This window comes from Caretta caretta, chromosome 11 (genome assembly GCF_965140235.1).
Source record: "Caretta caretta isolate rCarCar2 chromosome 11, rCarCar1.hap1, whole genome shotgun sequence".
Lineage (NCBI taxonomy): Eukaryota > Metazoa > Chordata > Testudines > Cheloniidae > Caretta > Caretta caretta.
In genome coordinates this window covers 70,765,251-70,826,198 of record NC_134216.1, presented here as the reverse complement: position 1 = coordinate 70,826,198, position 60,948 = coordinate 70,765,251, and the positions used below count along the sequence as shown (strand labels likewise).

General features: G+C 43.0%; 1 long non-coding RNA gene across 1 annotated transcript; it reads left to right on the top strand.

Annotated features, from left to right (window-relative positions):
- The first annotated feature begins 3,187 nt into the window (after positions 1-3,187).
- Positions 3,188-27,177, top strand: LOC125644838 (uncharacterized). The gene is made up of 3 exons (XR_007359134.2): positions 3,188-3,306; positions 19,295-19,375; positions 26,968-27,177. It is a non-coding gene; the product is annotated as an uncharacterized LOC125644838 (long non-coding RNA).
- The last annotated feature ends 33,771 nt before the right edge of the window (positions 27,178-60,948 follow it).

Genomic DNA, 60,948 nt, shown 5'->3' with positions numbered 1-60,948 from the left:
TTCCAGAGCTTGGTTTATGTGCCTTCAGTCTAAGCATCAAAATGATCTCACAGATCATCGCAAGACGCTTTCTAGCATAAGGTCCCAGGGCTCTTGTGGCAGGTGACATGAGCTGCTTGACTGATCACTTTTAAATGGGAATCTGGGATTAATCTTTGTAAGAAAGAATCTAACTCATAAACTCAAAGTGAGCCCTGTCTAGTGCTCTTTATTAATTAGCATAGTGACAGTGCATCCTTTCTTACTCAGAAGTATAAGACTCAGATTTGGGGGGTAAAAATGGAGAATTAGCTCCTTTTATTAAATTATCAATATTAATAACCCCAAGTATTCAAAATCATGATTCTGGCTAAAAGGCTTGAGGTTTTATTTATTTTATTTTCCGTCTTCTAGTTTTTTGAACCTTTAGGTGTCATGCCATCTTCAAGCACCGCTTTTCTGAAAACTTGAGGGCTAGGGACTCGAAAGCTGAGGTTCTCATGTTCCCATATATGCTGGGGCTTTACGTAAAACACCAAGTATTGCAAGAATAGGTAAAGTTGAATTTTTTGCTTACCTTAATATTTTTGCAACTTAGAATCAGTTCAAACTCCTGCAGCAAATGCCTCTATTAAACAATGGATTTTCTTTTGTGGACCTTATTGCAGAATTGATGATACACATTTGTGAATTGGAATCTTTTGTGTGTGTGTGTGTCAGGAGGAGGGGGAAAGAACTTGATGTATTTCCATATAAATCTGTGTGCAGTAGGACTTGTTTTGGCAGATTTGCAGGAAATAAAGGAGTCCCTGAGGGATGAGATGAATGTCTGACAAAAGCAGATAATGTCTGACAGCTCCTATCAATGCTGAGAGGTCAGACTGCGGAGCTGGAGGGCACGGTGATCTGGTCTTACTGTATTTGGGGAAGAGTCATTCTTAAGAATAGTGCAATATTCTTTTGTGCTATTCAAGGCATTCACTTTCACTTCCAGTGATTGAGTCCCTTGTTGCTACATCATTGCTTATTATTAGTGTTCATTCCAGGGGATATAGCTGGTGAAAATACAACCAAAGAGAATAGAGCGAAGATGTCTGGACAAGTTGTCTCTCGTTAAATTGCCCTTTTTTTCTCTGTTAAAGGACTGATCCTTCAAACCCTGACTTGTTAGACTTCTAAGATTCAGAGGTTTCAATAGACCCAACACCTGTGAACTACGGTTGCAGCTTTGTGCCCCAATCCAGAGCCAGATTGTATCCCCCAAATCCATATGTCAAAGGGGCCCTTGACACACAGATCTTCCCCTTTGGCAGGGAGGAGGAAAGAGACAGCTCCCTCCCTTGAACTGTCCCCTGCTGCTACGACCATGTGTAGGGCTCTTTGGGGACTTCAGTGGGAACAGACTTGTCCCTTGATTTGTTTGTAATGCGTTGTGGCTAAATGCAGAATGAGCTGAAAAATATCTATAACTTGGGGTCCTTGTTTATAGAGGGGAAAGGTCTCCACTTTCCATATGACTTAAAGGCTAAATCCAGCTCTCCTTACTCCAGTGAGAAGTCCCATATAAATCCATTCCCCTGCTGTAGCTTGCCCAGAAGAGTGAGGCATGTTGGCAGGGACGTACAGGGAAGATGGTGTTGCTGCCCCTGTGCTGCATGCTTTTTGTGGATAAATAAATAACTCAATTTTCCAGCTCTCTCCATGCAGCTGCCAGTACTGGTTTTGATGTAGGGCTGTGCTGGCCTGCTTTGGAACACTACTCTGAGTGAGTTAAGTACTTCTGAAAGTGAAGGTCTGATTGCAATTCCTTAAAGCCAGGCACGGTCCGAGCTTCCCTAATATGCCATCCCTCACTCTATGTTTCAGCATCTCTGCTATGCTCTTTTGTTCAGCAGAGACTGTTAGGTTGAGTTATAGGTTGGCTTTGTGAGGTGGATGAAAATCCACAAGCAATCCCCAAAAGCTTGTGACCTGAAGCAGAATTTGAACCCAGGTTTCCAGAAATGAAAGGCCAAGCCACATACGAATACAGTAAGAACTGGTTTCCGAAGAACTCAAGGGTTACATTTTGATTACAATGCAAAGCACTGTTCGAGTTCTGTGCCTCTCTACAGAAAGTTCATGAGAGAGAGAGAGTATGGCTCCGCTCCCGTGAACTGCTCTGGAAACATTAGTATATAGGATAAGTGTATTAAGACATGATTCATTTCTGCCATTGAGTCTTGAAATTTCTTCCATGAGATCCCAGCATATTCATATGATTTGGCTTTGCAGGTTGTAAGGGAGTTGAGAGAGAACTCAGCACAGCATGGGCAGTTCTGATTTGTGGTGCTGTATAATTCCTCATGGCAGGCAGCTTCCCAGTGGGTATGAATTTTGTGGTGCTGGTTGCATTTTCCTGTAAAATACTTATGCCTAAGTCCTTTTACCATATATACAAATTACTGTGTTCCTCTGGGTCTTATTCCAGGATTCAGGTCTAAGGCATCTTTTTATTCAGTAGCACATCTGTTTTGCTCTTGCCAGATGTGCATTACTTTAAGAGGCATAGGCCTACATTTTTAAAAAATGACTAGTGGTTTTGGATGCCTCAGTGTCTGGATGCTCAACGTAATTCCCCTAAAAGGGGAATTTTCAGACAATAGGGAGTACATGCACTCTGTGAATGAGGCTTCTTCAAGGTGTCAGGCTGGGTACTTAAAATCACTAGTCACTCTTGCAGATGTAGGCGGTCACATCTGGGTTCCTTTCTTCGCTGGGATGGAGGGGTGTTACGTGTTAGGTCACCTGCTCGGCTATTTACTACCTTGCCGTGCCAAGTGGTCACTTCAAAGAGGTCCTTTCTCCTTGTGCTGCATTTACTATTGGCTCTGGAATGTGGCACCTGCAAAAGACAATAAAGCACCAACCTGGCCACTTCTAGAAAGAGATACATGTTGCACCACTTTGCCAAGGCCTTCCCATATGACTACATCCTGATTTCTAGATGGTTTATAACCAGGCAGCAAGGGAACATGGGGTTTAGTCTCCTCTCAAGATCGTGAAGACCAGGCTTGATAGAGGAACCCAGGACGGGACTTTTACAAAGGCCAATGGCAATTGAATGACCCTTAGGCCCTTCTGAAAAGTTCTGACCCAGGCATCATGATGATGGTCACCAAATAACTGCTTGGAATTATATGTCAATTTCTCATCACCACTCAGGTCACTTCCTGAGGATACTGGCTTCTCTGTTATTCACTGCTGCTCAGGTTATCACTGAAATGTGCATACAAGGACAACTCTGGGTCATCGATTCATCACCTGAACTTCAACTGATTTCTCCTGGTAAGGAATCTTGGTTGAGATTTTAAACCCTTATGTTTAGCAGGATAAATCAGCATTCTAGTCTCCCTACATGACAGTGTTCCAGTTCCAGGAAGGAATGCTTCTACCGGTTTGCTGAGAAAGCTAAAGATACTATTTTCAGATTGTATCTTGGTAAAATGAGTTTGACTATGGCTTTGGCTTCTTGGGTCAGAGGATGCCTGATTTACTTAATGACTGAGAACTTGCACTGAAAAATATGTGAGGGAAGATTGAAGCTGGTGCATTCTATTTTCATATTGCTAGGCCATATGCTTCTCTTTCTGCAGATTTTTCCCATGCTGGGGCTTTCAGATGAGCTTGTACTTGTAGAATTTCCTTCCCTTTATCCTGTGGGAGAAGGCAGTGGGGTCAGGACTCAAAATCTGCAGATGGCCAGCGGTGCTCAGATCCAAAGCTTTTTGAAGTCAATGGAAAAAACTCTTGTTGACTTCAGTGGGAACTGGATCAGGCCCTAAAAGAATATTTATCTTACAGCCTATGTGCATGGGCTAAATTGAAGTAAATAGGAATCTTTCCAATGGCTTTAATAAAGTTTGGATTGGACCCTTAGTTACTGGACTAAAAACAACGTGAGCTGGTCAGGAATTTTCTGTTAATGCTTTTGACAGAAAGTGTGGCTTCCACAAAATCAAACTTTTCCACAGAAAAGATTTTTTTCATCCCAAACTTTTCAGTTTTTCCATCATGAAAATCAAACCAAAATTGATTTTTGGTTTGGGTCATCCCAAAATTGAAACATCTGGGTTTGTTGAACTGAATCACGATGTTTTCTTTTGGCTCAGGTTTCCATTCATTTGTATCTATCTGAGCGGTCACATTGCCTCACGGGAGTTGTAATTGGGCAACTCATGCCCCCAGTCTCTTCAATATGCTGTGCTGCCTGCCTGGGCTACATCTCCCAGGATGCACTGCAGCTTCCCCTCTGGCTGAACTGGTGCATTGCAACATGGAAGTCTCAATTGAAGACAAAAACAGTAGTTGAAATATAGAAATTTTCAGCAGAATGGAAACTCTAATTTTCAATCAGGTTTTAAAATTACACACTGTGTTCCAGAGCTCTGTATCTTGGAAAATAGCTGATATTTCCCTTTTCTTTTCTTTTCTTTTCTTTTCTTTTCTTTTCTTTTCTTTTCTTTTCACCATAGGGACAAAATAATTCACTGTCCTTGCTGGAGTTAGACCTGGGAATAACACCATAGATGAACTTACCTTTAAGCTTGACTGCCTTCGAATAGCTCATAAATAATACATACAAATAATCAACTTATTCAGTGTAATTGATGATGGGACTACTGCCAAGGCATAGTATTTCCAATCACATCTTCATCTAATTTGTAAAGAGACACTATATTCCACCTTGACATGTTTATTATTTGACTCCGGAGCCAGTTATCTATATGGGCTCCCTCTATATCTCCTGCCACTGACATAACAATCTCACATTCTGACTCTCCTACATGGCTTGATATTGCAGCTGTATAACAAAAGGAAAGTAACTACAGAGAGTGTTCCCTTTGGACCAGCTTCTCTAAGCTGATGACACATTCAATTAGCCTGTTGCTAGAAAGGTTAGGGATGTTATTTTTTGCCAACACTATTAAAGCATTTCTCCTCTGAGTTGAATATATCAAATAGACTGGCAGATTCAGACACAAAAATATCCCTTTCTTATGTTCATCCAAAGCGTGTTCCTTGTCAGGTTCCACAATGGGCTAGTTCCTGCATTCCTATGAGTCAGTTTGACCTTCTGTAATCCTGTCCTTAAGTCCTGGCAGGGGTGATTCTTCTAACCTATCCATCCACTGGCATCACAGCAGCTAATATGGGGTGTTAGTAAAGGTCACCGCTGGATATTTGCCGGGAATGATCTCTGAATCTGTTGAAAAATTGAGAATGAGACTTTTAAAGACAAATATAAAACCCCCAGTGCATTGGTCAGTGCAGTGAAGCAAGGAAAGTAACCTGCTGTTATTTTGTACTATTATCTTCCTTTGAGATGTTGGGTCTGATTCTCCACATCTCTGAACTAGTATAAATATACACAGTAAAATGTGCCATATCTATATGTATCTCAGATCCTTATATGGCACCCATTGGCACCTTACAATCTTGTAATATAGTTAGTCTGACAACAGCCCTGTGAAGTAGAGAAGTACTATAATCTTCAGCTTTTAGATGGTGAAATGAGGCACAAAGACTAAGTGACTTGCCCAAGGTCATACAGGTAGTCTGTGGCAGAGCAGACAATTGGAACCCTGGTCTTCCAAGAGCCAGGCTAAGCCCTTGCTGCTGTACCAGATAACTCTGCAGTCTGTAAACAAATTGAGAACTGAGTCTTCTACCAGTGTTACTAGAACATTTGTTCAAGATGGGTGTGGTTTCAATAAGATCTATAGACCCCTAATGCCAAGCAATAGCTAACCTAAGCATCCTCTGTATTTTGATCAAAAATTGAGGATGAAAGCAAAATTGAGCTGACTATCTCATTCCAGTGCACCGGGATCAAAACAGCATCATTTTGCATCTCCTGTCCTCACCTCTAGAGTTAATTATAAATTGCTATTCTGGTAACTACTGGTGTGCATAACAAATTGACAGTCATCTGAGGCAGGTTTTTAATGTTCTGAAATGCCTTTGCGAAGAAGGGTTGCATAGAACTTTCTTTGAAACCTATTAGTCAGTGAGGTTGTGACACTGTGTGACACCATTAGCCCAGAGTGAGAGCCTTGGTTGGGGAACTGAACGGGGGTGTTTGAAAGAAGTGTGGTGAACTAACCTGCTTAAGCCGGGATGAAAGGTGTGATGCTAATGTGTTCACTAACATAGTCTCCCAACACAGCTTTAAATCCTGGGCTAGATGAGGCTTGGAGGGCCAGCCTAGTGAAGAGCGCTTCTACTCCACTGCAGGATATGCCTGTAGCACCGTGCTCTGACTCATGCACTGTGCTGACATAATTATGTGCTACAAATCACGTACTAAATTGTTGCTGGAAGTTCTTTTTATCAAGGTCCAGCCACAAGCAGGGCTTAGATAGCTGTGTGTTTATTTATAGTCCATGTGCGTTTTGATTACCATGGTCATGGTCGATTATACCACGACGTTACTGAACTCTGTAGAATTCTTTGACCTCTAATACACACGAACCATGATGCAATCTTGACATCCCCTTGCTTTTCTAGGGGAGGACAGGCGGAGGGGTGGTGTCTGTGTCACAAAATACCATAGCCCATTAAGGGTCAAAGCCAGGGGTGGAAGTGAGCCGGTAAGAGCCCGCATCGGCCCATACCCAACCCACGTTAAAGCACTCCCTGCCCCTTTTGCCTCCCCTGTTGGCGGCCCTGCGGTATGGACCCTACCAGCAGGGCTGCTGATGGGGTGGGGCTGGGGGGGGCCCAGCAACATGAGAGCGCTGCCGCGGCAATGGACAGTCCTTAAAGGGCTGCCGCGGCAGGGCTTTAACGTCGCTGCCCCTTCCCCCGTCGGGGAGGCAAAAGGGGCAGGGAAATTAAAGAGCTGCCGCTGAAAAGGACCCTGTAGCGCTTTAACGTCCCTGCCCCTTTTGCCCCCCCCGGCCGCCGACGGGCCGGGGGGGTGGGGCGGGGGCAAAGGGAGCAGCTGTCCTGGGGCTGGCGATTTAAAAGGGCCCGGGGCTCTGGATGCCACTGCCACTACGGCAGCAGCGGTATCCGGGGCCCCGGGCCCTTTAAATCAAAGGGAGCCCTGGGCGGCAAGGGCCACACAGTATGGAAGGGCTGGCTGGAGGATGCTGACCCCCGCAACCCTGCCCCTTCCGCTGGAGGCCCCGCCCCTTCTGGGGGCCAGAGGCCCCCCCCACCCCGTACCATAAGTGGCCTCAGTTACTTTCATCCCTGGTCAAAACTGTGGAAAATCTTGGATAGTCTCAAGAAAATAAATATCCTTAATTTCTTCCAGCCGATGAGGTTGTTTTTGGGCAGCTTTGCCAACCAGAGAGAAACAAGGAGCCCTGAGAGAGATCTCCTTCTCTCTCTTTTAAATCCTAAAACTGGGATTGGGTAAATCATTTTAAAGTGTATCCATCTTTTCTGAGCCTTGAGTTGAATGAGCGTTCTGTCTTTCCTTGGACACTGATAATGGTTCAATAGACTCTTTGTAAATTACAAGTGTTTCCAATCTGAAAGCAAGGGAGTCAAGAGATTGTGCACTAATTCCACCCCCTTCCACACACACATTTTATTTGCATTAGGAAACTTGATACAATGTGTTGAAGTAATTACCTCCAATTGCTTCTCCTCAACCTGCTGGATATTCATCACCTTCTCTCTTGGGTCTGCTTCCTCCTTTTCTACAGCAGCTGTCATGTCACTCTCAATATCATCATTTAAAGGTTGCAGTTCTTAGGTGTCCTGTCCTGGCCTGTTCCCCACCTGGCAGCATAGGCATTACAAACAGCTCTGCAAGCTATGTCAGATACAATTGAAACAAAAAACCTCGTGGCCACACACTGCTGATTTCTCAGCTGTTCCAAAATCAGGAGCTAGACTGGGGTTGGCTAGTCATTAATGCCACCAATACAAAACTATTCTAGTTTGTCTCCATCCCAGAGATGGCGATTAGGAGTTTTCCTCTAACACTGACTTTAGCCTGGATAAAACTGGGGATGTGGAGCTAGATGTTATCCCCTGCTGCTGAAAACCTTCCAAAAGATGCCAGAACTATTCAGCGTGAAGGGGTTTCCCTGTGCCAAACACACACAGAGGGTCAAACTCCTGCTGTTACAAATTGTACTCAGCTAAGAGATGTATCAAGTGACATGTAACCTGTCTGGATACCAGTGTGGGCCTTTTGTCACCCTGTGGTGGATGGACCACAGAAAGAGTTCAAATTTTGTTACTACAGAACCTCCAAAGGCAGTGGTCGGCTCCTCCAATGCTTTTGGATTTTGAGGTCCAAGTTCAGTCCCCGCAGGAGACTGAATGAGGCCTTCTTTCTGTTCTTGTTGACATGGTTCTGGCAGTTCCTCACTTTGGGTCATATCTTGGGCGCTTCCTAACTCTTCCTCCACATCTGAGCCTGACTCATCATCATATAGTGCTTAATCCAAACTCCGTTAAAGTCAGTGAGTTTCTCCATTGACTTCAATGGGCTTTGGATACGTTCCATAATCAAGAGAATGCTGAGCAGAAGGTGTCAATGTGGCACCTATCTATATGGAGCATGGAGACCGCCTGAGTCCAGGAAGGCATGGTGAGCATGAGTGGATCTATTTAGCTGTTTGCTGAAAGTTTCAAAGACTCAGTAGCTCCACTTCTTCCCAGGAGAAACAGCAGCAGGAGGAGGAGAGGGCTGATATGCTGACACCTGATGCCTACCAGTGGAGAAGGCGCTGAGAAGGCCAAGCCAGGAAGGAGTGAAAACTTTTCCATTTTAGTGATGGTCGGCATTGCTGCTGCGGGCCTCATTGCCCATCTGCTCAGACAGGCACTTCACTTGCTTGTCTAGGTCAGTTGTCTGATAAAGTGGTGGACAGAACTTCAGAGGTAGGCAAGGAGACTGGAAGGAGTAGCAAAGGGTGGAAATATAGATGTGAGAGCCACGCTTCCAGAGCCAGAGTAGGAGAACTCCATGTAAATAGGCCCTATTTAGCCCTGTCCCATACCATGGCCATACCTCCAAATTGTGGCCATCCATGGGCTGGTGGAGTCCCACTAGCTCTCTTTTGGGCAGGCTGGGCCTCTCCTCTGCCCCAGATCACTGGCCTCTTCAGGCAAGCTGGGGTCCCTCCCAGAGGAGGGAGGACACGGTGCGCACTGACTGAGCTCTGTATTGCAGGGGCTTCTGCCAACACCACCCAAGCAGAGCCATGACTGCAGATCAGCAGTGAGGGCCCTGCCCCACAATCCCCTGCTGCAGGAGTGTTGGGCAGGGATGCTCAGAGCAGTGGTGGCTACAGAGTTCTCACTCCATTGAGATGAATGGAGCAGTTAACATCTCTTAGCTATAGTTTCAGGCTTTCTGCAAATTCAGATACATATTACTTTTCTTTGCAACTATGCAGGCTAGCAACAACAGCTCATCTTTTAATGAAAGCAGGAATCATGTCATCACATGACTCCAAGAGCCAAAGCTTAAGCTTAAGTCTATCCCTTAATCTACTGTGGCCCTGTACATGAATGGCCCCCATTTTTCTATAATACATCTTATTTATTAGAACTGGTTGAAATGTCTAACTCTTTCCACAAACTTTGAAAAGTCATGAAAACCATTTTACTGCTTTTTTTTTACTAGCTCAGTTACTTATTCTGTTTGACTATTTAATTTACATTATTTGTTTTTTCTTAAAAAATAAACTAAACATGGATATGCATTTGGTTATTTACATATGTGCATGGCTACATCCGTGTGGCTCTGAGTCTGATTGGCTGCAGGTGTGTTTACAATAGCCCTTGTCTTATCCCAGACAGCAGCATAAAAAGGTCTTCCAAATTATTCCACATCAGAAGCGAGAAGGATTTGGATAGACTCCTATGGGAAGCTCTTGAAGTGTTGCCCAAACCTCAAACCCAGTGCTGTAAGTCAGACACGTGGCTGAGATTTTAGCTGCCCAGCTTGGACTTAAAGACTTTTTACTCATTGAGGAAATGGATACTTTGGAGCAATTTTAGTCAATGATTTCTGGGAACTGGACTATCCTCTTTTTCTCCATCCCCTGCTGAAGGTTTTGCTGCACCACTCCCCAAGAGACAGTTCTCTGTGAGAAAAAGGGCAGCCATTTTGGCAACCAGTGAGATTTGGTCAGCCAGCATCCAGAAGGTCAGGGACCAGCACCAGCCTGTCAAGGCCCAGCAGGCTGAAATGAAAGGAGGTGCCTGCTGTCAGCAAGGCAGTTCTTGGCTGGACCCAGATGAGTGAGGAAGGATGCTCCCTAGGCTACAGCCAAAGGAACCAGGCTGGGCCCACTGCTGGGCACAATCAGTGGCAGGAGTTCCGGGGGAAACCTGGTGACCCAAACCTGGAGAGGGAATTTAGTCTAATAAGGCAAAAAACTGTTTTGTTAACTGGCCCCAAAGGGCAAGGAACTCCTTCCATTTTGAGTTTGTTGTCCCTGAGAAGGGGTTTTGGTCCGTGTGACCGAGCCAGGGGCCACACAATAGCTGCAGAGGCAAGCTGAAAGCCTGCGGGGGGAGCTGAGAGCGGAAGAGGGTGATAGTTTTAGCATGCCTCTAGCTTCAAAGTTATAATGACCTTTCATTTATGTTTCACCATTCATGAAAATACCCCACTAGCTTTACTGTGTAAAAATGACCCTGGTCAGGTGGCTGTGAGGATCCAACCCAGGACATGTGGATCTAAAAAGCGTGAGCATCTAGTGTTTAAGCTAAAGGACTACCCCTCTGAGCTGGGCGACAATAGAAGACTGTATACCTAAGAGAGCCAATAGATGGCGACAAAGTGCCACTTTGGGTTTAGCATGAGTTGCACTTGCACAAACTACTGCATGGGCAAAATTGTGCCCTTCCCTTTCAGAGATGCATTGCTGGGGGGATGGAAGCCATGCCACCTATGGGGTGAGAGTCATCTTCCTATATAGGGCAGGGTGTAAGATCAGGCAGGCACCAGGGAAGTGAACATAACTTGAAAAGTAGCTATCATTTTCCTATCCACCCTAACTAAATAGGTTAGGACAGGAAGAAAAATGTCACTGGGTACTAATGTTCTCTAGTGCTCACAGTATCTTGATTAGATAGGATTAGTTTGGTTTTAATCTTCTACTCCTACCTCATGAATGGGCTCTGGCTCAAGAGCTTTTAGTATCCCCAGCCCCAAGTGGTCAAAAATCCTGAATCAGCTCCCCCTCCCCAGATCATCATATTGGTTTAAAATGTATGTGGTTAAAAATGGGGGGGGGGAAAGCTTTTTATTTGCCTTCTACTTTTATTCTCATGACTCCAAGAGCTGGAGCTTTAAGAAAAACACAAGATTAATGAAAAACAGAAGAGTTGGCTCCCAGTATAGACGTGTTCTACATCTGTGTGAAGCAGGGTCTCCATGGGGTGACTTACATGATCTGGAAGTGGGGTGACTTACATGATCTGGAAGTGAAAATGCAGTCATGCCAGCCCCAGACTTTCAAACATTATCAGTCAGGCCCCACAGACCAGGAGAATTTTTATAAAAATGGCCCTGTATTTGCCTGCTGGTCTTGGAGCCTTGAGGGCTAATAACTTTAAGTTGCAAAGAAAAGCTGGTAACCCCTTCTCCTTTTAAAAAAAACCAGAAGACTTTATCCTATGAACCCATGACTCCATGAACAGGGGTTTTAAGAAAAGGCCCACATATCTCTAGATAAAATCGAGAGTTGACAATCTGAAGTCAAGTGATATTGACTTCAGAGCTCAGGCTCACCTTGTCTCTCAATCATTACCAGGTAACATCTGTATTAAGAGACTGGAGTTTAATATTTAATCCCTATTAAAACCTGGCTAAAGGCCATGAAACCTCTTGGTCTTTGTTACACAGTATCCCCGTTCAGAAGAATATTTAAAATGAAGAATATATGATAACTCTATCCAGATGAAACAGCTGAAATTACCACTTGCTATCATTTGTCTAAATCTGTTCCCAGGGAGCCATCCCAGTAAAAAGGCTGTCCTGATTAAATGCTTTGCCATTAAGTGGAGCAGACTGTGCAAATAACTCTGGAAATTATCGTATGTGGAAATCATGGAAAAAAACATGAAAGATAAATGGATTTATGTGCCAGTCTGATTAATTGAATCCAAGGGTTTTCCACTGGGAAAATCCCTTTTTAACTACATTGTTATCTGGCTGGCGACAGCTTCTGTATTCAGGTAGCTATTGCACTGTGCTTCCTTGCTTTCGCCCCAGAGACATCATCTCATAGGGTGTTCAGTTCACTATTGTTACTGGCTGTAATTCACATGCCAATACCCAGCAGTATTAAGAGGAAAAACAACTCTTCAGTCTACATCCTTGATTTTCCTTGATGGTTAAGATGCAGGTTTAAGATTAGTATGTAAACTTAGCCATGGGACTAACCATGGGCAGCAATTTAGAAAGGCCGCTAAGCTTGTGTGTGTCCTTAAACTATTCCTGCCAACCCAGAGCATTAGAATAAGGAACAGAAGTCTCTGTCATCTGGCTAAACAGCAGCTTCTGGTCTCTTTTCAAATGTCCATTAGACTTATTGATGGGGGTGGGGGGATAGGGGTCAAATCCTCATGAGGAAGCTGTTCTGACTTACACCAGCTGAGGATCTGGCCCCACATGTTCAAAACGAAGCTAACAACTTGTGCAAGGCAGCATGGAGGCGATCCACAGTTCCCACTGCAGTGCGTGGCTTTAATTTCAGTCTCAGCCATGAGGCTGTATTGGCAGGCAGTGGTTTTTTTTATCCAAGGGATATACGGAAGAATTTAGACAATCTTCTATATTGCTCAAAGCAGATTCCGAAGAGACAACCAATGCTTTGTTTCAGTATTCCTTTTTCCCTCTACTTTTCCTCTCCTCCAAAAAATACACTGGTCAACCTGAGCAGAGATTCCAAAGGAGCATCTACTATAGCTCCTAATGAAGAAATTTAATCCCTTAGTAATTGGAGATGGAAACTCACATCTTACATACCTGACGAGGTGCAAGCCTCCTTGCCAAGATTCCAATTGTTTTAGGGGAACTAGAGCACTGACAAAGATACACAACCCTGCAGTGTAAACACTGAGGCCTGGTTCCTCAGCTGGCATACCTGGATGCAGCTCTGACTTCAACAGAGCTATGCTGATGTGACATCAGCTGGGAAGCAGGCCCCCTAATAGCAACTTTTCCTTATGCTGTCCACCAGTGTGGACCATTCATCCAGTGAAGTTGCTCAAGTCTGAGGCCTGTGTTTTAACAAGCATCAGCTGATATTGAAAACCTGGATATCTGTTTCACTATCTTATACCCTTTCCCCCACCAGCTCCGTTTAGGCTAGGCCTTCAGTCTCAATCACATCTGGAGAGTTGCTTGGTTTTTAAAATATAAATAACTCCCCCTGTGCTGCACTAATTGTAAAGTTCACCACCCCGACCACAGGACTCATGCCACACAGCCAAAAGCTGAAGAAATACTATGAATTGGGGAACTGACACTGGATTGTAGGTCTGCTCTTTCTTAGAACTGTGATTTCCATCTTCACATTTCTTGAGGAAGCCGTGACCTCTCAGTGAGCTGTGACCACTTAATGATCTTTCAATATAAGCACAATCAGAGGTGCCTCATCTGAAGCAATGGTAAAACAATCTACCTGTGATATGAGATAAAAATATTAACTTCTCTAGCATTGGAATCTTGTAGCAGTTTTGTCTAAGACTTAGTCTAAATACAGAAGTTGCACCTAGTTAAAAATCAACTTAACCAACTGGTGCAAAACCCAGTGATATTTTAAATCAGTTTAAATTGTGATCAGACAAGACTTCATCTTACTAGCACAAATTAACCAACGTTACCCAGTTTAGCTTTTATATTGATTTATTTAAAGCAGGCCAACAGCATGTGGACGCTCCGTTTAGTTATATCTGTTTAGCTGGTGCCTGTAAACTTACCCATGCAAGCTAAGCTACTATAAGTCAGTTTGTAACCAATATGAGTTTGAGTTTGCCACAGTTTAAATGGTGTAATGTCTGCATGTAGATGAGGCCTAAGGAAGTGTAGAGAGGGGAAAACTGGGAGAAGGATTACAGGAAAACACTCTGGACTAGATCAGTGGTTCTCAACCTATATTGTTAAGGCTACGATTTAGTCACAGGTATTTTTAGTAAAAGTCATGGACAGGTCACAGGCAATAAACAAAAATTCATGGCCTGGGACTGTGGCTGCTCCAGCCAACACCCATGGATCGCTGCCCAGGGTTGCAGACCGCAGATGCTCTGGCAAGCCACCCAGGGGCTGCTGCCAGAGCCGCCAGAGCAGTGGCTGGTGTGGCTGGCCCTGGGGCTGCTCCAATAGCAGCTGGCGTGGTGGCCACCAGAGCAGCTAGCCCCAGAGCCAGCTGCTTGGGTGGCCCTGGGGTCAGCCACACTGGCTGCCACAGAAGTCATGGAGGTCGCCGAGAATCATGGAATCCATGACTTCGATGATCTCCATAACAGACATGGAGCCCAAGCCATTGTGGGCTGCAGATGCAGCTCTCTGTTATGTGGGCCACGCCCACACACAATATATATATACTACCTGTATGGCCCTGAGAATGGCTTTGTGCTGACTGGGCCACAAGCAGCCCATGGGCAGCAGGTTGAGAACAACTGGGCTAGACTGTGGCAGCAGTAGGTACTGCTGCCCTGGCAGCTAGGGCAGAAGGGCACCTCACCAGTAGCACTGGCTGTGGGTATACAGAGCCAGATCCTACACTGACTTGTACTCTGTGCAACTGCACACAAGTCAATACGGTATAAGTAGAGCAGGACTTTTGCCCTCTGTCTACAGAAGAGACATGCCAGCAGAGTGCTGCTGGGACCAAGCGCACACAGGAGTAGCAACTGTGAAGTCCTGTAATAGGCTGCAGCGTGCACTTCCGCGTCCCAGGCTTCACGCAGTGCAGAATGCAGGTGAGACCACGAGGTCCTTCGTCCTGCTAGTGTGGAATCACAGCTCCCCTGCTTTTGCTCAGAGTGAGCACTGAGAGTCTGAGCTCCCTTGTAGATGGAGGCGGGAGAAGGGTTCTCTACACCGACACTTTGCTTCCCCCTGTCCAGCTGCACTGAAGCAGCTGGACAGAATCTGGCTGTAAAGGCAGTGAGACTGGAGAGAACTCTCATGCGCTGGTTAATTTACTTTGTAAGTTGTCAACTTCTATTAGTTTTTCCTAATATGATGTTGAGCCATTTACTTCCCCTGCAACCTTCCTTGGTGGGGAGGAGTCACGCCCTTGGCCCCAGGACACAGTATGGTAGCTGTGTAATGTCACTGCGTGTGGGGTACTTCCTCCCAAAACCCAGAGGCCTGTGCAGCTGTAGATGGCTCCACCTACCAGCGGGGTTCTACAGATGTAACTAAGGGCCGAATTTGGCCCGACACATGTTCTGCATTAGTGATGTGCCATATGTTTCCTTTTCTGAATTAATGCAGGGAACTTGGATGGTTTCTGCTATGTGCATTGAAACCAGGGGTTAGCTGCACTCCACTCTGGTAGATGCTATAGCCCATTTGCATTCAGTTGGTCACACCAGCCCCCTCTAATGCACAGGTCTGCCCTTAATTTTACTTTTTCCATGCTATCAGCAGTTGGAGACACTTGAGCGAGAGGCTTGGCTAAACCCTAGAATATCTTCTGCAGTGCTCTTTACACATACATGCTTCCATGATGGCAGCTTCTGGTGACTCTTGTTCTACGCTTGCTGTCCAAGTGAGAATGAAACTGCACACAACTCCAGAGTCTTTCTCTCACCCTTTGTTAACTCCAGAGCCTTGTGATAATACAACCCCATTCCAAACCTCCTATACTTGGTGAATATTCCATGGCGGCTGTTACCATATAACTACTAATATAGGGAGATACTTATTTTACTCTGGAGGCCTGTAGTTCATCAAATAGTATCAACCAGTTGTGGATTTAGTCTAGTATCCAGTAACTGAGAATGGCTGGTATTGAGTGTTTTCAGAAGAACGTGTAAGGAGAACCCTGCGGTAGGCATTTGTGGGATAATTTTTTTCACTAAGGAAAAAGTCCTCCTAATTTCCAGTAAGTAGAGAGATTGACTTAAGCCTTGAAGTTTGAGGGTTTATATCCCTGAAAAACATGTATCTTTGAAAAGATATTTACTGTTATAAATATATTTATATTTTTGGATATTCTTGTTCTCCATATAATCCTTTTTTGAATCCTACTAAGCTCTTGGTTTCAATATCTTGCAGCAATGAGTTCCTCAAGCTAATTATACACTGTGTGTTTAAAAATATTTTTGAGTCTTGAATTTGTCATCTATTCCTTCCTACTCTTTGTCTCTTAGCCAGTTTGTGACTGATAGGGCTCTGCCTCTCAAAATAGAACTACTTTCTCTAGTGAAAGTTTTGGAAAGCCTAACTGGATTGTCAACCGGTTGTCCAGTGTATTCAGTTAGATGGAAATATATGGTCTAACACTGTTAACATAACCCAGTCACTGTCCAACATTAAACACTGTTAAACAAAGTCCAGGGTTTTGTATACAGAGACCCCCGTCTGCTTAGTACCATGACAAACAAACCATTAAAAATCTTTGTTGCTTTTCTTTAAAGATAAAGCATTTGAAATGCAAAGTATCAATAAGGTTTGAATTTTAATGTCCCCTGTTCCCTTTCCCTTTAGTTGGGGAGCATTTTTAGAAGGAAAAAAGCCCTTGATTGACAGTCTCTGAGACGGTATTAAAGATGACAATAACTGTTCTTTTAAGGGAAAGAGAAGAAGTCCGTAGCAATGGGTGGGAGCTGTTGTTGTTAAACCCAGATCCAGTTTCATCCCAGGATTCAGCTAGAGCTAGTAGAGGTGGTGATGTCATCTGGTGCCCTCTTTCTGGGCTGATCTGGCCAGGACATCTCTCAGGATCAGGATGAAGAAGGCCCAGAATCCCAGGAGATGGTGGGGGGTGGCAGCCATGATGGTGAAGCTCATTTCAGTAGCCAATTTTTCTTCCAAAAGCCTGTCTTTAAGGACTCACAAAAGGAATGCTGGGCAGAATTGCCCATCCCCTTCACTGTTTTGTCCACCAATATGACCTTGTTTCCAGCACCACTTTTAGTACATTGATTTCTGAACAGTCATATTTACCAAGCATGATCTTAACAGAGTCCTTGAGTTATAGCAGAAAGACCGAATGAGACCAAACAAAGGCCTTCTGTCTCCCTTTGTACCTTTTCCCTTCAACAGTTGTTGTTATAGTTTATTGTAACATTTTATGAACTTTCACATACTTGTTACAGCTGAGCCCACAACTAGGGTAAATTTGTAGGCCCAATTATTACAACAGTCCTATATCCACTATTATAGAGCTGTTCGAAAAAATGGGAAAACAGCTTTTTGAAGAAGAAAATTGGAAATTTTTGAAGTTATTTCCATTTTGCAGGGTCTAAAATGCACGCAGTTTTTATACTTTTTTTAAAGAATATTTTTATCAATATCTCAATCATGTAACCCTTCTGCCAGGCCAAGTTGATAGCAGCAAGGGCCGGGTTCAGTACACAGGGGTTCCCTCTCATCAAGGCAAATGCAAAACTGGCTCGAGCCCCCACCCAGTGACCTGGGAAAATCTTACACACCCCCTGGGTGCCTCAAAGAGGCAATACTTCCCCTCTCGCAAGCACAGAGTCTTGGTGTAGTAGAGAATCTTTAATAACATGAGGTAAACAACATCAGCATTAAATTGGGGAAACACCACAACTAGTGTTCATTAACCAAACCAGGAGCAACGACCCACCCCAGAAAAATTGGGCCACATCCTTTCCCTCAGGTTCTTGAGTCCCAGAACCCAAACGTCTCTTGAGTCCAGCAATCCACAAATCACCCAAAGTCCAAAAAGTCCAGCCCCAGAGTTCAAAAGTTCATCTGCAGAGTGTTACTCCCCAGTCTGGCTAAAATGTGCCTGGGTGTGGGGGAAAGAGGTAAGGGGCACCTTACGTGTCCTGAAGCTGACTGCCCCACAGGGCTCTGCTCCACCATGACCGACTCCGCTCTGCACAGCTCGCCGTCTCACGAACAGCTCTGCTCAGCTCGCCGTCTCATGAACAAACCGCCGTCTCACAAATAGCACCGCTGCACACTAGATCTTCCGGCTCCCCACTATTTGACACAGTGCTCAGTGATTTCAGCTCATAGTAGTGGGAGCCTTAATGCTGGTGCACCATAAGGCTAAAGTGAATTCAGCACAGTACCTGTAACAAGACTCTTAATAAACCCAAAATTAGCTCTGACATTCCACAGTGGAGAGAGACAGAGGTGCAATTAGTGCTTCAGGCCCTCACAAAGGGGCCTACACCACCAGACACTAATACCTGTCTCAAGTCTCTCTCAATTCACAGAGTTTTGGAACCCATGTCCCTTGCCTAGCGAGTGCTACTCAGTTGATGGTGAGTCCCTCCATCATAACAAAAGGCCAAGGACAGTTCCAAGCACAGTTCCCATAATCAGGGTAATAACAATTTATTCTTCCCGCCCCAATAACAGAGACACTGGGGATCCCACAACAGCCAAAGTGACCATTTGGGCAGTTATGGCTTCATTCTAGGCGGGGTGGGTGTGCCTATGCAAATGAGATCAGCCCCTGAAGTTCTTTTCCACAACTTGCCACACCTCACCACCAGATGTCAGGGTGGAGCCCACCCTGACTCTGCTTACAATCAAACTTATTTGAAATCATTATCTCCACTTTTGTTTAGCAAAAAATTTGGTTTGAGTTTTGGTAAATGAAAGAACTAGATAACTTTAATTAAACATTTTGATTAAAATATCTAACACTTATGGAAATTTGCTTCTTTCTCCCCCTGTCCCCTAATTGACAATGTTGATGATACTGACAATTTTTGGAAAAATTGTTTCAGGCCATTTTTTTACAAAAGGAGAATTTTTGAGTAGCTGTTCTAGTCTCTTGACATGGTCAAATAATTAATAGGTTTGTACAGCACCTTGCAGAGGTAAAAGAGAATGTGGGTAGGACACTAAGATGTGTCTGTTAGAGTTTTTCCAGCGGACACTCAGGGTGTCCAATCGAGATTTCTGTGACACTGTTCTTACCACCCAAGTGATGCAAATGAACTGGCAGAGAATCTGCCCCAAACTATTGCTCTGGCACAGTGTCAGGCCTTTATATCTTTGCATAAGATTGTATCAGAAGAAAACAAACTTAAACTCTGAAAGAATGACCAATGTATGCTTTTAACACTACCAACAAGTGACACTCTCACTGTTGTGTATCCTGAACTTATTTCTCCTCCTCTGCAGCACTGATGGTCTATCATCGCCTCTCAGTGAAAACATGAACTTCTCTCAGTGTGTCCCACTTTCAGTGATGCAGCTCAGAAGGTAATGAATTTAGAGAGCTCAGTTCTACTTAGAACCCTCTGCACTCAGCTCTAGACCATAGTCTCAAAATCTTTATGTGTGAGGGGTTAGTCATGCAGCTGTCATTAACACTAGTGCCAGGAGAGTGACTAACCCCATAGACACTGCTTTGAAATGTTTACTATTAATGTAATCCTTCTCCTTCCTGCCGATCTGTCAGAAGCTCTTTATGCTCTTGTGAACAGCTGTGGGTGGGAGCCGATGAGGCTTAGGGAAGAAAAAATGATTTGGTCATTTATTATGTATGTTATTTAAGTGCCTCCGGTACTGCTGGAAACACCCCAGAAGGCAAGTCCCTAACTGAAGGAGCTTACAGTTTAAGGGTCAAATCCTTCAAATTCTCTGTTTGTGGAACTCATTCCTTTAAAAATCTCATTGCTACTCATATAGTTATATTGAGCCCTGGAGCTCAATTGAGAGCCCTGAACTGAAATCAGAGCCAGGGTGCTCTGTACTGTACAAACACACTAAGACAGTCCCTGCCCCCAATGCATCCCATGAAGTGGGCTGTAGCCCACGAAAGCTCATGCTCAAATAAATTGGTCAGTCTCGAAGGTGCCACTAGTCCTCCTTGTCTTTTTGCCCCCAAAGAGTTTACAATCTAAATTGACAAGACCAGCAAAGGGTGGGAGGGGAAAACTGACTTGACCACGGTAGGTTAGTGGCTAAGCCAGGAATAGAACCCAGGTCTTAGAACTCCTAGTCACTGGACGATGCTGCCTTTCTGATTTTTTTTTAAATATACTGACAAGTAACAACATTTAAAACTCCTAGAACTGAAAGATTTCAACAAAGTGTTTTCCTCTGTCTTGTTTACTTTGTTGACAGTAGAGGACAGTATTTTGTCTGTAGGTTGTTTCAGTTTTCCCTGTATCTAGTCTCAGTTCCTTATTTGTGGGCAGGGGCAGTTTTCCCCAAGAAGCAGCCAAGAAATCTCTTTTAAAAGTAGGAAAATGTGATTGTAAAACTACAAAGATAATTGGCAGGGGCAGGCTGAGAATCTGAAACTTCTTCTAACTTACTTTTAAAAAACCCGCCGTCCTGATTGGCTCTCATGTTGATGCTGTCCTATTAACGGGAGTTCCATGCTGTGAGGGGGTTGCAGGATTGTGGTTCTAAATCACATCTTTGGTTCTCTCATTCTTGGCTTGGTTTTAGTTGTCATAAGGACTAAGGCTCAGACCATCAAAGGTATTTAGGTTCTTAACTTCCATAGAAGTCAAGACCAACAAAGGGTGGGAGGGGAAACTGAAGACCAAGGAAGCTAGGAGCCCCAATGTCTTTGAAGATCTGGGCAGAATTCCCCATTTTGGGATAAAATATAAAAGACTACAAAGTCATCTGCTCTGATGTCAGTCTCTGGCCTATAGTCAATCCAAGCAGGCAGCATTAAAAGCTATAGAGATTGATGTCTAGTAAAAAGATGAGTACAAAGTGGCTGTATATAGTGAGAATAATGTCATTTATAAGATCAGTACCACAGGCATCCACTTCAATGAGCGTTCTTCATTCATTTCCCTTTCAAAAGCAATACTCATCAAAATTTCTCTGACCAATTTTTTCCTTCATGTAAAACTACTGAGTTTTAATAACCCTGCATCTAAAGGTACTGGTAAGGAATGCATATTGGGAGACTAGCAATCAAAGCACAATGGTGCTTTGAGTTGTCTGTCAAGATTTGACAAGATTTAGCCTTCAGAGCTCAATCAGCACAAGACTATTTGAGAGGCACTGAATTTGAAACACCTGTATCCCATTGCTAAACAATACTGACATTCTATGTGTCATGCTGCCCACTCTTTTACCCATATTAAATACAGGAAATAAAGTTCAGGCTATTGTGTATACATGCATAATCCTCCATCCAGAAGCATTTACAAGGTTCAGTGGTGGCCTACCTTTCACCGAAATAATTCTGCTAGAAAGATCTAGTGAACATACTGACGGTTTAGCACAATCTGAATAAAAAGCTTATTTTTCAAATACTAGAGTTTATTCACCAAAGTGATAAACCGTAACATTATTAGGTTATTTCCTTTAGGAATATAGCATTTTACTTTATCTGATTGGCGAAAGATATCAGGGTTTTAGAAAGCAAGCTTAGGTATGTTTTAAAACATAGCCATTCTTTCAAGCCCATTCCTCTTCTGTTTCAACAAAACACTATTGTGCCTCACTCATAAGTTATGTTCTGGAACTAGTTCATATTAATCCTCCTATTTGTTTTTCTTGTGGTGCCGTAGCTTTGTTCTGCTAACTAGTTTGAAAGGAACATTCCAAGACATTAGTTGTGGAAACTGCCAAGCTGAGTCACTCCAAGGCATTATGCAAGAGCAGTGAACTTTTGGTTATATTCAGCAAGCTTTCAGCCTGCAACTCTACTGGGAATCAGCCTGTGCTTTTTAATGGGAACATGACAAGATGTTGAACAGTGTGGCAGCAGCCTGGCTAAGTCAAAAGGGGCAATGTTGAGTGCTAGTGGGCTCCCAAGCTAGGAGGAAGGGGGCAGGGATCTGCTATTTGATGCTGTGGCCCCATAAGGGATAACACCATAGTAGGGATATTCTGGGAGACAGCAAGAGTTGTGAAGCAGGCCCCAATTAAGGGCAAAAACTATCTACTTCCAAGGAAAAGCCTATGTAAATTAGAGGTTATTCTGAGTTCCACCCCATTGAATTCTGGATGCAGAGGGACTTGTGCCCGTTTGGCATGGGACGTGTCCCAGGATCTGCAAAGATCTCAAAGACACCCAGCAGACCCCAACACTACCCATGTGCCCACTGTTTCCTCTTCTCCTAGCCCCATGACTGACCTTGGATTCCATTGTGTAGATGGGAGCTCTTGCTGTGGGAGCGATAATCCATCTTTCTAACCTCTCTGTTGTGAGCTCAGTACATCAAATGGACTCATCATGAGAAGAAAAACTTGGGGCTGGATAAACTGGCTAATATAAGAGCTGCTGTAATACGCAACCCCTCACCCAGAATTTAAGACGAACCTCAGCTGAACTGGTTCTGAAGGCAGTAACATTTTAAATATTTCCCTTACTATCTTCATTCACTTTTGGGTCTAACCAGGAGCTAATATGGGAATTATGGACAGCAACAAAAGAAGCTATTCTTCCTTTCTGTCCTGTTCAGCTTCTCACACCAGGCACACCACTATGGTATCTCAGCAAGACAGAGAGAGGCAAGATAAGCGTCTGTATCTCTGAAATTTCCAGAACTGTAGGTAAGAACCGAGAGATTCTGATACGTTGGGTGACACCTCTAATTTTTTAAAATCTAATTCTGAGGATTTAACTGAATTCTTTCAGTTTCCCCTTCAATACTGTAAGATCCAGCTAATGAAAACATACAGCAGCAAGTGGAATGTAGCCTTTGACCTCTTCATAGACCCACCACAGCTGTGACATACAAGTTTTATTTTGCTTTTCTGACCAGAAAATTTGCAAGAGTGTATCAGGCAAAAGGTGACTTTCTTTTGCCTTAGCACAGATTATATAAATAGATAAATATTTAGGACCTAATCCAGAGACCAATGAAAGTTAGTAGAAAGACTCCCGTTGTCACTAATGGGTTTTGAAACAAACCTTTGCACTCTAGTAGCATACAGAATAAATTTTCTCTTACTTTGTTACATAAAATTTCCCAGTTATACCACATGTCCTGTAGGTTCTGAGCTGGAAATTTTAGGCATCTATGGATTTTTGGCTTAAAGTTATTTTAGAAAAAGATTAGCTTGGCATTCAGTCTAACAAATTCTTGCGTACTACATCATGGAATGATCTGTTACCTTGGACTATTTTTTTAATTGTCATTTATTCTATTTGGAAAATTGAGAAGCTTCCCAAAGGTGGAATTCTATACTGTCTCCAGCTTTTGTAAGTCACTGAACTGAGCCTGTAGTTTATGCTGTAGCCAGCTTTCCATTATAAGACTAATTTTAATCCTCTTCTAAACTCTGTTTGGACAAAGCCTTTCTGTGAAATTCCTTCTGGCTGGCGTTCTGCTAGAAGATTATTTTCTAAGAGAGCTTGTGAATGATCAGAAAAGGCATTTAGGTATGAGACTTTGGATAATTCGTGGTGCAGTATTTCACTTTTACAAACGTGTGCTTTTTAGTTTTATAAAAATCTTTTGCAGCATCATATCAACTTTTCGATTTCATACTGCTGCCCTATCACCTTAGCATCTGGGCACCTCCCACAGAAAACCAGTAGCTAAATCTTTAGAGAAGTGTCTGGCACTCCTTCCTTTTCAGAGTCAACTCAGCATGCAGTAAGGTAGATTGTTTTGGTATGGGGGTGGTTGCTTTTGGGAGCTTGGTAGAAGGGGTGTCAGTGAGTGTCCTTTTTAGGGCGGCAAACCCTCTTCACAGAGGAAAATTCTGCAGCACTTCCTAAAGACCCAAGTTCTAGATTTGCCAAATTTCCTCTGAAAATTTGTTCCCTAGCTAGATTCCCTTGAACAAGAGAGCTTTGGCTGTGGGTTTTTGTTTTCGTTACATCTAAAAAAACTCTCCATCTTTTGAGTTACTCAGTTTTTTCCTCCAAGAGAAGTAGTGCCTTTGACTATTCCTGGTAACTCGGAATGATTGATTTTGCAGCATTGCCAACTCCAAGTAGTGAAAAATCATGAGTCTGGTCTCTCAAAAAAATATGAGCTTGGTTTAAAAACCACCAGTTTTTAAAAATAATGTTGGGTCCTCTGCTCCGTTTTGTGAGCCTTTAGAGGCCATGTTTTCAAGTCTTTCCTGGCAACCATGAGGGCTAGAAACTTTTTTTTACATATATAATGAAAGCTGAGATTCTCACATCTTCATGAGGCTTTAGAAGCTGGGGTTTCAGGAAACACCAAATATAGCACAAGACCTGTAAAGTAATCATGAGTTTCAATATGGATTTTGAAGCTATTAGCCATTCCACTTCTCAGCCCCTCTTCCCCCTCCCCCCCCAAACCTCTGAACTATGCCTCGAGGCTAGCAGAGCGTATCAATCCGGCAGGGTCACTGGGACAGTTTATAAACTCCACAGGGTCTCTAGTCCAGACCCTCAGCTGTTGCAATTTGGGAAGATGCCAATATACACAATTTGGGAAGGGGATCCAGTCAGCTAACTCTAAAGACTCTTTAGCAAAGTTCCTAAACTTTAGGGAGTGGAGACAGGTAGGTAGGCTAGGGCATGTAACCATGTATAACAAGCAAGAGCACAGACCCACTGGGGCTGAGGAATCCTACATAATTTATAAGCTCCACATGGACAAGAAGACTCACCAGATCCAAGGAGAGTGATAAACTACAGCCTCCCCAGAACTGTAAAATGTTTTGGCATGGAGGATCTAAGCTTATATGCATCGCAGGAACACTGGTTCACCCATCGGGGCTGGAGTACTTGCTGAATTTATAAAATCTGCCACCAGGGGCAAATAGAGATGCTGGGGCTGACATTTCTGCATATCTTACCAGCGTGGAACTACAGCCTGAACAGCTGCCTGACAGAGATCCTGATCCAACAAACTGTAAGCATATGAGTAGTCAATGGAACTGCTCACGTGCTTAAAGTTAAGCACATGCTAAAGTGTTTGGTTGGATCAAGGCCTGTGGAAGCAGAGTTTTTGATGTTATTCTTTCTACTTAAACTTATCTACTGCATCAGAAATAAATACTTATTAGAATAAGCACTTAGAATGTGGCAGTTAGTTAAATATGTATTTGAAAGCTAGGAAATTCTAAACGAAGATGAAAGTCTCGGGAGTCAAGTGACTGATTATCAGCCTACAAGATCAAACTCAAGTCTCCACAAGTACCTCAACTCTACTTCTGCTCTGTGTATCCAATTGCTAGAGCTAGTGTGCTCTGAGATTGAATTGGCTTTGTTTAGGGCTTGGGCTGCTCAAAAATTTCCCATCAAAACGATTCCATGAATAGTGTTGGCTTTCTGCAAAAAAGGAATCTTGATTTTTATGAAAAAAACAAAATACTTTGGCTGAAAACAGAAATACTTCAAGTTGGATATGCTGCTGCTGTGCCTCATGGGAATTGTAGTTTGATTTAACACATTCTTCTCTATGGGCTGGGAATCCTGGCTGGACTACTTTTCCCGGGATGCACCCTGAGTGTTGATTCCCACGATGAATTGCTTCCTCCATCCAAGAAGTTCTGCATAGGAGAATGGGAATTCCATGAAGCATTTCCAGATCATATCTTTTTAGTAGCTGAATTATCACCACACAATCAAAAATTGCCATGGAAGAAACCCCACCCCCACCCCCAACCAGCTCTGCTCATGGCATCTCTGATATACTTTCTGGTGGCTGCCATTCTGTGCTCCAGAATATCAGCTTTCACTAAAAACAAGTCAAGGGAAGGTGGGATTTCTCCGCCTTTGGTAAAGCTCATTTCCTTCTGTGGTTATTGCTAGGAGTCCTGCCTGGGTTGCCTTCTTATCACTTAAATTGCACCCATCTGTTAAACTCGATCAGTTATAAGGCAACATGTACCTTCTAGGTGTTAGGTGTGGATAATCCCTGTCAGAATTTAAGCATATGAGACTCAGAGCTCAGCTGGTGCAAATGTCATCGCTCCAGTGTCTTCAAAGGAGCTACATGGATTTACACCAGCGGAAGATCTGACCCACAGGCTAATCTGTGTTTGACATGCCATAAATGAAATCTGTGTCCCAAGGGCGGGAGTCTGCACTGATACACAAATTAATGGGGGTTGCACAGAGTGGATGTTAGGGCAGGAGTTGGCCTTTAGTGTCTGTATATTCCTCTAATACCCTGATGCTTTCATCTTCTTGCCATGGTTGCGGATTTACGCAATGTGTGAAGACAGGCAGTTTGGAGGTGATGAGGGGAACAAAAATCCCGCCGGCTTGCCAAGAGGGTTACTGTCTAGTAATAAATCTAGCGGAGGAATGCCTATGCTGCTCTGCTCTTTTCATGCCTTTGCATACCACCCTTTAAGTGGAACATGAACTGAACATCTGCACAAATGGTATTTAAAAGGATGTGCCTATAAATATTTTTCTTTGAAACTTCTTGAAAGGCTTTAGTTCCCCAGTTGTCCTTGCTAAAAGATGCTATTGACTCGACAGGCTCTCCACAAATGAAGTGTTTAATGACTGTCGTGCGAACGTCAATAAAAGGGCATTCTTGCCGGGGGTGTATTCTCAGCTTAATGCGTGGGCACTTACACGTGTAACTTCCTCAAACTGACTTGAGGTTTAAGCAGGTCTGCAGTAGAAAATAAGGATTAGGGAAGCATTCCATTCGCATAGGGTATACAGTATATAACTGTGTCTGTTAGAATACTGCCTGAGAGCCCCTACTGGGGATCAGGCCCCCTATCATGCTACAGATACATAACCATGAAGACAGGGTGACTGCAGCTCTCAGCACTAAGGAAAGAAGGAAACCAGAACCTTATTAGGAAAGAGCTCTGTTTGCATTAGGTAACAAAACATGGCGGCGGGATTAATGCTGTTTAATAAAGAAATGCGGGGATGGGCAATGATGGAACTAATACACAGCAATTGCTTTTGTGACCAGGTTTTGCTGCCCTGAACAACCTACAGCCCGGACTATTCAATCCGTTTGCAGAACAAAACAGCCTGGAACCATTTTGCAAGAAAAGACGCTAGTCTGAGCCACACGAGTCCTCCTCCAGTGTATAGGTTCCTCTATCAGATTACTAATTTGGTTTTCAAAGGGGATTACACGCTAAGCAGTAGCTCTTTATTTAGGAGGAAGGTAAACAAATGATGTAGGCAAGATGTTTGCATTTTCAATGCATTATAATAAACCTTAATGGAAAAAGCTGGAAGATTTTTTTTTATAAGCTACTTAATGGGTGCATATGCATGGCTTCCTGTGCGCAAGCCTTTAACATAAAAACCAGACAACAGCTGTTACTGTTCAGAGTGGAAAACTAGCTGATATACTGTACCTGTGGCTCTCATTCTGATTGTCGTATTTAGGCCCACCCTAAACCTCTGGTGTTAGGTTTTTTCAGCTCCACACACTGCTCCTTGTGCTTCTTCTATTCCTTGTACTACATGTCAGTGTACAGCTCTTAGTGACAGGAATGCAGCTAGGAGTTTGTCTACCCTCTTCAGGATGGGTGGTCCTGAGTTGGGAAATCCAGGTTCCTCTGCACAGGAGCAAGGATCCAGGTCACATCTTGGTAATTGCAGGGGACTGTATTGTAAGGATTCAATGGGAATCCCACTAAGTGCTTATCTGTATCTTTAGGCTCCTAAATATCTTAAAAAAACTGGCCCTATGTGACTTGCCCACGGTCATACAGGAAGTCTGGGGCAGAGTAAGGAAGTAAACCTGGATCCCACTAGACCATTTCTTCTCTCTATTTTGAAAGGATCACTTTATTTCACCCAAAGCTTGATATTTTTGTTATTGGGTGGTGCAAAGGGGGCACATGTGGCTTGGAGAGCTGAAGCTGGCAGCCAAGCACTTTGGAGTGCTCATTAGTAAGGGTAAAAATGTGGATCCAACACATCATTACACCTTTGGGAAATGCAGCAAATACTGCAGGGAGCATATGTGCCACTAGAATGGAGCAAAGGTTATCCAGGCCTATGGAGTGATGCTATGTCCTGTACCCGGTTTGCTGGGAGGAGATACTCCTGAGGACAATACAGATCTTGACAAGTTCTAAGTTACCTCAACACAGGGATTCTCCTGAATTGGACACTGGAAAAGCAAAGAAAAGCTTCTGGATGCTCTGGCCCCAAACCTGCCAAAAAACATGTAGGCACATGCTTCACTAATGAATTTGCAGGCCAGTAGGGGCCAGAGTGCTCAGCTAGTCTGCCCTACTGTATAACACAGGCCATAGGCCTTCCCCAAGATAATCCTATAGCATATAACTGAGAAAAACCCCAATCTTGATTTGAAATGGTCAGTGATGGACATGCCACCATCCCTCTTGGGAAGTTGGTCCAATGGTTAATTACTCTCACTGTTAAGAATTTACACCTTACTCCCATGCAGAATTTGTCTAGCTTCAACTTCCAACCATCAGATTGTGTTATATCTTTCCCTGCTAGATTGAAGAGCCCATGATTAAATATTTGTCCACATGTAGATACTTCTACACTGTAATCAAGTCACCTCTTAACCTTCTGATTGTTAAGCTAAATAGATTGAGCTCCTGTAAGGCATGTTTTCTAATCTTTTAATCATGGCTCTTTGCTGAACCCTCTTCAATTTTATCACTATTTTTCTTGAAATGTGAGCCTCAGTACGAGATGCAGTGTTCCAGCAGCAGTCACACCAGTGCCAAATGCAGAAGTAACATAATCTCTCTACTCCTACTCAAGATTCCCCTGTTTATTCATCCCAGAATCACATTAGCCCTTTTGGCCACAGTGTCACACTGGGAGCACATCTGAGCTCTCCAAGTCAATGAAATTCTTAACTTGCTGAAAGTTAAGCTTGTGGTTGAGTGCAGTGCTGGACTGAGGCCTGTAAACCGGAAGTGACTTTAGAAGACTGAACTGAACACAAGCTATCCAGACTCAAAAGAGATGCAGCAGACAACTGAACTGGCCTCCTAGAGCACTGGGTCAAGTTGAGGACAAATTATTGGCTTTGGTTTCTTTATCTTTTTGCCACAGTCATAATACTGAACAAACATGGGACAGAAGGATTTGGATTAGTATGGAAGAATATAAGCTCCTTTTTAATGCCCTCAGTCTGTTAAATTTTGGAGAATAATTAGAAGTGGATTAAAACACAGAAGAAAAAGGTGAAATCCGGAACGGCATATGCTCATTCCTCAGGCAGAGTATTAGGAGCAGTGCTGACAAAGTAACATCTCTTCTTGTGATGTTATGTAGATAAAAATCGTCTGTCTCCTCTGGTATGCATCGGCTTTCCAATTAGTGAATAGAACTGGAGGTTGAGAGTTTAGACTGGTTCTGACCTGTTTTAATTAAGGCATTTTTTAATATAACCTCTGCTTCAGGTCATCTGATAAAACTAATCTGGCTGTAATGCCTAACCTTCTTAACCTTCAATTGTTACTTGTGCATTTTAATGGCCATCTTAAAAAAACATTACTCCATAAATTAGACGCCAGGTCCTGAAGAACAAAAACGGCTGTAAATTAAAATGCTTTTAAGAGATAATTGGATGTGTTTTGAAAATCAGCTGCCAGCTGACTTTCCTGGCTTGCCCATTAACTACATTAATGCTTACATTTCTCTTGGTAATGCTGTCTATAAGCAAGCAGATGGATTGAGAAATAGATTCAGAAGGGGGTCTTTCTGCAACTGAACCCACTTATGATGTTGGTTAAGCAATCAAGTTTTTCATCTGTATATGTAGCAACTTGCTGAAAATGATGAGCCAATTCAAACAAACCTAAGCAACATGAGTTTGTATTTTGAGCACCTGCTTCTTGCTTTTTTCACCAGTCTTTTAACATAGGGTATCTCCCAGCTTCTAGGAAAGCTACACATTTACAGGCCTGTTTGCTTGATAAGGTCATCCAGCCATCAAATTGGTACACGGAGATATTACCCTGGTTTTCAATGGCTTAGCCAACACAATACATAAGGGCAATATTGAGATGACCCTCATGTGTCACTACAGGCAGGATGATCGATTGATTACTGAGGCATTAATAGAAGAAATGCATGGACTGTATAGTTTTGAGAGCACTTTTATAATGTTCACTTAGCCAAAAGAGGGAGCCTGTATTGTTCTTAAAATTTCCTGTAAAGGAAATGGAATGCTAAGTGATTCCAGAAACCACAACATTTCATGAAAAGCATATGCAGTGCCATATACAGTTTTTGGTTCTCTTAACCAAAGCAGCTGAAATATTTTCATTGGCTGTTGAACATTTGTGAATGATCAAGCTACTTAAAATGTGGGGAAAATACAGTACGTTTGATGGAGAGGAAGAAAGATACTGTCAATGATTTTTTTTTTTTTTAAAAAACACCTCAGTGTGATTTGACTTGGATTCAGAAATATAGGCTGGGATTGTCAAAAGTGCGCACACTGCTCAGCACTGGCCTAACGCTGCTCCCACTGAAGTCAAAGGTGATTGCCATTGGCTTTAATGGGAGTAGAGGTAAGTTAATTTTTGGAAATCCCATTCATAGAGTAAGTGCCTTTGAAAACGTTGCCTGATGGGCCTATGTTTCAACACGGACCTGTCATGCCCAAAACACACGGGTGCAATATAATTGTTAGACAGCCAAGTACCAGTGCTGAGATTTCTCTAGAGACCGTAACACCTTGGTTCCCAAGAACTCGGCTTGAATCCAGATTTGTCATTCAGGTATTTTTACTGGCATACACTAAGACTACACAGAGTGGGTACAGGATATACCACAAATCCAAAGAATAAAAATACTGATTACTTTAAATACAAATTTAACCCCATCCTGACACATGCGTCTTCCTTTCTACATCCCACAAATCAGAGTTAGACGTCTAAGTGCCATCATCGGGGCCCACAAATATTTGCTGGCAAAGGCCGGTGAGCATAGAAAACAAAATCCCAAAAAACCAACAACAACCAAAAACAAAACCAGGGAAGAGCCCTCCAAGGGTTCTCTTATCTTCTCAGCTAGCATCTCAGGTGATTTTTCTTTAACTATAAAGCACCAAGTAGTTTGGGTCCAGGTTACCTTAGAGACTACCCCTTTCCTGGTGCAACACTGCCATAACTGTGATCAGCTGCGGTGCTTGGTTCCCTTGGTTTAGGTCTTGATTCATCAAGGTGTTTAATTAGGTGCCTGCCTAAAGCTTCAACTCAGGCATGTGCCTGAGAACCTTGCTGAACTGAGGAGATTTAAAGAGAAGGGGGCAGATGGCAGGGCCTTCTTCATGAAGGGCCGTTGACTGCGGATTTCAGATGGAGCAGCCTTTTGGGCATGTGGCGATTTTTTCCCAGGCAGGTGGGGGGCTGAACAGAGGTTTTGAAGTGAACGGAGAAGTAGTTTATTCTGGTGGATAAAGAGTAAATTCTGTGGGATGTTTATCTGACTTCTTTATGTTTACACGGATTGTGCAGTGCCTGCATCCCCCAATAAGCTTAAATGAATTAATAATAAACGGTAGAACCTGCCTGATCTGTTCAGGTCTAACACTTATTATTCATTCAACCCATCCTGATTTTCCTTGAATGCGTTCATTCCTGGTAAATATTTGCCAAATACTTTGTCTAAAAATTGTTCAGCCAATGGGCTGTTTTCGCCAGCTGTCGATATTCGTTAATCACATTGTGTGGTTGATCAGATAACTCACATGGCTTTTTCTGTGCCCTGACTGGATAAAACATTATAAACAGTGAGATATCAAAGCAAATAAGGCTCTTCAGGTACAGTGTTTCACCTGAATAATCATCTGCAATAAAATTCATGAAACTTCTGGGATTTGTGTGTAGCTGAACAAAAACCCGGCTGAATAACCAAACAATAAGTAAAGAGAACTTGAGATTCACAGCAAATAGAGGAAAAAATTATTTGTGAATATTTTTTTAGTCAATAAAAAGTACCTGGTTCAATTCTACCAGCTTTAATAAACTAATAAAGTCTTCGTATTAGAAATCAACATTATTTCCTAGAAAGTAAGGAAGAGAGAATGGACCATTGTGACCGATGCTTCCTGAATGCAATAAAAGATATTGAGGAGTGCAAGAAAAAGAGAAACAAACGATTGGCTAGAAGAGCTGCTACATTCTAAGTCTGTTCCCTAGGGTGTGGGGATGCAAACTTTCATGACACTAGTTTCATGATTTAATTTACTATATATTTTGTCTTCAGTAAAAAGTTTTTGCTATCATTTCTAACTGTATTTCTTCATAATTAGGGATCCCATAAAATGACTTGTTTTGGGTATGTGATACAATGACTACCTCTGTGCAACACCACAAAGACCCCAGTATTCAGCAGGTGTAAATCAGAGTAGCTTTGAATCGGAGGAGGGAGGGAGGTAAAATTAACTTTGCAAGCAGCACAGGTGAGACCAGGTCTGGTGTTTGCATTTCAGAAAGGATCTCTCAAAATTAAAACGGGCTCAGAAAAGAGCCACAAGGATGCTTCATGTTTTGAAGGCATATCTTATGAGAAGCCTGAAGGGCTCTATTTGTGGTAATTTACCTAAAAGAAAGTTCAGATGTTACTTTGATCACTCTGTAAGTACCTACTTAGGGAGAAAAGAGTTGTAATAGAGGCTCTTTAGTCTAGCAGAAAAAGGCATAACAACTTCCAATGTCTAAAAGTTTTTCAGAAAAATGTAAAATGGATATAAAATGCAAATTTTTAACAGAGAAAGTAATTAACCATTGGAACAGCTAACCAGGGGATGTGGTAAACTATTAATCACTTGGAATCTCTAAATCAGGATTCAGCGTCTGGCTCTAAGAGATATGGTTGAACTAGATCACAAGTTATTGGATTTGATGCAGGAATTAGTGGGTGAAATCTACAGCTTGTGTTACACAGAAGGCCAGACTAGTTGACCACAATGGTGCCTTCTAGCTTTAGAATCTATGAATAAAGCCATGCTGTTTTTTACAAACTGGGAATCTGTCCCAAAGGGAAAATTCCTTGTTGTGCACCAATTAATTCCACCCCCATTTCTGTGCACCTCTTAATTTTGAGGTCTTCAGTGGTGCGTAGGCCTCATGCTGGCCCTCTGCGCTGGGAGGGAATCTCACCCTTAAAGAATGCTTTGTATTGTCAAGACAATATCCCTAATTCCCCATCAAGTCTGCTCCTGGATAGAGCAGCGGTATTGTGCTTCCTAACTTGATTAGAGTTACCACCGTGACCCTCGATGATATATGATCGTGTCTTAACTCATTATGTCATGTCAGCCAACACTGTGTTTATTAATAGGATCGGATCTGATGCGGCGGCAGCTGCTTTGAAATTAAAACAAGAAAGTTGTTTGTGCACCAGGGAGCACATCTGTTTTGTGGCATAATTCAGATTAATTTCAGGGAATATGCTACATGTCCGTGTCTTCAATAGTGACACAAAACGCAGAGAAACCCAGACACTGGAAGCTTTTGTGAACACTCCACACTGAGAACAGTTTAAATGATTTTTTTTTTAATGGTAATGTCCCATTTCAATCAATTTGATCGAATTCTCTGTTTGATTGTAATTGATTTGATTGTAATTCCATAAACAGGAATTCAGTACCATAGCGGTATCTGCTTCAACATGGGTGAAGAGATTAGCTTTCCACCTTTCCCCTAGGTGCCTGGCTTGAAATTCAAATTGATGGTGTCAAACCTTCCTGTGAGAACACATAGCGAAACTGGCCCAGACCAGAGCAGACCAAACCCCTTAGAAGGCTCCCTATGCAAAGGACCAGAGTTTGCAGCTGTCCTCTGCATGCCTAGTTGTTAGTGAGAGCTGTGCATATGTATCCAAGGGCAGAATTTGACCGTAAAGGTACGGCTGCATTGCAGCCAGAGCTGTGACTGCAGCCTGTGTAGGCGTACTGAGCTAGCTAGCTCGAAGAGCTGTAGCAAGGAAGCTGCGGCAGCATGGGCTAGCCGCTCGAATATGTACCCAAGGTCCCAAGCCGGATTGTACAGCCCATGCTGCTGTGCCATTCAAGGTAGATAGATCAAAGCTAGCTCAGGTGTATCGACACATGCTGAAATCACACTTCTGACTGCACTGTAGACATACACAAAGAGAAGCAAATACACCATCAATTTAGCAGGCAAGTTTGTTAAAGAAGGGAAGGATGCATGGTACCTGTCTGCCCTACACCTATATTATACCAGCGCAGTCAATCCCTCTATGCCAAATTCACTGAGTTTCAGAATGTAGTATGGAGGAAGCAATACTGTTTCTATTGAAAACTGGGGATCTATTGAAAGCACTTCCACAAAGCCATGTGGGAACAATTTGCTGAATCACAATGGTCCACTAAACATCAAGATTTCTTCCAGACCTAAACTATGAAATAAACAATAGACTAGCTATTGTATGAGCAGCCTATTAGCTACAACAAGAATTTTAAAAGCGAAGGTCCCCATTGCCTCCTTCCAATACCAGTGACTGTTTTAAGGTTCATTCCAGACAAAATCTTTCAGAACTGTAGGAGAGAACTTCTACATTGCAAACAAAGGCAAAATCTGGTGCCTGACAGAACTATAGTAAAGGTATTGTTAATATTAAATAAATATTAATAAAATACTATTATAGAGCACCATTGGTGTACACAGAACTTTACAAACAAGCTAAAAGATATGGTGCATCTCCTGAAGAACTTTAAATTTAACCCACACCCATACAGTATAGAGCATAGTTCAAGGGCAAGGGCATTTTCTTACTATATGTATTAAGATAATGTCTAGAGTCCCCAATTGAGCTGACACTGTACAAATGCTCCCTGCTCCAAAGCACGGCCATCTAAATAGAAGACAAAGAAAGGAGGTGTATTATTGTTCCCATTTTACAGATGGGGAGCTGAAGCACAGGGAGACAGAAATCACACAGAAGGCCTGTGGCAGAACGAGGAATTAAACTGAATCCATAAGATAAACTAAACATAATCATAGAATCATAGAATATCAGGGTTGAAAGGGACCTCAGGAGGACATCTACTCCAACCCCTTGCTCAAAGCTGGACCAATCCCCAACTAAATCATCCCAGCCAGGGCTTTGTCAAGCCTGACCTTAAAAACCTCTAAGGAAGAAGATTCCACCACCTCCCTAGGTAATGCATTCCAGTGCTTCACCACCCTCCTAGTGAAAGTTTTTCCTAATATCCAGCCTAAACCTTCCCCACTGCAACTTGAGACCATTGCTCCTTGTTCTGTCATCTGCTACCACTGAGAACCATCTAGATCCATCCTCTTTGGAATCACAAGACCCTCCTTAGTCATCAATGAGGTCACTGGACAAGACTTAGTGAAGCAAGTTTTTTTTTGAAGAAGAAGGCTTTGAGGGATATGAGTTGCTCCTGGAAATAGAAGATTGTTCTAATACATATCAGATACCAAATGCAGATATTTAATTGGCTCTCCAGAGATTTTCTTAAATGTCTCCTGTCTGAAATATTAACTTTGTCTAAAAAAAATTCTAACCTAGTTCTGTCTGAACTGAACTTCTCTTTCCTTCCAGATATGTTGCATAGGCTCATATAAACATTCACAATTGAGCGTGTACCAATAGCTAAGAGAAATTCCTACAACCTTGTGTCAGCTGACCCTTGGAGGAGTACTTTTGCACGGAATAGGTTAACGCTATAGACATAGGTTGTTAAATTAATACAGCGCTGCCTAGTGGCTAGAGCACAAGCCTAGGACTTACAAGTGATTTAACTGGGAATTGGTCCTGCTTCGAGCAGGGGATTGGACTAGATGACCTTCAGGGGTCCCTTCCAACCCTGATATTCTATGATTCTATGATTCTAAGTGGGTTTTATTTCTGGCTCTGCCACTGGCTTGCTGGATGACCTTGGGCCAGTCACCTCTCCTCTCTATGCCTCTGGTCTCCCATCTGTAAAATGGGGGTAGTGGTGCTGACCTCCTGTGGGAAAGTGCTTTGAGATCTTCTGGTGAATAGCACAAGGTAAGAGCTGGAGATTATTATTATTTATGACGGTAGTCAGTACCTCTCTGACCTTTCAAAGGGTTTGTTTTCCCCTAATGAAAGAAACAAAGCACCCAATCCTGCAGACACTTGTACTGAATGTAATGCTTACTACAGTGAGCAGGTCTCATTCAGTGGGACCTTGGTAGGCAGTGTACACCCAGTACTGTTGACAGGATTGAGCCTTTCTGTATTTGCTCTCTACAAAGCATTAAGAATATGATGCAGTTGGGTTTGAAATGACAGTGTTTACTAACAAACATACCAGGCCTGAGTTGATTACAGTCTGTAAGTAGCTACATGGGGACAATGGGCTTTTCAGTCTAGCAGAAAAAGGTAAAACATGGTCCAATAACTGGAAATTTAAGCCAGACAAATTCAGATGGAACTATGGCATAAATTTGTAACAATGAAAGTAATTAACCGTTGAAACAATTTGTCAAGGGTTGCGGTGGATTCTCCATCACTGACAATTTTAAAATGAAGAGTGGATGTTTTTCTGAAAGTTCTGCTCTAGGAATTATTTATGGGCAGTTCTCTGACCTGTGTTATGAAGGAGGTCAGTCTAGTTGATCACAATGGTCTCCTCTGGCCTTGGAATCTATGAATGACATATATACAGGCTGATCTCTTAGGGCATTCTACCCTTACCTCCGGAGTGATCGATCCAGCGGGGGTTGATTTATTGCATCTAGTGAAGACACAATAAATTGACCGCCGAGCACTCTCCCGTCGACTCTGGTACTCCACCAGAGCGAGAAGCGTAGGCGGAGTCGATGGGGGAGCATCAGCAGTTGACTTACCACAGTGAAGACACTGCGGTAAGTAGCTCTAAGTATGTCGACTTCAGCTATGCTATTTTCATAGCTGAAGTTGCGTAACTTAGACCGACTTAGCTGGCCCCCCCTCTCCCTAGTGTAGACCAGGCCTCAGGTCCTTGTGGCTTCTGTAATTGAAGATGGCAACACCAGAGGGCTCAAACTATTTAAAGGGATAGTACCCAATTCTGATACAATATTAGAGCCTGCAGTGTATTTTTATTATTGTTTGCATTGTGGTAGTGCATACAAGACCCAGTCATGAACCAGAACCCTATTGTGCTAGGTGCTGCACAAACATAACAGTATAATGTATAGCAGTATAATGCTGAGTATAGTAAGTGGGCTATATACCAGCTGTTTCTAATGTCTCTTCCTCAACTTTTTCTTCCCAAAATAGCAGCAGGTCCTTTTTAAAATTAATCCACTATCTGGTCCCCTTTTTAAATGAAAGCTTATAGCTGATATTTTCCATAGAGCATATTGCTTATTCTTGTGGAGACCTCACAGCTTGATGGAAAATACTGTAAAACTGCATCCTGCACGTGCTCTTTTCAGTGTTAAGTGCTTTTCTTCCACCATGTGTAAGGGTGTCCAATAGCTGGGAGCCATCAGATTTACTATTTTGCTTTTGTTTGGCAGCTTGCAAAAATCTGTCTCTGGCATAAACGTCAGATAATGGCTTTTGATAACTGATAGCCATGAGCCTGGAGACATTCTAATGGGTGCATTTTTAAAGATCAATCAGTCAGAAAAATGCAAAGGTCCTTGTACCTCCCTCTTTAAAATTCAGAGTTTTTGTCTTCCAAGTGGAATAAGATAGCATTTAAGTGGGATCCTCCTGAGATTTGAATTGAAGACTTCAGAAGGCAATTTTTTAAAGGATGTAATTGGTTTGGAGCCCTCTGTGGCAGATATACTAAGTATCCAAACACTCTCCATCAGAATCTGATTCGTGGGCAGTTCTTATTTTGATGTGGTTCTGATCAACCTTTTTTTTTTCTCTGAAAGGTTTCTCTCTCTTTAGCTTGCACTTTTTGTTGAATCATAGAAGATCAGGGTTGGAAGAGACCTCAGGAGGTCGTCTAGTCCAACCCCCTGCTCAAAGCAGGACTAACCCCACTAAATCATCCCAGCCAGGGCTTTGTCAAGCCAGGCCTTAAAAACCTCTAAGGATGGAGATTATACCACCTCCCTAGATAACTTCCAGTGCTTCACCACCCTCCTAGTGAAATAGTTTTTCCTAATATCCAACCTAGACTTCCCTCCTGCAACTTGAGACCATTACTCCTTTTTCCCGTCATCTGCCACCACTGAGAACAGCCTAGCTCCATCCTCTCTGGAATCCCCCTTCAGGTAGTTGAAGGCTGCTATCAAATCCCCCCTCACTCTTCTCTTCTGTAGACTAAATAACCTCAGATCCCTCAGCCTCCCCTCATAAGTCATGTACTCCAGCCCCCTAATCATTTTCGTTGCCCTCCACTGGACTCTCTTCAATTTGTCCACATCCTTTCTGTATTGGGGGAGGGGGGGAGACCAAAACTGGACGCAATACTCCAGATGTGGCCTCACCAGTGCCGAATAGAGGGGAATAATCATTTCCCTCGATCTGCTGGCAGTGCTCCTACAAATGCAGCCCAATATGCAGTTAGCCTTCTTGGCAACAAGGGCACACTGTTGACTCATATCCAGCTTCTCATCCACTGTAACCCCCCAGGTCCTTTTCTGCAGGATTGCCATTTAGCCAGTTGGTCCCCAGCCTGTAGGAGTGCATGGGATTCTTCCATCCTAAGTGCAGGACTCTGCACTTGTCCTTGTTGAACCTCATCAGATTTCTTTTGGTCCAATCCTCCAATTTGCTGAGGTCACTCTGGACCCTATCCCTACCTTCCAGCATATCTACCTCTCCCCCAAACTTAGTGTCATCCGCGAACTTGCTGACAGTGCAATCCATCCCATCATCCGAATCATTAATGAAGATGTTGAACAAAACCGGCCCCAGGACCGGTCCCTGGGGCACTCCGCTTGATATCAGCTGCCAACTAGACTTCTTAGCTCATTTCTCCACCTGGCTGTCCATGAAGGTTAATTGTGCCAACATGCTTACTAATCTAGCCACCATCTCAGACAGAGGATTGTTAACCTGTCTAATTTTGTGCTTGCCAACAGTTTGCACGCTCACCAGGAGAGTTTATTTACCAAGTCCTGGATTGCTATCTCATCATTTGTGCCTGAGCAGAAAGGAAACAAACAACTTCCCCGTGAAGCCCAGAGCTATGGTGGGAAGTTCTGGCTGTCATTTCAATTTAGACTTGGCTTTCTTTTCCCTCTTAATTTTGGGGTTCTTGGATAACAATATGTTTTTATACAGCAATTTACCTTAGCAGATTAAAAAGGAGGTCAGTATCATTATTTCCATTTTTACAGATGGAGAAACTGAGGCACAGAGTGGCTGAATGACTTGCCCATGGTAATGGAGTTCTCCTGATTCCCAGTCCAGTGCTCTTTCTACTACACCAGAGTGATGGCTGCCTTGGATGGAAAGATCCCTGGCTGTCAGTCTTATCCCTCCAGAGTCAATATCAAAATTCCCATTGACTTTCATGAGAGCAGTACCCAGATCAGGTTATCAAGACACTTGCCGTACAACTGACCCGAATTAGTTGAACCACATTCATAATTGACCTCACCCCCTTGTCTTCAAGGGAGTTAAATTAGGGGTGAGTCTTGGTCCACTGAACGTGTCAGTAAATGGCACCAATGAGCTTGGAGGTTTGGTATGGTGCATCTGCTCAGACATGCATCAGGCTTTGGCTCCCACACACATTCTTAAATGTCTCCTTTCAAGGGGATTGTAGTGTGGGAGGCCTGGTACAAAGAGTAATGCATGTTTTGTTATGTAGCCATGCATAAAGTGTGTATACACAAACACATTCATTTCAATGGGAACAATTTTCCATCCCATTTAATAATAAAACACACACATGGCTCTTGTGGTTACTCCTTCAATCCTTCACCAATTATCAGCTAAAACTTCCCCCATCCAAAAGCCCTGCCTGGTAAAAAAACCCATCACTTTAATGCTGACAGCTATGAGTGGCTATTTTTTGTGATGAAAAGGGACATCCCAGCCCATATTAACTATGGGCATGCTGACACTCGACGTCTTCATGCTGAGTAACATGGCTGTAAACTTTACCGTGGACAGGAGATTAATGTCTCTGTCGTGTCAGCACTAGCGCTTCTAGTCATACTTTACCATTGTGACAGGTTTCAGAGTAACAGCCGTGTTAGTCTGTATTCGCAAAAAGAAAAGGAGTACTTGTGGCACCTTAGAGACTAACCAATTTATTAATTGGTTAGTCTCTAAGGTGCTACAAGTACTCCTTTTCTTTTTACCATTGTGGTAACTCACGTGATTATAAGTTCAAATGTAAACATACTGTAGGCAGAGATTTGTTTTTGGAAAAAAGACTTTCCCCTTTGTTAAGGTAAAATGCTGAAATTTTAAAATTAAAAGTATAATTAAGCCGTATGTCACATATGAACTTGAATGGTAGAGTTGATCAGATCTGTATACCAAAAAGAAGGCTTTGTTGTACCTTAAATCAAGTGGACAGTGCCATAAACACTTTGTCACATGAAAAGAACTGTCTCTTTTCTTTTTCCCCCAACTTCTCTTCTTTTTCTCTGTGACTCTTGAAATTTTTTCATGGATCTTAAGGTCAGAGGGACCATAGATCATCTAGTCTGACCACCTGCATAACAGGCCAGAGAATTTAATCAATTACCCCTGCATTGAGCACAATAACTTGTGTTTTGTTGAAAGCACACTGTAACGGGTCAGGACTCATCACTGCGGCGCCTCCTGCTGGTTGTTCCAGGAATTAGCTCAGTCCAGCTCCGGAGTGCCCTCTGTGGGTGGTGTCTTGCCCGTTGTCTGTTCTACTCTGCTGTTTCAGACCTGCGTTGCTCTTCAGGACACTGCCCTCCAGCAGTGCCCACTACTTCTTCCTCACCTCCCTTCCGGGGGTCACGGCAGTCCTTTGGCTTGCACCCGCCTCAGGGCTCAACCACAACCCAAAGTCTAGCCCCTCACTTCAGGGGCAAGTTGCAGTCAGTATTGGCAATGCTCCTCTTCGGCCAGGTGCACCCGCTACTCTGGGTCCCGACCCAGGGACCCTCTAGCAGCAGCCTCTCTGCCTTCCTTCTCTTCCCTTGTCTGCCTATTGTCCCTGGGCCACTTCCCCTTGGCCCTTGCACCTTCTTGGCCCTTTCTGGCAGGGGCCTGCAGCTTAGCAGGTGACAGGCCAGAGATCACCCACCGCTCCCCTGAGCCTGCCCAGCATTGCTCTCTCTCAGGTGCTATCCCTGGGAGCCAGTCCTCCTCCCTGCCTGTCAGGGAGAGACTCCCCTCTGCTCTGCTGGGGAGCTCCTTAGATCTGGGTTGCCCCAGCAGCTGTCTCCTGTCTGGCTCCTAACAAGCCTCCCCCTAATTAGTTGCAGGTTTCCACAGCCTCCCTGGCTGCTTCTGCCCCACCCCCTGCTGGAGTGGGCCACCTGCACCACTACACACTCCTTCCAGAAATGCATCCACTCTTCATTTGAGTCCATCAAGTGATGGAGAATCCACCACTTCCCTTGGCAGTTTGTTCCGTTGATTAATCACCCGCACTATTTTAAAAATCTGCCTTACCCCACCAGGCATTTAGTTCTTATTCTTATTTCCCTTGATCGTGAAGCTGGAGTTAGGCCTAGAAACTTTACAGCATTGTCTTATTGCTGTTACTTTGATCAGCTAGCTGAGTGTCCTTAAACGGAACAACTATTCTTCAGGTATCAGAGGGGTAGCCGTGTTAGTCTGGATCTGTAAAAGCAGCAAAGAGTCCTGTGGCACCTTATAGACTACCAGACGTATCGGAGCATAAACTTTCGTGGGTGAATACCCACTTCGTCAGACGCATCCGACGGAGGCACCCACGAAAGCTTATGCTCCAATACGTCTGATAGTCTATAAGGTGCCACAGGACTCTTTGCAACTATTCTTCAGCTTGAAATGGTCTCGATTCTTTTTCTTTGCTAAATTGAAGATTTTTTTCCCCCTTAAATTTGTTCATTTTGTTAAAACAAAACAACATTTTGGTTGCTGAAAGCTGAAAAGTGTTGGGGCTTCTGGAAATCCTACCTCTGACCCATCAATCAGAGATGAAGCCAATCAAATTGTTCTTTTTTCTCTAATGTTTGCCAGGGTTGTAATGGTGGTAAAGTGTTTGAATAAAGGAGGTTACAGGAAATAAATAAATAAAAGAGTTACAGTTACGTAATTGAATTGGGCAAGGTACTATACTTGTGCTTTCAGTCTCCTTCATACCCCTGGAGTAGTGTACTGGGGCCTTAGCCTGGGATAATATCTGTCCCAAAGTATGTGCTAAATGAGTAGCTTACGGGTTGCAAGAATGAAAGGGGTTTGTGTATACTGCAGGAAAAGTAGTTTGAATGTATTTGTATGTTTTCCATTGTATGCAGGGCTAATAAAGCCTTTTAAATTGCAGACATTTTGTAGTTTACTAGACAGAATTCATAGGTCCGTGATCCATGGAGAATCACCAACAGTCCTGGCTGTGCTGGTGGGTATCAGGCATGGTTTGATATGACAGAACAATACAATTCCATGTGGCTCAGTAATAGCCCCATAGCACACAGCTGGGAAAGACGTTTGGTAGCAATTGCTTGCTGCCGTGTGGTGTGACTGACAGTGTGACACCCTGAGTACCTAATCTATAGAAGAAATTGTTATGCTGTAAATCTGAATGATGTTGACTGCTCTCCTGCAGTAGAAATGGAATACACCAACTTATGACTGAGATGCTCAAAAATGGGTGTGTAAAATTTAGGCTTCTAGATCCATATTCAGGCTCTGAAGTAAGGTGGACAAAGTACTGAGTATTCTGCATCGCACAGGAATCAGAATGAACATATGTACTTGGAAAGAACCTTGAAAAAGAGGAAGGAAGATCTTGTGATTAAGACAATAGCATCAGAATCATTCCCAGCTCTGCCACAGAATTCCAATGTGGCCTTGGGCAAGTCATTTAATCTCTCTATGCCTTAGTTTTCCATCAGTAAAATGGGGATAATATTTCATTTCTCTCGCCCTTTGTCTGTTTAGAAAGTAAATTCTTCAGGAACTGTATCTTGCTGTGTCTAGCATAATGGGGCCCTGATCCCTAGCTGGTCCCTCTAGGCACTAGCCCCATACAGATTTCACTGTGTACATATTATATGTATACAATGTACTGATGTATCTCTGTCTGTTTTAAAATGTCATTGGTTTCCTACGGAGAGCAGCCAGTGCACACTAGACCCCATTTTATGGCTCTTTCTAATGTTAAAAAAGGGTGGGAAGTTTCATATCTATTTACCTTTCCCCAACTCCACTTTGATTTTCTTTAATAGTGAGTCCCTCAGTCATTGAGCACAAAAGCATCTGGAAATTGAAATTGTTTGGTTAAAAATGGCCCTGTTGGAATTTATTAGCCATTCCAGACTAGTTTCAAGTGTCTGACAGGAAAAACTGAACACAAAAAGCCTCTTTGGTATTCATTTGTACAAGGTTTTAGGGTTTCCTTGGGTAGTCATCAAGAAGATTGAATCCTTCACTAGCTCCAGGAAACAGGAAATCAAGAAACTGTTAATGGGTCCAGAAGTGGTTGCAGCGAGCATTACAGAGGACAAAGCCACATTTTTAAAGAAGTGCCCTGAGTAAGGGCCTGATCTTGCAGAGATCTATATAGGCTATTAACTTTATTCACACAATAGCCCCTTTAACTTCAATACAATTACTTAGGTTCTTTGTAAAGTTACTCATGCACGTGAATGTTTACAGGATCAGCCCCTTTGAGCTTGGTGCTTCATTGCCTTGCATCCTGCATCATAAATTGCATCTGCACAAAGTGGTTGTGAAATGAGTGACATATTGAAAACTATGTTTAAAATTACAAGCTTTCACTTTAAGTTTTAAGGGGTTTCCCAGTCCTGTTTGCAGGCTATGAGGGAAGTGTGCTATCTGGGTCTTCTGCAGTTAATTTGAAGAGGCCCAGCCTAGAACAAGGTGCAGTTGTGCCTGTCATCTTTAGGAAGCAGTCTGCTTTGTCTCTCTCTCTGGTTTTGGTTCTTTTTTGGTAGGGTTCTGGATTAAAAAATATAAAGTTGCAACCTTCCAGAAAGTTAAAATCATAAAATACTCAAAGTTCTGTTTGTAGGCCATGACCATCATAGAACTCTGGTCTGTTAGTGTTCTCCACGCTCCTCAGCAAAATTCTGGTTGATGTTTTTCATATGGGAACGTTTTCCCGCCAAAAAATACACAAGTCAAAACCGATATCTTTCATGGGGAAAAATGTCAGTTCCAAAGAGCATGTTGTGATTTCCTGGCAGGAAATGTTGAAATCAAGCTTTTTTGCTTCAAATTGATATTTTGAAACAGAATGAAATTTTGACTGTAAAAACAAAATACAGTGTTCATTTTGAAATATTTGTTCAAAGCAAATTTTTTGCTTAGACTTGGCTCAATTTTTCCCATGAGATGTTCCAGCTTTCGGACAAGCTCTAGCACTGTGATAGAATGTACCCATGTGTCCACACCTTACACACTATTGTTATAATCTTTGTACAAAATATGCCTTGTGAGCTGTTATTTTAAACCTCAGCCTTATATGTGAAGTTATAAACATAAGATGAAATCATGACTAAAAGTATGTTTTCCAGAGAAGTCTGGGGAATGGCCAAACCAGTTCCTCTGAGACCAAGCTGAAGCCCCAGACAGGTGTAAACAAGGCTGATGGACCATTACCTGCTAAGTGGCCATTCTTTGGCATGAAACGGGGTGGGGGCAAAAAATCTACATCTTAGCAAAGCAACAGCATGGAGTTCCCTTCCACACAGACTACCTGTCGCCTTGCTCCCCACTGGAAATGCTTCTCAAATGTGGGACTCAGAGTAACAGCCGTGTTAGTCTGTATTCGCAAAAAGAAAAGGAGGACTTGTGGCACCTTAGAGACTAACCAATTTATTTGAGCATAAGCTTTCGTGAGCTACAGCTCACTTCATCGGATGCATACTGTGGAAAGTTTAGAAGATCTTATTATATACACACAAAGCATGAAAAAAATACCTCCTCCCACCCCACTCTCCTGCTGGTAATAGCTTATCTAAAGTGATCACTCTCCATACAATGTGTATGATAATCAAGTTGGGCCATTTCCAGCACAAATCCAGGTTTTCTCACTCCCCCCCACAAACTCACTCTCCTGCTGGTAATAGCTTATCCAAAGTGACCACGCTCCTTACATTGTGTATGATAATCAAGGTGGGCCATTTCCAGCACAAATCCAGGGTTTAACAAGAACGTCTGGGGGGGGGGGGGTAGGAAAAAACAAGGGGAAATAGGCTACCTTGCATAATGACTAAGCCACTCCCAGTCTCTATTCAAGCCTAAGTTAATTGTATCCAATTTGCAAATGAATTCCAATTCAGCAGTTTCTCGCTGGAGTCTGGATTTGAAGTTTTTTGTTGTAAAATAGCGACTTTCATGTCTGTAATCGCGTGACCAGAGAGATTGAAGTGTTCTCCGACTGGTTTATGAATGTTATAATTCTTGGCATCTGATTTGTGTCCATTTACCCCAAGGCACCTCTCCTCTCTCTCTCTCACTCTCTCTCTCTGCCCATAAATTCACGGCACCAGAAGTGACAAAGGAAGCAGCGACTGACCTGGAGAAGGGGTCCTGACCTAAGAAGTTCAGTCAGTAAGACTGCTGAAGGCATGTGGTGAGAAAAACATTCTTTGAATTTAACATAGTTTAGGCACCAGTTGTGTTTAACCTTTATTTTCCTTGTAACCATCACTGACTTTTATGCCTCATGACTTGTACTCACTTAACATCTCTCTCTTTGTAGTAAATAAACTTTTTCTCATTGTTTTATCTAATCCAGTGTGTTTGAACTGAAGTGTCTGGGAAACGCCATTTTGGGGTGGCAAGTTATATGCATATTATTTCTATTAAAGCAATAATGGACTTTATATGAATTTGTATTGCCCGGGAGAGGGTTGGGCAGAACAGGACATACATTTCTGAGGGGAAATCTAGGACTGAAGGTGTGTCAGGGTCACCCTACAGTATAACCCAGGCAGGTGAGAGCCAGGGTGTGTCTGGCTGGCTGCAGGACACACACAGACATAGCTGGGAGTGACTTGCATGCTGGAGACTGTTTGTGAGCAGTTCAGGCTGGAGGCTGCAGCAGCAAAGCAGTGAAAAGGGCACCCCAGGTTAGAGGGCAGGGATGCCACAGCTGCTCAATCTGGATTGTACCCTGGGTACATCAGAAACACCCACTTTGCACTCATTGGCCCAGATTCTCTGCTGCATTCACTCTTTGCCGGTTACAGAAGGTGGGTGGGCAGGCGAAGTCATCCATAATTATTTCACCATGGTAGGCTGGGTCGAGAGTTGTCCACTGAAATATAGAGATGCTCAGAACTGAGTTGGGCTAATCCCTCCCTCTGCTGGATTTCAAAATATTGGAATAAAAATTCCACTGCAATCAATGTGTCCCTGGTTTCCAGTGAAGGCTGTGGGGGAAAACAATCAAAAAGACAAATGGGAAACTCTTCCATTCCCCCAAAATATCTCCTGTCTAATCCATAGTGTGGGTCTTCTGTGCACTCCATGGGTCTCCATCACACACTCCATACTTACATCTAGGCATGGAACTGTCATTGATGTCAATGGGGCACTGAATTCAGAAGGAGCAATGGAAATCCACAGTGCGACTATGAGGAGATGTCCCTCCTCCCTGCTTTCCCCCGACTATTTTATCCAGGATGTAGAAGAGAGAGAAAATAAAATCTCAGATTCATTGTAAAGTTTCTGGCCTCCTGGCTCCTTTCTGGTCTCCTACCATAAGCACTTTGATAAATTAATCTCTTGGCTGTTTGACTCACATCATGCTTGGACCACTGGTTTTAACCACAATCCCTCTTTAGGAATGAAGATAAAGCCAAGACTTAATGGAAGTCATAATACCTATAGTTCTCCCCCTTTTTGTTCATAGGCTTTATTCATGTACACAGGACATTCTGCTGGTCATGAACTCTAAGGGTCTGGTTTAAGTACAAAGCTTCTTAGGAAAGTATTTTCTTAGTGCTAATCTTTTGGCAGGGGATTTAGCCTCTAAGACACAATTGTTGTTTTTATCCATCTATGAATGTTTTACTGATCAAGCTGGGTGGTCTTAAAGACACCATATACAATTGTAAGCTGACTTTGGAGAGCTGAGATGCAGTATCATTGATGAAAGTGAAAACATGAGACCAGTCGAATTCCTTGAATGCGACATGTTCAGAGGTGGTGATTAGGGCAATGCAAGGCAATGCAGCATTCTTCTCAAATGATTCATATAAGGTGATCTAGAGATGATGCCTTGATAGCAATTGCCTCCGGCTGTCCATCAGCCGACTAGAGATACTCAGTGCTATCATTCTTGAAGTATTGCCTCTGAAAAAGGCAGCACCACTGGAAATAACAAAATAGGTCCTTCAAACCAGTTTCCCACACTATGACCTCAGGCACTGGGTGCACCTGGGTCCCTCCTATTCTCTTTCTGTGGCACATAAAGTCTAGTCTCCTGTGGGCTGTTGTACTTTGGTCTAATTTCAGTTGTTGGGTTTAGTGTGCGGGTGCTGGGTGGTGTTGGTGGCCTGTGATACACAGGAGGTCAGAATAGATGATCCGGTGGTCCCTTCTGGCCTTAAATTCTATGACCTAATCCTCAGAAGTAGCACTGAACATACCATTGCTGATCCATACAGTTGGCAGGTATCCTCATGGCTGAAGGTATTTAATCTCCACTGGAAATTCCTTCAAAGCCTCTGGAACATTCCACAGTTTTGTTACACAAAATATTTCCAGCTATAATTGGAGGAAGAGTTCAATTTTTCTTTACAAAACATTACTTTCATGTTTTGAACCTATTATATTGCAAACTATGGACAGAAATTCCACACTTGAATAATGCGAGTCTAGCAAAAGGAATATACTTCTGACCACCTGACAGGGAGATTGTGAAATGCTCAGGGAGATTAGAGAGGCTATAAAAATAGAAAACTCAATAATAATGGGGGTTTTCAACTATCCTCATACTAACTGGGCACATGTCACCTCTGGATGGGATGCAGAGATAATTTTTCTAGATACCAGAAATGACAGCTTCAGTCCTGGAACCCACAAGGGGAGAGGAAATTCTTGATTGAGTCCTAAGTGGAGCACAGGATCTGGTACAAAGGTGAATATAGATGAACCACTCAGTAATAGCAACCACAATGTAATTCTATTTAACATCCTTGTTGTGGAGGTGGGGAATGGGGGATGGAGGAATACCAAAGAATCCCACCACAGTAGCATATAACTTCAAAAGGGGGAACTACACAAAAATGAGAGAGATAGTTATATGGAAATGAAAAGGAACAGTCACAAGAGTGAAATGCCTGCAAGCTGAATGGAAACTTTTAAAAAACACCATGATAGAAGCTCAAATTAAATGTATACCCCAAATTATAAAAATATAGTAAGAGGACCAAAAAAATGCCACCATGGCTAACCAGCAGAGTAAAAGAGGGGTTTAGAGGCAAAAAAGGCATCCTTTAAAAATTGGAAGTCAAATCCCACTGAGGAAAATAGAAAGGAGCAGAAACTTAGGCAAGTGAAGTGTAAAAGTATAATTAAGCAGGCCAAAAAAGAATTTGAAGAGCAACTAGCAAAAGACTCCAAAACTAACAGCTGATTTTTTAAAAATACATCAGAAACAGGACTCCTGCCAAACAATCAGTGGGGCCACTGGCTGATTGAGGTGCTAAAGGAACATTCAAGGAACACAAGGCCATTGTGGAGAGACTAAATGGATTCTTTGCCTTGGTCTTCTCGCAGAGGATGTAAAGGAGATTCTGATGCCTGAGCCATTTGTTTTAGGTAGCAAATCTGAGGAACTGTCCCAGATTGAGGGGTTACTAGAGGACGTTTTGGAACAAACTGAAAAATTAAACAGTATTACGTCACCAGGATCAGATGGTATTCGTCCAAGAGTTCTGAGGAACTCAGATGTGAAATTGCAGAACTACTACTATTATGTAATCATCACTGAAATCAGCTTCCGTACCAGGTGACTGGAAGATAGCTAATGTGACACCATTTTTTAAAAAAGGCTCCAGAGGCAATCCTGGCAATTACAGGCCAGTAAGTGAAACTTCAGTACCAGGCAAATTAGTTGAAACTATAGTAAAGAATAACATTATCAGATACATAGCTGAACATGATTTGTTGGGGAAGTGTCAAAACAACTTTTGTAAAGGGAAATCATGCCTCACCAATCTATTAGAATTCTTTGAGGGGGATCAACAAACATGTGGACAACAGTGGTCCAGTGGATATAGTGTACTTAGATTTCCAGAAAACATTTGACAAGGTCCCTCACCAAAGGCTCTTAAGCAAAGTAAGCAGTCATGGGATAAAAGGGAAGTAGCCTCTCATGGATTAGTAACTGCTTAAAAGACAAGAAACAAAGGACAGAAATAAATATTCAGTTTTCAGAATGGAAAGAGGTAAATAGTGGTGCCCCTCAGGGATTTGTAGTGGGACCAGTGATGTTCAACATATTCATAAAATGACTCAAAGTAGTCAAGTCCAAAGCTGACTGTGAAGAGTTACAAAGGGATGTTACAAACCTGGGTGACTGGGCAACAAAGTGGCAGCTGAAATGTAAAGTTGATAAAATTCAAAGTAATGCCCATTGGAAGACATAATCCCAACTATACTTACAAAATGATGGGGTCTAAATTAGCTGTTACCACTCAAGAAAGAGATCTGTAAGTCACTGTGGATAGTTCTCGGAAAACATCTGCTCAATATGCAGCAGCCGTCAAAAAAGCTAACAGAATGTTAGGAACCATTAGAAAAGGGATAGATAATAAGGATAAATATCATAATGCCATTATTCAAATCCATGGTACATCCACATCTTGAATACTCCATGAAGTACTAGTCTAGAGCTAGATGGGATGAAAATTATATTCAGGAAGGGATTGCTATTTATTCCCCTGCAGTCAGTGTGTTTTACAAACAACTGATTAAGCTTCACAACATCCCGTAGAGGTGGTAAATGGTGATACATCATGGTTTCATTTCTTCAGCATATCATCAGGTACAGCAGTTAATGATACACGTAATTTCGAAAACTGAAAACAGAGTCTCTATATACATCCAGTGTCATGGAAATCCCTGTATACTAAGAAATACACTGGCAGAGGTCTGAGAGAATTCCAGTCATTAGCCAATGAACTGCCATGCTTGCCCACTGAAGGATACGACATCTGCTTTCCTATTGGCTTGGTAGCTATCTGCCACTGCAAATGCAACTTGTCTGTGAGCAGTCTGAGTCAGCGGGGATGTTGTTTTATCTGACACAGAACATCCTGGCATGCCGTACTGACATGTGGCATGTTAACTTGCTCTTCTGTCGCATCCGTTCTTGAGCTGGTGCCTGAATGGATGTGACATTAGAATTTCAACAAGAATGTTTGGATCCTGGGGTGACTTGGAATCACTCCTTTGCACGCTCCTTTCTTCAGAATTTTAAAAATATGAAATTGCGTCACTGACTGGCTAGAGCATCTGGGTCAAAGACTGCTGCTGTTTACTTACAGAACAGCCTGGATATTGGTAGTGCATGCTCTTTGCATGCCAGCCCACCACTGTGGTTCAGCTTTATCCCAGAGGGTGCCCTCTCAGAGGTTCAGGCTACATGCCCATTCCAGGAAGTCTTGACAACTGCTGTCAGTTTGTGATATGAGATTTTACAATGTGGACGCTTGCCCACTACTAATTGGCCTGAAACCACTCATTCATTCCCACAGACCAGCTGTCAGATGGTAACAGATATCACTATCACCATCACGGTATCTATCCCTTGAGGCATCCAGTCCCTTATTCTGAAGGATGGCAAACACTCTTCTGCCCCACCCCAGCTTCCATCTGTTTAACACAAACCAGCTATAATCCTGCTTAGAGTGGTGCCTGAAGGCCTCAGATGAGGGCCCCATGGGCTAGTCAGTGTTATGACATTCTGGGGTGCAATCCAGACCAGGGAGGGGATGTGTTTGCTGCTGTAGCTGCCAACCTGGGCACCTCACAAACGGCATGTAGGTCACACCCTGAGTTCCTGTGTATAACCACAGCCCTGGTCCAGCAACACTCACCCCACCACCCTGTCAACAAACACCAGTCACACTCTGGCTCCTAGCAGCCTTGGTTACTACCTGAAGGGTGACCCCAACACACTCCCAGTCCTGATTTTCCCCCCAGAAAATTTGTGTTCTGCACACTCCAGCTCTCTCCTGGACAGTTCCGATGTTTTAGGGTCGTTGTGCTTGTAAGATCTTGCCACCTTAACTGTAGTTACCCACACAGTTCACAATTCTGGATTAATTTTGATTAAATAACAAACAAAGTTTATTTAACTATAGAGAGATAGATTTTAAGTGAGTACAAGTATTAAGGCATTAAAGTCAGACATAGTTACAAGAAAAATAAAGATAAAACTCTTCCTAGTACTAAACTTTTACTAACTAGGCTCGGCACAAGGTAATATTCTTACCACATGCTTCCAGCAGCATTGCTGACCGATCTCCAGGTCAGGATTCCTCCCAAAGTCAAAGAGCTGGATTATTTTGTCTTCTTAGGTTCAAGAGAGACGGAGAGGGAAAGATAACTTGGGGTGTTTTTGCTCCTCACTTTTATAGTTCAATCACCCTTTGAAATACATTTTCCTGAGAGTAACCATAAATAAAGTTCTTTCCATCTGAAAGCAAGGAGACATGAGGCCTGCTGGAGAAGGGGTGTTATGATGTTTCTTTTCACCTGTGTATGCTGAAATGCAGATTTTCTTTGTTTTCTTTCTTCACTCTCTCTCTCTATCTCAGACTCAGGTTACAATTTATGTGCAAATTGAGGTAAACACACATCTCTTTGTTTAAGACAGTCTTGTTTGACCAGTTCCACCTAACTGGGGCTTTGTGAGTGTGAACATGTGCTTTTAACATCATACAGGGGGGATTTCATAACGTTGTACATATTTTGGTACATACATTTCACCATGATGTTATTGACCAGCAAATTATTAGCTTTCAAATGACACTTAAAAACATATTTTGTACAAAAATTATTACAATGGTGTGTAGGGTATGAACACAAGGGTGCATGTGGTCACAACTGTACAAACACATTGCGACTGGGAGTTTCATCTGCCAAGAGATTACAGTCTAAACAAATAAGAGGTAAAGGGGAAACGAGGCACTTGACATAGTAGAGTTAGGAATAGAACCAATCCACACTGCTTGGGGCAGTGCCATACCACCCGGTCACACTATCACCCAACAAAATGGCTCCATAACTAAGTAATATATGTATTTTAGCTTCTCCACACTCGGTGCTGCAGAGCACCCTTCACTGGGATGTCTGTAGCTTGCAAACAATATACCTTATACGCCCTTGCAACAACTCAGTCAGTGTCGTCAAAAGCCTTGTTATTCATCATGAGGGACAAGCTGCCACAAGCACTGCATTTGCAGCAGCTCACTCAGTCCTAATTCCACCCCACATTGCAGTTCTTTGTGTTTTGAAAGTACCAAAAAAAACCCCATCTCCTGTGACAATGCTGGAAGCTGTAAAATAGGCTGTAGAATTTGTTGCAAAATTGGCCCTTTTCTAAACAAATTTTTTTTTCATAGATTTTTTTGGGGGACTTTTCATTAAAAAAGGAAAATCTGATTTGGGGGATGAAAATGGAATTTTTTATTATTTTTCCCATCTCTCTTTCCTCCTTCCCCCTCATTTTGCCAGTGGAAAAGGGAGAAGAAATGGAAGAAAATCTCCCAAAACAAACTTTTTTGACAAAGAACTGAAACAAAAAGCAAAAAAACAAAAAAACAAAAACAAAACAAACCAACAACAAAAACCAGACTTTTTTAATGGCATACATTAAATAATGCATTCATTATTAAAAGTTCATATGTTGTTTAATCATTATTAACACCAACTTTATATATTTTATGAGTCATATAAACTCACTTTACATATCTGTAAAAGTATTTTTTATTTATTATTTCTTTTAAGAAATCCAAGAAAAAGAATTATAATTTTTCAACCAGCTGTAGTTTTAAGACATGTGTGGAAGTGACAAAATAGTCTGGATAAGAAAACAGTGTTGAGGATCAGCTACATTAAACTGTTACAGAGACAAATGAGGCAGCCATCCCTTTCACAGGCTTGATGTCCCTGTAACTGTTTTCTCATTTAGTACCACCTGGGGCCTGTCATTCTGAAGCTGCAGAACTCACCCTTCTTGCAAAATTGAGCTCCAGAATCTAAATTTTATTTTTTTAACTCATGTTTCTAGTTCTCATGGTTGCAAAGATATGCTTGAAAGCGTGAACTGAGTGTAAAACCATGTAGCAATCTCTGTCTGAGACTGCAGAGAACCTGAGCCAGTCAGGCACTACCTCATCCATCCTCAATGGGTTGTTAACGGTAAAACCTAAAAATGACACGTTCAGTGTCAAAATTAACTATTTCACTGCTGACTCTTTTGACAGAAAGCTCTAGCTTATTTGCTTACCCCACAGCCCCCAAATAAAAACATCCCTCATTGAATTAAATATAAAAAGGACTAATGTAATTGAAAACCTTAATTTTTTTAAATTCAGCTAAACCTGCTGGAGAATTTCTAGTCTGGTGTACCAAGATCTCACATTAACAAGGAATCTCCCTGCAGAATTTAGTTCCAAATGCTGCAGCGAAGTCTGGGCCTTATTGGTAACTCGAGCACCCAATGGGATAAGATCATAGTAAAGTTTTCAAGTACCAGAGATGAAATTCTCGCTCCGCTGTAGTTAATAGCAAAACTCCTGTTGATCTCAAGGAGGAGGGGAGGGTCAGGAGTTCCCTTCAGGTGGAGGAAGGGTAGAGTGATTTGTTTAGGGGGCCTTTTCTCTTTAAAGTTCTCTCTGCAGTGACACTGAGACTAGAACTTGATACATTTTAAAATCCAGCTCCTGTTCCTATGGTTTAAATAGATCTTCCGGGGCCAGCATAGCACAATCCTTTACAAAACATATTACAAATTCCTGAGAATTTAGGTAGGCACAAGGGTTTTAAAAGACCATGTACTGACTTTACAGGTGAGGCAAACCTGATTTACAACATGTCGCAAGGAACTCTTTATGAAATGAGTTAAAAATGGTTCTACAAAGTGTGAGTGCATGGAAGTCACCTGCAAAATGTGCAGCAGAGGTCAAAAGAAACAAAGATGATTATCTATTTTAAGACAGGGATAGAGAATGATCTGAGAATATTATAATGCCATTGTATAAATCGGCGGAACATCCTCACCTTGCATACACTCCACATGCTTCTGTTCTTAAAATGGTCAAAGCAGAAATGGAATAGGGCCAGAGAAGGGCAGCAAAAATGCTTAAGCGTCTGGAAAGATTTCCATAGGAGGAGAGGTTAAAAGGATTCGGGCTGTTTAATTTAGCGAGAAAATGACTAGGAGGTGTCATGATGGAGGTACATGAAACAGTGAATGGCACAGAGAAGGTCACTCAACGACTCCTACTGACCTGTTCTTATATTTTACAATACACCCAGTGATACTGAACGGAGACATGTTTAAAACGAATAACAGGAAATTCTTTCCTGTTACAGACAAGAGCTTTGTAAATACATTTCTGCTGCAGGAGACAAAGAACTTAGTATGTGAAAGAGGACGTTTGTGTAAATAATAATAATACTAACTCTTATTTAGTAGTTTTTATCTTTAAATCTCAAAGCACTTTGCAAAGGAGATCAACATTTGAACTGATAGGGAAACATACATACCTAGGGAAATGCAACCTAGATGGAGCTACTATAAGGTGGGTGCAAAACTGGTTGGAAAACCATTCCCAGAGAGTATTATCAGTGGTTCACAGTCATGCTGGAAGGGCAAAATGAGTGGGGTCCCGCAGGGATCGGTTCTGGGTCCGGTTCTGTTCAATATCTTCAACAATGATTTAGATAATGGCATAGCGAGTACGCTTATAAAGTTTGCGGACGATACCAATCTGGGGAGGGGTTGCAAGTGCTTTGGAGGATAGGATTAAAATTCAAAAGGATCTGGACAAACTGGAGAAATGGTCTGAAGTAAATAGGATGAAATTCAATAAGGACAAATGCAAAGTACTCCATTTAGGAAGGAACAATCAGTTGCACACATACAAAATGGGAAATGACTGCCTAGGAAGGAGTACCGAGGAAAGGGATTTGGGGGTCATAGTGGACCATAAGCTAAATATGAGTCAACAGTGTAACACTGTTGCAGAAAAAGCAAACATCATTCTGGGATGCATTAGCAATAGCTTTTGCTTACAACAAGACACGAGAAGTAATTCTTCTGTTCTACTCTGCGCTGATTAGACCTCAACTGGAGTAGTGTGTCAAGTTCTGGGTGCCACATTTCAGGAAGGATGTGGACGAATTGGAGAAAGTCCAGAGAAGAGTAACAAAAATTATTAAAGGTCTAGAAAACATGGCCTATGAGGGAAGATAGAAAAAATTGGTTTCAGAGTAGCAGCCGTCTTAGTCTGTATCAGCAAAAAGAACAGAAGTACTTGTGGCACCTTAGAGACTAACAAATTTATTTGAGCATAAGCTTTCGTGGGCTACAGCCCACTTCATCAGATGCATAGATGAAGATGTTATCTATGCATCCAATGAAGTGGGCTGTAGCCCATGAAAGCTTATGCTCAAATAAATTTGTTAGTCTCTAAGGTGCCACAAGTCCTCTTGTTCTTTTTGAGAAAAAATTGGGTTTGTTTAGTCTGGAGAAGAGACGACCGAGAGGGGACATGATAACAGTTTTCCTGTATATAAAAGGTTGTTACAAGAAGGAGGAAGAAAAATTGTTCTTCTTAACCTAGAAGAATAGGACAAGAAGCAATGGGCTTAAATTGCAGCAAGGGAAGTTTACGTTAGACATTAGGAAAAACTTCCTAACTGTCAGGGTGGTTAAGCACTGGAATAAATTGCCTAGGGAGGTGGTGGAATCTCCATCATCTGAGATTTTTAAGAACAGGTTAGACAAATACCTGTCAGGGATGGTCTAGATAATACTTAGTCCTTCCATGAGTGCAGGGGACTGGACTAGATGACCTCTTGAGGTCCCTTGCAGCCCTATGATTCTATACATGGGGCAGGGAAGTGTTTTGCCCAAGATCACTGAAAAGACCAGTTAAAACGCTTGGATGAAAAACTCTAGATGAGAGCTAAGTGTTATTAATATTATTAATACAGGCCAGTCAGTCTCACTTCAGTCCCCGGAAAAATCATGGAGCAGGTCCTCAAAGAATCAATCCTGAAGCACTTACGTGAGAGGAAAGTGATCAGGAACAGTCAGCATGGATTCACCAAGGGAAGGTCATGCCTGACTAATCTAATCGCCTTCTATGATGAGATTACTGGTTCTGTGGATGAAGGGAAAGCAGTGGATGTATTGTATCTTGACTTTAGCAAAGCTTTTGACACGGTCTCCCACAGTATTCTTGTCAGCAAGTTAAGGAAGTATGGGCGGGATGAATGCACTACAAGGTGGGTAGAAAGCTGGCTAGATTGTAGGGCTCAATGGGTAGTTATCAATGGCTCCATGTCTAGTTGGCAGCCGGTGTCAAGTGGAGTGCCCCAGGGGTTGGTCCTGGGGCCGGTTTTGTTCAATATCTTCATAAATGATCTGGAGGATGGTGTGGATTGCACTCTCAGCAAATTTGCGGATGATACTAAACTGGGAGGAGTGGTAGATACGCTGGAGGGCAGGGATAGGATACAGAGGGACCTAGACAAATTGGAGGATTGTGCCAAAAGAAATCTGATGAGGTTCAATAAGGATAAGTGCAGGGTCCTGCACTTAGGACGGAAGAACCCAATGCACAGCTACAGACTAGGGACCGAATGGCTAGGCAGCAGTTCTGCGGAAAAGGACCTAGGGGTGACAGTGGACGAGAAGCTGGATATGAGTCAGCAGTGTGCCCTTGTTGCCAAGAAGGCCAATGGCATTTGGGGATGTATAAGTAGGGGCATAGCGAGCAGATCGAGGGACGTGATCGTCCCCCTCTATTCGACATTGGTGAGGCCTCATCTGGAGTACTGTGTCCAGTTTTGGGCCCCACACTACAAGAAGGATGTGGATAAATTGGAGAGAGTCCAGCGAAGGGCAACAAAAATGATTAGGGGTCTGGAACACATGAGTTATGAGGAGAGGCTGAGGGAACTGGGATTGTTTAGTCTGCGGAAGAGAAGAATGAGGGGGGATTTGATAGCTGCTTTCAACTACCTGAGAGGTAGTTCCAGAGAGGATGGTTCTAGACTATTCTCAGTGGTGGAAGAGGACAAGACAAGGAGTAATGGTCTCAAGTTGCAGTGGGGGAGGTTCAGGTTGGATATCAGGAAAAACTTTTTCACTAGGAGGGTGGTGAAACACTGGAATGCGTTGCCTAGGGAGGTGGTGGAATCTCCTTCCTTAGAAGTTTTTAAGGTCAGGCTTGACAAAGCCCTGGCTGGGATGATTTAATTGGGTATGGGTCCTGCTTTTGAGCAGGGGGTTGGACTAGATGACCTCCTGAGGTCCCTTCCAACCCTGATATTCTATTCTATGATTCTATTCTATTCTATTCTATTATTTACAAAGGGGGATCAGTATCATCTCCAGCTTAACTCTATCATCTGCAGTTACAATAGACAGGATAAAAGTCTATAAGGGATATAAACCCTCATGCTTTGGGCTTCCGAATGCTTTAGAAGAGCCAATGGGATTTAAGCAAATGCTTTAAGGCTGATATTTTCAAATGATGTTAGGCTCCTGAAATTCTATGGGAATTGGGTGCCTAACTCCCTTAGGTTTGTTTGGAAACTACTTCCTAAGTGCTTTGATTAATACGGATGGTACTTAGGCATATGCCAAAGTGTTTACTGAAGCAAGGCCTCAGGGCTTATTACTGCCTGGGATCACGAAGAGATTTTCCTTGAGTCCACTCCAAACAGCTTGAATGTTGACTAGTGACTCCTTGCAACAAACTGCTTGCCGACAAGCTACTGACCAAGAATAAGTTGGTGAATTTGGAATAACGTGAATTAGAGAACAAGCCTGTATCTTTATAGACAATTCTTCGAGCAAAACTGAGGTGAAATTTGTCCAGGTACTTGTTCTGAAGAACTGGCTCAACAGTAGTTAAAATACAGTACATTCACTAAATAACTGCCTTAAATCCATGGACTTTAAAGACTGAAGATTTCTTTTGTGTCAAATGTTGCTTGAGGCTACTATACTGTGGAGGGGCCAGACACATTTAGGGTCAGATCCTCAGCTGGTGAAAATCAATGTAGATCTAGTGACTTTAACTGAGCTCCCTTGCTTCACACCAGCTGAGTATCTGGCCACGTTTACATCATCAGTAAAGAAGCAAATTTGCCTGAGACAATATTTGTCTACCTCAAATTATTTTATAAGGAAACTTCTTTTCTCAAGTATTATAACACAATAATCAGAATAAAGCAGACAGCTCTGTAAATTTATGTGGCACTTTATAACAAATACAGAATCCATGGTCCCTGCCCAAAGTGTTGTATAATCAGTACTGCTAATTCTGAGCATTCAAAGATTGAGTCAAGGCTCCACCTCCAAAATCATGAGATTTTTTAAAAATGGTAAATGTTGGGATCTTTTTTATTTGCTGTCTGGTGTATGAGTCTTTAGGTGTCTTTCTCCCCCACTCCATTCCAACCCCTTTCCCGCGCAGCTCCTCTCTCTAACCACAAGAGCTAGAAACTTTTTTAAAAGGCAAGTTCAAAGTCTCATATAATCACATGACTTCAGGAGGTGGGACTGTAAGAAAAACACCAAATATTGTGAGATTCATCATGAGAAAACCTCAGGAATTGACAACACTGTTTAACTCACTGCTCAGCGTGCATTATGCAGGCCCTGTCCACCTAATCCATAGGATAGGATTCTACTTCAGCTACTAGCTAAAGGAGTTAGTCTTTTAGCTCATGATTTTGCGGCTCACGCTTTCAGTAGAGTGGGTTCTTGGATCCATCCGTGCTCATGACTAGGAGGGTGGTTGTTATGCTCACAATTTAATTGAGGTAATAGCATACAAGTGGAGTGTATAAGAATTGGGTAGTATCCCTTCCTAAACTTGGGGAGCCCTTCAGCGGCCCTTGCAGCTTTCTATGTTCCAGAAGCCACCAGACCCCCGCAGATGGCAGTGTTTGTATGTCTCCAGGCCTTGAATGTCCTATGTAGCTAGTAAACATGGTTATTTGGATCCCAGGGTCCCCTTATATTTCCTTCATGTTCTGTAAAGAGCACAGGACACAAGCTAGGGAGGCCCTACAGGTGGCTAAACGGTCTCTGAAGGGGTGTAGTTGAAGGGATGGGGAGAGAGCTTCATGGATGAAGGGGAGGAGGGAGATTGTTTAATCCAGTGGGGGCAGCTATTGTGTAAGGCACACAGCCGGAGGAGGAAATGAAAGGAAGGGAAATGAGATCAGAGAATGACATAGGTCAGGATTAGATAGGACTTTTAGGCATTTCGGGGGCAGGAGAAGACTAAAGAAGGGAGGTGACAAAAACTAGCATTTCTGGTGCCTACAACTGCAAACGCTATTCGTCTGATGAAGCGGCTCGTAGACCTGAATCGCACTGACTCTTCAGACCCATGCCCTTTGCACAAGGCTGGCGTGCTTTTTCATGGATGCTTCTTCTGACAGCATTGCACACTCAGTTCCTGCCTGCATTGGGGTTGTTAGGTGCTGACAGCTGTGCTCTCATCTCACTGCCAACTTCATTGTGTTTGAAGGGGCTCTCTCTCCCTGTCACGCCACCTGTGCAGCCTCTGCCAGCTAATGAGCCAGCTGTTTTCCATAACCTAATCCCTTCCTGTTTCCCTGGTGACTTTGGGGGAAATCTACTGTGCTCCTGTTTGTTTTGATCTAATCATGAATACCCTGCATAGGCAGCCCTTGGTCTGTTCAGCAGCAGCTCATTGGCCTGTGGATAAAAGCCATAGCCCGTCGGGAAAGGTACGGCACGCTAAAGATGCAGGTCGAGGTGTGTCTCTGGATGCTCCCTGGGGAGGGGTAGTTAAAACATAGGATAAACAGACGTTCTTGGATGAAAGCATTTGTTTGTACATCGCAGGTTGTACATCGCAGGATGCGCCGGGAAGGAAGAGTGTAGAAGCACTTCCAGTACCACGTAAAGTTGAACCTGAAAACGAGCAGAGCTCAGGGTGGGTTTGGATCAGCACAGAAGAGTGGGGAGGTTTATCTGAAGCTTAATCTGAACCACACGTGCCTTGATAACTGGGCAGGACAGTGGGTGAGAAACAGCTTTTTGAGGGCTCTTGAGGTTGTTCTTCTAGCCCTTAAGACCCACTTCAGCCGCATTTTGAGGACGTAAGTGGTGCCCAGCCCGCATGCTGAACTGCTGCAGAGGGATGGGTTTCCCCCAGTCAGAGCTGATCAGTATTTGGCCCAGCAGATGCCAGCTATAAAGCAGTGTGGGGGGAAAGCACCACACTTAGGTGAGCACCTCGGAACCTCAGCAAAGGCTCAGTGCAGGAAGTGGGTGAGGGTTGGAGCTGGGAGGGTGGGGAAGGGGCTTTTTTATCTAACCTGGCTCACCCAGGGGGCCTCATGACAAAAGCTGGGTTTGAAAGCACAGCTACAGGAAGGTTTGCTAGTGGCTGGATGTGCCGAGTAGATACTGGCCCTTGTAGGGAGCCGAGCTCAGCTGCTTACCCGAGAGTGCCAGGAGGGGGTGTGGGCTAGTGCAAGAGGGGGAAGGGCCATGGTGCAATCTCTTCCCAGCCCTTTTCAGATGTGAAGAGGCGAATCCTAGAATGAACACTCATTGAGTGGGGTGATCCACGGGGACTAGGTCAAATCTCCAAAGTGTCTGGCCAGCGGCAGG